The sequence below is a fragment of the Triticum aestivum genome, chromosome 6D (genome assembly GCF_018294505.1).
Source record: "Triticum aestivum cultivar Chinese Spring chromosome 6D, IWGSC CS RefSeq v2.1, whole genome shotgun sequence".
NCBI lineage: Eukaryota > Viridiplantae > Streptophyta > Magnoliopsida > Poales > Poaceae > Triticum > Triticum aestivum.
Window position 1 is genome coordinate 434,815,648 of NC_057811.1, and position 72,089 is coordinate 434,887,736.

At 44.3% G+C, this 72,089-nt stretch overlaps 2 protein-coding genes and 1 pseudogene across 5 annotated transcripts; 1 reads left to right on the forward strand and 2 right to left on the reverse strand.

Moving 5' to 3' along the window:
• The first annotated feature begins 47,298 nt into the window (after positions 1 to 47,298).
• LOC123145643 (uncharacterized) lies at positions 47,299 to 48,434 on the forward strand. Its single transcript, XM_044565112.1, has one exon. It carries the CDS (start codon positions 47,497 to 47,499, stop codon positions 48,298 to 48,300), a length of 804 nt encoding a protein of 267 aa, XP_044421047.1. The 5' UTR covers positions 47,299 to 47,496; the 3' UTR covers positions 48,301 to 48,434.
• A 141-nt stretch (positions 48,435 to 48,575) lies between these two features.
• On the reverse strand, positions 48,576 to 51,139 carry LOC123145642 (N-alpha-acetyltransferase 40). 4 transcript variants are annotated; one of them, XM_044565108.1, is made up of 8 exons: positions 50,987 to 51,139; positions 50,476 to 50,578; positions 50,141 to 50,220; positions 49,708 to 50,037; positions 49,438 to 49,511; positions 49,257 to 49,299; positions 49,117 to 49,185; positions 48,576 to 48,796 (listed from the first exon to the last, which is right to left on the reverse strand). In XM_044565108.1, exons 1-8 carry the CDS (start codon positions 51,056 to 51,058, stop codon positions 48,785 to 48,787), a joined length of 783 nt encoding a protein of 260 aa, XP_044421043.1. In that variant the 5' UTR covers positions 51,059 to 51,139; the 3' UTR covers positions 48,576 to 48,784. The 4 variants fall into 4 exon arrangements, with proteins under 4 accessions (XP_044421043.1, XP_044421042.1, XP_044421045.1 ...); XM_044565107.1 differs by having other exon boundaries at positions 49,117 to 49,299; XM_044565110.1 differs by having other exon boundaries at positions 49,117 to 49,299; positions 49,708 to 50,009; positions 50,476 to 50,597; positions 50,987 to 51,126.
• Positions 51,140 to 60,369: 9,230 nt separating this feature from the next.
• On the reverse strand, positions 60,370 to 63,196 carry LOC123142660 (uncharacterized; annotated as a pseudogene).
• Between the last annotated feature and the right edge of the window lie 8,893 nt (positions 63,197 to 72,089).

Consider the following 72,089-nt stretch of genomic DNA (forward strand, 5'->3'; position numbering starts at 1 on the left):
GCCTGAGATTCGATCGTCGGTATCTCAATACCGAGTTCAATATCGTTACCGGCAAGTCTCTTTACTCGTTCCGTAATGCATTATCCTGTAACTAACTCATTAGTCACATTGCTTGCAAGGCTTATAGTGATGTGCATTACTGAGAGGGCCCAGAGATACCTCTCCGATAATTGGAGTGACAAATCCTAATCCCGATCTATGCCAACTCAACAAACACCATCGGAGACACCTGTAGAGCATCTTTGTAGTCACCCAGCTACGGTTGTGACGTTTGATAGCACACTAAGTGTTCCTCCGGTATTCGGGAGCTGCATAATCTCATAGTCATAGGAACATGTATAAGTTATGAGGAAAGCAATAGCAATAAACTAAACGATTATAGTGCTAAGCTAACAGATGGGCCAAGTCAATCACATCATTCTCTAATGATGTGAACCCGTTCATCAAATGACAACTCTTTGTCCATGGCTAGGAAACTTAACCATCTTTGATTAACGAGCTAGTCAAGTAGAGGCATACTAGTGACACTCTGTTTGTCTATGTATTCACACATGTACTAAGTTGCCGGTTAATACAACTCTAGCATGAATAATAAACATTTATCATGATATAAGGAAATATAAATAACAACTTTATTATTGCCTCTAGGGCATATTTCCTTCAGTCTCCCACTTGCACTAGAGTTAATAATCTAGATTACATTGTAATGATTCTAACACCCATGGAGTCTTGGTGCTAATCATGTTTTGCTCGTGAGAGAGGCTTAGTCAACGGGTCTGCAACATTCAGATCCATATGTATCTTGCAAATCTCTATGTCTCCCTCCTTGACTTGGTCGCGGATGGAATTGAAGCGTCTCTTGATGTGCTTGGTTCTCTTGTGAAATCTGGATTCCTTTGCCAAGGCAATTGCACCAGTATTATCACAAAATATTTTTATTGGACCCGATGCACTAGGTATGACACCTAGATCGGATATGAACTCCTTCATCCAGACTCCTTCATTTGCTGCTTCCGAAGCAGCTATGTACTCCGCTTCACACGTAGATCCCGACTCGACGCTCTGCTTGGAACTGAACCAACTGACAGCTCCACCATTCAATAAAAATACGTAGCTGGTTTGTGACTTAGAGTCATCCGGATCAGTGTCAAAGCTTGCATCGATGTAACCGTTTACGACGAGGTCTTTGTCACCTCCATAAACGAGAAACATATCCTTAGTCCTTTTCAGGTATTTCAGGATGTTCTTGACCGCTGTCTAGTGATCCACTCCTGGATTACTTTGGTACCTCCCTGCTAAACTAATAGCAAGGCACACATCAGGTCTGGTACACAGCATTGCATACATGATAGAACCTATGGCTGAAGCATACGGAATGACTTTCATTTTCTCTCTATCTTCTGCAGCAGTGGTCGGGCATTGAGTCTGACTCAACTTCACACCTTGTAACACAGGAAAGAACCCTTTCTTTGCTTGATCCATTTTGAACTTCTTCGAAACTTTATCAAGGTATGTGCTTTGTGAAAGTCCAATTAAGCGTCTTGATCTATCTCTATAGATCTTGATGCCCAATATATAAGTAGCTTCACCGAGGTCTTTCATTGAAAAATTCTTATTCAAGTATCCTTTTATGCTATTCAGAATTCAGTATCATTTCCGATCAATAATGTGTCATCCACATATAATATCAGAAATGCTATAGAGCTCCCACTCACTTTCTTCTAAATACAGGCTTCTCCAAAGTCTGTATAAAACCATATGCTTTGATTAAACTATCAAAGCGTATATTCCAACTCCGAGATGCTTGCACCAGTCCATAAATGGATCGCTAGAGCTTACACACTTTGTTAGCACCTTTTGGATCGATAGAACCTTCTGGTTGCATCATATACAACTCTTCTTTAAGATATCCATTAAGGAATGCAGTTTCGACATCCGTTTGCCAATTTTCATAATCATAAAATGCAGCAATTGCTAACATGATTCGGACGGACTTAAGCATCGCTACGGGTGAGAAGGTCTCATCGTAGTCAACTGCTTGAACTTGTCAAAAACCTTTCGCAACAAGTCGAGCTTTCTAGACAGTAACATTACCGTCAGCGTCAGTCTTCTTCTTGAAAATCCAATTATTCTCTATGGCTTGCCTATCATCGGGCAAGTCAACCAAAGTCCACACTTTCTTCTCATACATGGAACCCATCTCAGATTTCATGGCCTCAAGCCATTTTGCGGAATCTGGGCTCATTATTGCTTCCTCATAGTTCGTAGGTTCGTCATTGTCAAGTAACATGACCTCCAGAACAGGATTACCGTACCACTCTGGTGCGGATCTTACTCTGGTTGACCTACGTGGTTCTGTAGTAACTTGATCAGAAGTTTCATGATCATCATCATTAGCTTCCTCACTTACTGGTGTAGGAATCACTGGAACTGATTTCTGTGATGAACTACTTTCCAAAAAAGGAGCAGGTACAGTTACCTGATCAAGTTCTACTTTCCTCCCACCCACTTCTTTCGAGAGAAACTCCTTCTCTAGAAATGATCCATTCTTAGCAACGAATATCTTGCCTTCGGATCTGTGATAGAAGGTGTACCCAACAGTCTCATTTGGGTATCCTATGAAGACACATTTCTCCGATTTGGGTTCGAGCTTATAAGGTTGAAGCGTTTTCACATAAGCATCGCAGCCCCAAACTTTAAGAAACGACAACTTGAGTTTCTTGCCAAACCACAGTTCATAAGGTGTCGTCTCAACGGATTTAGATGGTGCCCTATTTAACATGAATGCAGCCGTCTCTAAAGCATATCCCCAAAACGATAGCAGTAAATCAGTGAGAGACATCATAGATCGCACCATATCTAGTAAAGTACGATTACGACGTTTAGACACACCATTACGCTGTGGTGTTCCAGGTGGCGTGAGTTGCGAAACTATTCCGCATTGTTTCAAATGAAGACCAAACTCGTAACTCAAATATTCTCCTCCACGATCAGATCGTAGAAACTTTATTTTCTTGTTACGATGATTTACCACTTCACTCTGAAATTCTTTGAACTTTTCAAATGTTTCAGACTTATGTTTCATCAAGTAGATATACCCATATCTGCTCAAATCATCTGTGAAGGTAAGAAAATAACGATACCCGCCGCGAGCATCAACACTCATCGGACCGCATACATCAGTATGTATTATTTCCAACAAGTCTGTTGCTCGCTCCATTGTTCCGGAGAACGGAGTCTCAGTCATCTTGCCCATGAGGCATGGTTCGCAAGCATCAAGTGATTCATAATCAAGTGATTCCAAAAGCCCATCAGCATGGAGTTTCTTCATGCGCTTTACACCAATATGATCTAGACGGCAGTGCCACAAATAAGTTGCACTATCATTATTAAACTTATATCTTTTGGCTTCAATACTATGAACATGTGTATCACTACTATCAAGATTTAGTAAAAATAGACCACTCATCAAGGGTGCATGACCATAAATGATATTACTCATATAAATAGAACAACCATTATTCTCTGATTTAAATGAATAACCGTCTCAAATCAAACAAGATCCCGATATAATGTTCATGCTCAACGCTGGCACCAAATAACAATTATTTAGGTCTAAAACTAATCCCGAAGGTAGATGTAGAGGTAGCGTGCTGACGGCGATCACATCGACTTTGGAACCATTTCCCACGCGCATCCTCACCTCGTCCTTAGCCAATCTTCGCTTAATCTGTAGCCCCTGTTTCAAGTTGCAAAATTAGCAACAGAACCAGTATCAAATACCCAGGCACTACTGCGATCATTAGTTAAGTACACATCAATAACATGTATATCAAATATACCTTTCATTTTGCCATCCTTCTTCTCCGCCAAATACTTGGGGCAGTTCTGCTTCGAGTGACCAGTCCATTTGCAGTAGAACCACTCAGTCTCAGGCTTAGGTCCAGACTTGGGCTTCTTCACTTCAGCAGCAACTTGTTTGTTGTTCTTCTTGAAGTTCCCCTTCTTCCCTTTGCCCTTTTTCTTGAAACTGGTGGTCTTGTTAACCATCAACACTTGATGCTCCTTCTTGATTTCTACCTCCGCGGCCTTTAGCATCGTGAAGAGATCAGGAATTGTCTTATCCATCCCTTGCATATTATAGTTCATCAAGAAGCTTTTGTAGCTTGGTGGCAGTGATTGAAGAACTCTGTCAATGACACTATCATCAGGAAGATTAACTCCCAGTTGAGTCAAGTGGTTGTGGTACCCAGACATTCTGAGTATATGTTCACTGACAGAACTATTCTCCTCCATTTTGCAGCTGTAGAACTTATTGGAGACTTCATATCTCTCAATGCGGGCATTTGCTTGAAATATTAACTTCAACTCCTAGAACATCTCATATGCTCCATGACGTTCAAAACGTCGTTGAAGTCCCGGTTCTAAGCCGTAAAGCATGGCACACTGAACTATCGAGTAGTCATCAGCTTTGCTCTGTCAGGTGTTCACAACATCTGGCGTTGCTCCTGCAGCGGGTTTGGCACCTAGCTGTGCTTCCATGACGTAATTCTTCTATGCATCAATGAGGATAACCCTCAAGTTACGGACCCAGTTCGTGTAGTTGCTACCATCATCTTTCAACTTAGCTTTCTCTAGGAACGCATTAAAATTCAACGGAACAACAACACGGGCCATCTATCTACAATAACATAGACATGCAAAATACTATCAGGTACTAAGTTCATGATAAATTAAAGTTCAATTAATCATATTACTTAAGAACTCCCACTTAGATAGACATCCCTCTAATCATGTAACGATCACGTGATCCATATCAACTAAACCATGTCCGGTCATCACGTGAGATGGAGTAGTTTTCAATGGTGAACATTACTATTTTGATCATATCTACTATATGATTCACGCTCGACCTTTCGGTCTTAGTGTTCCGAGGCCATATCTGCATATGCTAGGCTCGTCAATTTTAACCCGAGTATTCTGCATGTGCAAAACTGGCTTGCACCCGTTGTATGTGAACGTAGAGCTTATCACACCCGATCATCACGTGGTGTCTCGGCACGACGAACTTTCGCAACGGTGCATACTCAGGGAGAACACTTGTACCTTGAAATTTAGTGACAGATCATCTTATAATGCTGCCGCCGAACTAAGCAAAATAAGATGCATAAAGGATAAACATCACATGCAATCAATATAAGTGATATGATATGGCCATCATCATCTTGTGCCTTTGATCTCCATCTCCAAAGCACCGTCATGATCACCATCGTCACCGGCTTGACACCTTGATCTCCATCGAAGCATCGTTGTCGTCTCGCCAACTATTGCTTCTACGACTATTGCTACCGCTTAGTGATAAAGTGAAGCAATTACATGGCGATTGCATTTCATACAATAAAGTGATGTCTACTACACAACCATCTTCTTGTAGACGTTGTTGGGCCCCCAATTGCAGAGGTTTGTAGGACAGTAGCAAATTTCCCTCAAGTGGATGACCTAAGGTTTATCAATCCATGGGAGGCGTAGGATGAAGATGGTCTCTCTCAAGCAACCCTGCAACCAAATAACAAAGAGTCTCTTGTGTCCCCAACAAACCCAATACAATGGTAAATTGTATAGGTGCACTAGTTCGGCGAAGAGATGGTGATACAAGTGCAATATGGATGGTAGATATGGGTATTCGTAATCTGAAAATATAAAAACAGCAAGGTAGCAAGCGATAAAAGCGAGGGTAAACGGTATTGCAATGATAGGAAACAAGGCCTAGGGTTCATACTTTCACTAGTGCAAGTTCTCTCAACAATAATAACATAACTGGATCATATAACTATCCCTCAACATGCAAAAAAGAGTCACTCGAAAGTCACTAATAGCGGAGAACAAATGAAGAGATTATTGTAGGGTACGAAACCACCTCAAAGTTATCCTTTCTGATCGATCTATTCAGGAGTCCGTAGTAAAATAACACGAAGCTATTCTTTCCGTTCGATATATCCTAGAGTTCGTACTAGAATAACACCTTAAGATACAAATCAACCAAAACCCTAATGTCAGGTAGATACTCCAATGTCACCACAAGTATCCGCGGGTATGATTATATGATATGCATCACACAATCTCAGAATCATCTATTCCACCAACACAAAAAACTTCAAAGAGTGCCCCAAAGTTTCTACCGGAGAGTCAAGACGAAAACGTGTGCCAACCCCTATGCATAAGTTCACAAGGTCACTTAACCCGCAAGTTGATCACCAAAACATACATCAAGTAGATCACGTGAATATCCCATTGTCACCACAGATAAGCACATGCAAGACATACATCAAGTGTTCTCAAATCCTTAAAGACTCAATCTGATAAGATAACTTCAAAGGGAAAACTCAATCCATTACAAGAGAGTAGAGGGGAAGAAACATCATAAGATCCAACTATAATAGCAAAGCTCACGATACATCAAGATTGTGCCGAATCAAGAACACGAGAGAGAGAGAGAGAGAGAGATCAAACACATAGCTACTGGTACATACCCTCATCCCGGAGGGTGAACTACTCCCTCCTCATCATGGAGAGCGCCGGGATGATGAAGATGGCCACCGGTGAGGGATCCCCCCTCCGGCAGGGTGCCGGAACAGGGTCCCGACTGGTTTTTGGTGGCTACAGAGGCTTGCGGCGGCGGAACTCCCGATCTAGGTTTCTTTCTGGGGGTTTCTGTATTTATAGGAATTTTTTGCGTCGATCTCACGTCAGGGGGGGTCTCCGAGTCGTCCACGAGATAGGGGGCGCGCCCCCACCCTCGTGGACAGCCCGTGACTCTTCTGGCCCAACTCTTTTACTCCGGGGGCTTCTTTTGGTCCATAAAGAATCATAAAAAATTGGCACGTCAATTGGACTCCGTTTGGTATTCCTTTTCTGCGATACTCAAATAGAAGGAAAAAACAGAAACTGGCACTGGGCTCTAGGTTAATAGGTTAGTCCCAAAAATCATATAAAATAGCATATAAATGCATATAAAACATCCTAGATGGATAATATAATAGCATGGAACAATCAAAAAATATAGATACGTTGGAGACGTATCATAAAGCGACAACCATATGGCTCCTGCCAGTTGCCGATAACTATGTTACAAAACATGATCATCTCATACAATAAAATTTAGCATCATCTCTTGACCATATCACATCACAACATGCCCTGCAAAAACAAGTTAGACGTCCTCTAATTTGTTGTTGCAAGTTTTACGTGTCTGCTATGGGCTGAGCAAGAACCGTTCTTACCTACGCATCAAAACCACAATGATTTTTCGTTAAGTGTGCTATTTTAACCTTCAACAAGGACCGGGCGTAGCCACACTCGATTCAACTAAAGTTGGAGAAACTGAGACCCGCCAGCCACCTTTGTGCGAAGCACGTCGGCAGAACCAGTATCGCGTAAGTGTACGTGTAATGTCGGTCCGGGCCGCTTCATCCAACAATACCGCCGAATCAAAGTACGACATGCTGCTAAGCAGTATGACTATTATCGCCCACAACTCTTTGTGTTCTACTCGTGCATATAACATCTACGCATAGACCTGGCTCGGATGGCACTGTTGGGAACGCAGTAATTTCAAAAAAAACTCCTACGCACACGCAAGATCCATCTAGGTGATGCATAGCAATGAGAGGGGAGAGTGTAGTCCACGTACCCTCGTAGACCGGAAGCGGAAACGTTATGACAAAGCGGTTGATGTAGTCGTACGTCTTCACGATCCGACTGATCCTAGTACTGAAGATACGGCACCTCCGCGATCTGCACACGTTCAGCTCGGTGACGTCCCACGAACTCTAGATCCAGCTGAGGTCTAGGGAGAGTTGCGTCAGCACGACGGCGTGGTGACGGTGATGATGAAGCTACCAGCGCAGGGCTTCGCCTAAGCACTGCACCGATAATGACCGAGGTGGAAATATGTGGAGGGGGACACCGCACACGGCTAAGACAACTGTCAACTTGTGTGTCTATGGGGTGCCCCCTCCCCCGTATATAAAGGAGTGGAGGAGGGGAAGGGCCGGCCCTCTATGGCGCGCCCAAGGGGGGAGTCCTACTCCCGATGGGAGTAGGGTTCCCCCTTCCCTAGTTGGAGTAGGAGAGGAAGGAAGGAGGAGAGAGGGAGAAGGAAAGAGGGGCCGCCCCCCCCCCCCCACCCAATTCGGATTGGGCTTGGGCGGGCGCGGCCTCCACCTGGTCGCCTCCTCCTCTCTCCCACTAAGGCCCAATAAGGCCCATAGACTCCCGGGGGGTTCCGGTAACCCCCCGGTACTCCGGTAAATGCCCGAACTTACTCGGAACCATTCCGATGTCCGAACATAGCCTTCCAAAATATCGATCTTTATATCTCGACCATTTCGAGACTCCTCGTCATGTCCGTGATCACATCCGGGACTATGAACAACCTTCGGTACATCAAAACACATAAACTCATAATACCAATCGTCATCGAACGCTAAGCGTGTGGACCCTACGGGTTCGAGAACTATGTAGACATGACCGAGACTCATCTCCGGTCAATAACCAATAGCGGAACCTGGATGCTCATATTGGTTCCTACATATTCTACGAAGATCTTTATCGGTCAAACCGCATAACAACATACGTTGTTCCCTTTGTCATCGTTATGTTACTTGCCTGAGATTCGATCGTCGGTATCTCAATACCGAGTTCAATATCGTTACCGGCAAGTCTCTTTACTCGTTCCGTAATGCATTATCCTGTAACTAACTCATTAGTCACATTGCTTGCAAAGCTTATAGTGATGTGCATTACCGTGAGGGCCCAGAGATACCTCTCCGACAATCGAAGTGACAAATCCTAATCTCGATCTATGCCAACTCAACAAACACCATCGGAGACACCTGTAGAGCATCTTTATAGTCACCCAGTTACGTTGTGACGTTTGATAGCACACTAAGTGTTCCTCCGGTATTCGGGAGTTGCATAATCTCATAGTCATAGGAACATGTATAAGTTATGAGGAAAGCAATAGCAATAAACTAAGCGATCATAGTGCTAAGCTAACGGATGGGTCAAGTCAATCACATCATTCTCTAATGATGTGATCCCGTTCATCAAATGACAACTCTTTGTCCATGGCTAGGAAACTTAACCATCTTTGATTAACGAGCTAGTCAAGTAGAGGCATACTAGTGACACTCTGTTTGTCTATGTATTCACACATGTACTAAGTTTTCGGTTAATACAATTCTAGCATGAATAATAAACATTTATCATGATATAAGTAAATATAAATAACAACTTTATTATTGCCTCTAGGGCATATTTCCTTCAATAATGTCTTCGAGATCCAGTGAACGCACTCCTGTCGAAGACCAATACAATGACATCAACAAAAGTAATATTGTAGAATAATGTGTACAAGGTACATGTGATTCCCAGTGTAGTCTTAGGTCTGCATCGACAACCATGTCGACCAATTAGCGCCCGTCACCGACACAAATCTCTCCTGGGCGCCGCCAGGGAGAAGCCCGCTTTGCTCGACCTGCTAGCGCCCATCATTAACACATAATGAGTTGGACTCAAATTCTATGGTGTCACATATAGATGACATGTTAAGTTTTTTTCTCCATTTGCAACGCTCGAGCATATTTCCTAGTAGTATCTAGAAAAAGCATAGCATTCCTTGTTTTGCTGGCCGCTTCGTCCGCCCTCCCTTTCATCTCCGTCAGTTTTTTTACCTTCTTGTGTTCCCACATAGCAAGGAAAAAAGACTTGTTCATTGTTCGGGTATAGCACAACAAAAAGACAGGAGAAAACCACCTGTGGAACCACCGATTTGTATTCGGCGCTTAACGCGCCGTTTAGTTCGTTACTAGTAGCGGCGCTCATGCATCTCTTGTATTGGGCCGGCCCATGTAATGTTACCGCTAGCTCTAGTTTTGGGAAGTCAGTAGAAGCTTTGGATGTTCTAAAAGAAAGTAGAATCTTTGTGTTTGGTATCCTTTTTTACGTTTTTCTGTTGGCTTTTCTACTGGTTTTATTTTTTCTTTTTTTGAACATTTTTTCAAAATTTTCAACCTTTTATAAATTCATGAGCATTTTTCAAATATGCAAACTTTTTAAAATTCATTAAAAAATCAGTTTTATGAAAAAAATTCAAATCGACAAAACTTTTTCAAATTCACAAATTGTTCTTAAATTAGTGAACCTTTTCAGTTCCATGGACTTTTTTCAAACTGGCGGACTTTTTTAAATTTCCAAAACTATTTCAAGGCCCAGAACTTTTTTCAAACTTGCCAACTTCTTCAAATTTGTGAATTCTTCTCAATTAGTGAACCTTTTTCAAAATTGTGTCTTTTTCCAAATTCGTTAACTGTTTCAAATTTATATAAGAAAAACCAGACATTTGTTTCTAAAAAGTCAACGGTTAAATGGTCAATGGCTGACCAGTCAACGGCTGGCCGAGTGAACCAAGCAGTGTTACGATCGAGCGAAGCAATGAGCGAGCGACCATCACGTTTGTTGGGCTGGCCCAAGCAGGTTTGTGAACTGGCGGTTGAATCGCCGATTAGGGGGACTCGATGGAACCCTACAAAGCAGGTTCCGCAATTTTACACCCGAGAAGCCCAATCGGTATAAGTGGCCCGAGATGACCATGGAATGAAGCCCATCAAGCTGACAATTCGTTATATGACCAATCTTGTTACACATGCAGTGTATTTGCACGATTGATGGCCAGTCCGTAGAAAAACCAATTAATATTGGTCTACATCTTCTCCTGAGTGCACTTGCATGTTGGCAATGCAAAGGTGAATGGCCGCATATTGCATTTTTGTGGGGCGTATTGCATTAGTTAGTTGGGTTTTCTTTGACTTTCCTTTGCCATGTAATTTGTCCATACGCCACCTCAGTGAATGCAGATTCTATACCTCTTATAACCTAATCAAATTTACCATAAACATGTACAAATTCTTAATTAATATCACTAGGGAACTTTTCTTCTAGCATTCTTTTCACACTCTTCATAGTTCAAAGATTTCATACTCATGGTATTCTTATCACTCAAGATTTTTTTACTAGTGGTCACTCAAGATTCATCATATAATAAGAGAATACCTCTAGCTTCTTTTATTTGTGGCTCAAATTTGCTCATCAACGTCATAACCACCAATTTCATAATTCTAGGATCATCTATACGAGGTAATTCTAGGAAGATTCTTTGTAAAGAGGGATGCAAATGGATAAACTGTATCCCAAGTTCCCTAACCAATAAAAAGTGTCTTTATAGCTTCTAGTTCTTTCAAGGATAGTGCCCCCGGTAAAGGTATAACTCCAATGCAATTAAAGAATATTGTATGACATCTTTTCTAATAATAGTATCACATCCACAACATAAGTTTTTGTTCTCCAAGTTAAAGGCCTACTATGAAAAGTGTCATTTATCTTCAAAAGGAGGGGGTATGTTATCCCCTATCATAACCATTAAGATCTATGTTAGATAAGCCATTAGCTTGCGCATTTTGGGTGGAAGAAGACACGATTTCAAGCCCAAAACAAAAGGAACTACTTTCTATAACAAACTTGTTTTTTTTTTGGCGTTCGGAAAGCAAAAGAAAACAACTAACAAAAAGTAATCGTGAAAGCTACCTCTATCCAAATATACAAGGCCTTTGCGAATTTTGAGCCTAGCCATCACCATGGATTTAACTAGTAAAAAATGAGTTCCATGACAGATAAGGTATGTCAACTCTTTCATATTTGAAACAATTTCCAATGGTACTATTTTATGTCATGCAGGTATATTTTGTTAGTCTTGTTTGGTCAAACAAACTCGAAATTTGAGGAAGCCTTATATATTTGGATCGAGGGAGTACGTTTTAGTCGTTGGTTCGACATCAAAACCATGCATCTTTGGACATATGCAATGGCTACATAAGTGAAGGTTTATTCTTGTGTACAAGAGAACAACTAACTTACAAATGGTAGAATGCTCGTGAATCTCAACTAGAGAAAAAAGAGTACTGGATGTTGTTGTGAAAGTAAAAACATTAAAACATTATGGACCTAATTTCGTACCAATTATGCAATGTTATAAGTAATTGCATACTCCCATTCTTCTTTGTGGTTTTCATGTTCCCTGTGCAAGCAATAAGTCGGTATTATTCATACTATTTGACATACTACAACATATTAGATAACCATGACCATTTTGTCGTTAAATAAATATAATATGCTCATCACCAACCATAAAAATTACTGCACAATTATAGTATCACAATTTGATAAACATGTTTTCTTAGCTTTAGATATCTCATTACTTGGGTTTCAACCTTCTACTTTTCTGGTGTGCAATGCCATGGTTCTGACTACAACTTAGTGTTGCAGCATACTTGATGACCGGGCTAGTGTTTCGTCAACTAGAAGATAATTATGCTAGTCAGTTTTTACAATCCCACTAGAAAAAGCATTTGGATTCAGATTTTTTTGGTTTGGAAATACTAAGCTGGTAACTACGGTCACGTGTTACACCATACGCGATAAGTGCAACTATCTGACTTGTTGTAATAAAAGATTACTAAGGTAATCATCAACAATTTTGTCTTATCATGATGTTTTTTTTATAACCCATTTTGATGATCATGTTCCTATGACATGGATTGCCCTTTTAGGCCTTTTGTTGGCATACTCAAAATGATTAAACACCCTCCTATATATTGGTCGCACTATTATTGTTATACATTATGTACTTGGTCAATCAGCTTAGCCTGTCTCCTTGGACATACTTCTAATGGAAATGGAAATTCTAGTCTAGGAACACAATCAAGATGATTGCCAAAGTTTTAAGGGAGTCTACAAATAGCCGGTTGTCCACTTGTGGCCACACTTAATTTGCATCCATAGATCGGCCCTCCCGAGCAACCATCACACGGAAGCTTGATAAATGAACTTATGAAAGGGTGCATATGTGCATTGGTAAACATGTACTAGACTGTGGTATGGGCCACATGAAGAGGGTGATAAATAGCAATCTGGTCATATATACTATGCTTTTGTAACTTAGCAAAAAATCATGCAAGTTAAGTTTAATAATATAGTAGTTGTTGCATTAAATCAAACTTGCTCTCCTTTACTCCTTTATAAAAGGAACATACTGTGAAGAGGTTATACAAACTGACCATGTGGGGATTATGCAAAGACCTAATGTGAATTTCAAGCTTCATATCAATATTGGGAGCACACAGTAGACAAAAAAATTGTAGGCTTGAGAGGCATGAGGAACATAGCGACTGCCACACCTAGGCATACTTTCAGCGTTAGATACGTGTCCAGCTAGATGACGGCTTCTTAACTGCCACACAAAGTGCTGCAAGAGCACATCACACCATGTTTCTTCTGTTTTGTTTAGACTTTAGACGTCCAGTGATCATGTATTCGCTAGCGTAATTTTATGGCGCACAAGTTCGGTACTATCGCTTGCAGTGACGGGCATGAAACCATACGACGGTCCTTGGACCTGCTCATTGTGCGGATGTGCAACACATTGTGAACATCGTGCGCTCTAGGCATCATGATGTACCTCAACCCTTTTTCTAATGATTAACAGTGTTGAGTGCATAGGAGAACAATTTTAGCAACGTGGCAACCTTCGCTATCCGATGTGTGCTCGCTTTCCTTTGAGGCGATCCTCTTTCTTTCCAGGGGATTCTTTGGGAACCTGTGAATGGTGATCAAGTGAGGTGGGTTGTGTGCCGGGCTAGATGAGCCATCACTAGTATGTTGTCAGGAACAACGGGCCCATGTATCAGTGACTTAGTTCGCGAACCTTTGTGCATGCCTTTCCGCGATAGTCCATTTCATATTCTTTGTTTCTTTTATTTCTTTGGTTTTCTTGTTTTGTTCAATGTCTTCTCCTATCCTTTTTGCCTTTTACTAGTTTCCTACTACTTAGCAATGACTGTTGTACTACTTCTGTTTAGAAAGTAAATGGCGCCTACAAGGCTACAACACATTGAAGCAAACTGACAAATGCATGATGCAACTTGGAAGCCACATTTTAATCCATTCATTTTGGGTTCAAAAAGCATGACAAGCACTTTCATGTCATCAACAAGCTCGGCAAGCACACGACAACCAGCAGCCTAGGCGACATTTTTTTATTTATTCCAAAGAAGTTTGGCGAGTTTAATAGTAGGAAAATTGTGCCCCCTTTGCTGAGTGCAAGCACCCGGCAAAGCACCTATGCCACGTGGCACTGCCGTCGTTCGCTCTGTTCCAGTTGCACAGTTACTTTGCCGAGTTCCCATTATGTTGGACTTGGCAAAGATTCATCACGATCTTTGCTGAGCTCCCGATCATAAGAACTCGGCAAAAGTAAATCATGGCCAACGTGATTCTAGCCAAGTTTTTTTTCCGAGTGTGGAACTCGGGAAACACATTGGCGAGTCTTTTTGGGAGTTTGCCGAGTGCCTTGGAACTCAGCGGAATTGCCAATTCCAATAGTTCATACCACATGGTATGTATGGTAAGCAACTTCATATTTTGAATGAAGAAATTGAGCTATGATGTTCTAGATGATTAGATAATGACAATAGATAAAAAATAAAAATCCAAAAAAGATCTGAATTCGAATAGGAAATTAAGTTATGGCTTCGGTATGTTCCATATTCACTAGTAGAAAACGAAGCTTTATCACCGGTTTCTAAGGGCTTTTAGTGCCGGTTCTGCAACCGGCACTAAAGAGTGGAGACTAAAGCCCCCCCCCCCTTTAGTACCGGTTCGGCATGAACCGCCACTAAAGGCCCACCACGTGGCGTGAGCTCACGCCGTGGTATGGGGACCTTTAGTACCGGTTGGTGTTACCAACCGGTACTAAAGGTTTTTTTTTGAAATTTTTTTCTGAAAATTTTGGAAAAAAAATAAACTTATTTTTCAATTTTCAATTTTCTGAATTATTTGATGATTTAGTCTCTAATCACCCCTCTTAACTACTCAAGTGTGGATCACTCATTCCAAATCGTCTAACTTCCCGGCCGGTCACCCATCCTCTCACTCCCCCAGCCCGAGCACGCTTAACTTCGGAGTTCTATTCCCTCTACTTTCCAAGTCTGCACTTGTTGTTTTCCTGACAAATGTAAGCTGTCAATCCTATTAACCCTCAACAGTTTAGCTTGAGCATTAGGTCACACATTTCACCGTTTGAGTTTGAAACTATTATTCTAAAAAACAGTAATTATTTAGTAACACTAATATTTCTTGAATAAGTTTGATCACAGTTTGACCAGATTTGACCAAAATTCAAAAAATTGAAATAATTATTTAGTAACACTAATATCCTTGAATAATTATGTAGTAACATTAATACTTCTTGAATAAGTAGTTTGACCATAGTTTGACCAGATTTAACCAAAAAACTGAAATTTGAGCATATCTTTTTTTCCTTTTGGAATTTGAGGATTCTAAAAAATTGCAAACAGGCCGTAGGCGGACAAAATCGGATGCGGATTTTCGTGCTAATTTTTTTGATATATTATACGTTTTTTTCTGACATCGTATGCAAAAGTTATAACCGTTTTACATTTTCCCTACACTTTTTGCAAAACATGTCCAAATTGAAGTTTTCAAATTTTCGTAACTAGTAGATGTAGTAATATAACTACCTCTCAAAGGATTTTATTTTTTGAAGTTTTTATCATTTTCTTTTGATTTTTTCAAAACTGAAATGCCGATACACCGGGGGGGGGGGGTAGAGTTTGAAAATTGCCCTATAGTCCCGGTTTGTGTCTCCAACCGGGACTATAGGTCAGACCCCTTTAGTCCCGGTTCATGGCACGAACCGGTACTAAAGGTTAGCCCTTTAGTACCAGTTCGTGCCACGAACCGGTACTAAAGGTGATCGTGGGGCCCTGGCCTGACGCCAGCCTGCCACCACCCCACGAACCGGTACTAAAGGTTCAACACGAACCGGCATTAATGCATAGCCGTTCGGACCAGCACTAATAGTACCATTAGTACCGGGCCAAAATCAAACCGGGACTAATGTGTCTCACATTAGGTCCTTTTTCTACTAGTGATTACTCCCTCAGTACGGAATTACTTGTCGTGAAAATGGATGTATCTAGATGTATTTTAGTTCTACATACATCCATTTTTATCTATTTTTGTGACAAGTAATTCAGGACGGAGGGAGTATGTACCATTGAAGGAGAGTTGATAGGTTTGCCCCACATCCTCCCTCGATATTTTTCTCCCCACACCCCCTCCTCCCATTTGGTTTCTTGTTGATTTTTGGTAATCTCAAGTGATGCACAAAATAAAAACCAATGTAAATAGAGTAACTTGGAATAATCTAAATCAAATCAATACTTTCCCAAAACCATTTCATGCATTAACTCAATCAAATCAAATTAAATATTATCAAAACCTCGGGTATATTCATTGCCTGCCCCTCTCCATACACAAATCAAATAAAATCTTACCAAAACCTCAACTAAATCATAGCTTTTCTTGCCTTCCCCTATACTCAAATCAAATTAAACCTTACCAAAATCTAGAATATAGTAGATGTAAGACATATGTCGGGCAATACTGATGTCGAACCACTAGAATATGTATGCCCAGTTGTAACGCACGGCCAGTTAGCTATTGAATAGTTAAGATTGTAGCTGGATCTACAGTGTAATAACATTGTTCAACCATCTAACATTTTCTTATCAAAAAGTAAGCGGAACAGCTTAACAGTGGTTGTGCTGATCATGCTATGTTCATATGTTGCTTCTGATAACAATATAGTAATTTCGCCGTCTCTTTCGATCATAAAGATGTATAGTACTTTGTGGCTCTGGTGGTTTGCGTTATATATAAAGCATGACGAAAGCCTTTTTGGGCAAAGATGTATAATAACTTCGCCCTAGCTAACATATCTATTTTTTTTTTTGCCAAACAAAAAGTGGAACGACACATGCTGTGCTTATCTTGTTATTATACTGCTTCTAGAAACAACAAAGTAATGTCGCCGTCTTGGAACAACATGTGCCCCCGTGGGTTGGTGCATGCATCAAACCGAACATGCTCGTCATTTCCTCCATTATAAAAGGAAGACAGTGTGAAGAACTCGTACAAACTGATCGTGTGGGGGGTTGATCAAAGACCTAGAGTGAGTTATAAGTTTTATATCAGGATGATGTCAAGATATAGTATCTAGAAAGAATTAGTAGGGATGAGAGGTATGAGGAACATAGTTATCAGCAGACCCAGATCCATTTTCTACCGGATCCTAAGAACTCGCTAGATCTGTCGCCGGAGTCAGTATTCACAGCATTGCAAAGAAACTCCATTAGTTTGTAGCCGGAGTGACGATTCAGTGGATGAACCGACAGAGTGCTATCTAGGCTACCGCGCTTCATCGCGTCGCTCCGGCGAGCGAGCGTCCCATGAAGAGCCGCCGGGCATGGTGACTGGGATCGAGCTCAGGGTGTAAGCATATGAGTGGGAGATAGAACGGCTGTCATGTCGTCTAGCCGCGGTGAGGAATCAGAGGACGAGGATCTTTGCTGGCACTGTTGTTGAGTTTGACCGGGATGCGCGTGTGTCGCTGCACGACGGACTATGTGCAAGACCCCCTTATAAAAAAAATGAAACGGAAACGTTATCTTCTTGAGCGATTGCGTCTTCTTTCAAACCCGGGTTGCAAATTTGGAAGAACATATATAGTTGGGTATCTAGCTTTGGCATGTTTTCTCAAAAGAACTTGGCACGATGCTTGTTCAAGGATTCTCTCTCGTCGGGTTAGCTTACGTCTCTATCGGCTACGATGACCTGGGAGTACGTCTGATGGGGACTTGCCGTGCCTCAACTGTGAGATTGCATCAAAGTTCTGCGGTTGACCCGAATTAATCAGCTTCGTGTACGTACGAATGGTGAATGGACAAGAGGATATATGTAATCTGCTGAGAAATTAGCGAGAATGCAGAATCGGTTGTTGTGGGAGTGGGAGTCCGTGCGGCTCAACTAGTTCAGATAGAATCAGCAAGTACTACTACAATACACTCCATTTGCGAGATGTTACATGCAACAGTGCAACAGGGAACAGGCGGCCCTCAGAAAAAAAAAACAGGGAATAGGCGCCTTCATGGAGAACTTGGCATGGAGCACCCACTAATTAACGTATTAGTGAAAGAAGGATCGCACCGTACCATTCGCCGATGAAAATCTCAACTTAGTCTGCATTGAAACAACCAGAAAGCCGTTGCCGAATCAAACACGAAATGCCTTTGCTCTATAGCCGGACTTAGCAAATCCACCACTAAACGTCAACCTTAGACAGTGCCGGATGGCCTGCAAAAATGTCCTGTTGTACAAAATTAGAAATACATGCAAATCCATGCATGGATTAACTTGCATGTTTCAAGCAATGTTGGTCCGGGGTGAAAGTACCCTATCCAGGTTGAAAACTGTCCTCCCTTTGATCGAATCATAACAGTTCAGAATGTGCTCCACTCCCTCTCCATTTCATGCTGGATGTCGATCATCATCATCTCAGCATCTTCGTCGTTTGACTCCGACGAATCGAAGAACACCTTTGAATTAATTCATCAAGCTCCTTCTCTTGATACTCCTCATCCGGTGAACCCTCCGAGTCCATCATTTTGCCTACAAAAGAATCAAAAAAAGTGCTTGGAAAATTTGTCGAGCGCACAGAGGGCAAGGTGTAATCCGAGAAGAGTTAGACGTACCATGGCGGCGTCCGGTGCGGCAACGGCTTCTGGACGGTGAGAGTAGCGGCGAGGAGTTTTGTGGTGGTGGTGGCGGCGACACCGAGGGGTCGGGACGGCGACAGAGCTAGGGGAGGGCCGACGCAGATGAGGGAGAAGAGTGGACAGGAAAAGGACAACTCGTTCGGTTAGATCGAGGGGGGTTTGATGAAATTTATGGTCGGTCCCGTCTATCGGATTCAACGTGATGGACACCCGGGCGCATCCGGGTCTCCCCATACCGGGCCCAGATATAGGTTGGATATGGGGGTGACGGTCAACCCAGACATATAGGGCAGGTTTGAGGAGCCCGGCCGTGTCGCGATTCTCTGACCAATCACTGATCGAGCCATCCGCCCGTATGTGTAGAGGGAATTTGAAGAGCCTGGCTTTAGATTCTCTAGCCGAATGGTAGCCATCCACACCGACGCCTCAAACCGGCATCCAACACAGTCCACAACGAAGAAGAGCAGCATCAACGAGGTGGAAACTAACTATCTGGCTTCTCTGCCTATGGGTGCTCGTGCTCGACGGGATTAGGCCCTTCCTAGTGCTCCGCGATGTACATATGCTAAAGGTGTCACATTGGAAAATAAGTTAATGTGACAAAGCAATTAAAGAGGAGAGAGAGCATTATGATGACCCCAGGAAGAAATGATGTACCATTGGTAAATCAATTCCTTCCCTCGTGAAAACCTGGACTAGAATAGTTACATTACAACCCGCTCAGACAGATACAAACAAGCAAATGTAAGAATGAGAACGAAATTACCCTCTTCATATATCCTAGTGTTTCCCATCAGAATCTTCAATCATACTTCTCATGTTTCTAGTCGAGTAGCAAAATAAGAACACCCAACCCTGGATGTTTCGATTGACCTATGGCCCAAGCAGCGCCCTTTGGGGACAAAGACCTAGCTAAGGTGGACCTATACAAAATGCATACCAATCCATGCATGAAGGAGTATAGTTCTTAAACAATTGAATAAGAAAAGCTTAGCTACAAAAGCTAAACACCTATGCATTGGGCAGATTAGTTGCTAAGATTTTTAATGCACTTAGCACCTCACATAAGCACCAACGCATTGAAAGAGGCCTTAGGCCATGTATGGTGGGACCTCCTCCCGGCGCTTAGACTGCCCGCACTGGGTAGTATGGTAAGTTAGTACTCCCATAGGTGGGACCTCCTCCAACAAGTTGCTCCCATGAGTCGCCTGTGCTAATGCCAAATGGGCCGCTGACCAATAGCACTCGCGTCACAGCTGGTGGCTCAGTCACGTGACTTGGTTGCTTTAGAAAACTAGCAACTGCTGGTTAAGAAAATAAAAAAAATGTTTTTAAATTTTCTATAGGTAAAAAAATCGCACATTCAAAACAAATATTCGAAAAGAGTTCAAAAATTTGAAAAAGATTCATGGGTCAAACAATGAAAGCAGAAAAAGATAGGTAAAAGAAAAATGAAGAGAACCCAATCGAGAAAACCAGACACAGAAAGAAAAAAAAACTCAATCAAAAGCTTTCAGAAGCTTTCGAAAACAAGAACCTAGAAAACTAATAGACAAATCAATTATAAACCGCTAGTCTTGAAGCGAGTGGACGCTTTGTACGATTAACACAATAATTGCTTGCAGATCCTATGTGACACTCACTGCGTCGAATTAGTAAGTGGGCCAGAACATTTTAGTGCTACGAAGAGGTTTGGTGTTCCTGTTTTGGGAACCTTATGATGATTCTAGTCTGATTTTTATCGGTTTTAGGAGCATTTCCAAAAGGTTACTTATTTACTGGATGTTGTTTATCCTTTTTCTGTTTCTTTTCCTTTTATTTTCATTTTTTCCAATTTTACTTTTATTTTTCAAAAACATTGAGAATTTCAAATATTTGTTTGAATTTTAGAAAATATTATGTTTTTGAAACATTGTTAAATTATAAAATTTTCGAAATTTATTCATAAATTCGAATTATATATGAAAACGGTTCATAAATTGGACGCACATTTCAAAAGATATTTCATATTCAAAACCAAATCTAGAAAAATAAGCATGTAGAGAGTCAGCTCTCCATCCCCTCCTATGGGTGAAACCCACCAACACTCTCTCGTGGCGACAACCGTGGATATGCGTAGCACCACTAATCTTTACCAGAAGAATTTTGTGGATCTTTGCAGGGTAGCTCTTAACTAGTGATTTCGCCTAAAAAACTTAAAGCAATCCTTTATTTTTCTCTGTCTTTATGTGATTTTTCCTTTTCAAATTCCAATAAAATATACTTTCTTTTGCCTATAATTGTCTCTTTTCTTTTATATTTTCCATTCCCCTACCTCTTCTATAGTTTGGCATTATCATATTCTTTTCCCCCAGGGTTATTTATGTATCGTTCTATGGCGTTGTTTCAATATTTCTACATACACTTTGTCCATAAAGTAAATGGTGCATGGGGCAATGCATATACTGTTGCAATACGATAACACATATGAAACTTATAAGCCACACTTTAATTTGATGGCTCATCAAGAAGAGCTTGCATCATGATCATCTTCACACAAATATAATTAAGTTCATTTACATGTAAAAAGCCTAACTAGATAAGTGAGTTACAAGATGGCTAAAGACATGAAAGTTCTTCACACTAGTGCAGAACCGGGCTTTAGCGCCGGTTTGTAAGGGCCTTTACTGCCGGTTCTGCAACCGGCACTAAAGAGTGAAGACTAAAGCCCCCCCTTTACTACCGGTTCGGCACGAACCGGCGCTAAAGTACCACCACGTGGCACGAGCCAGGCCCGGGTGCTGGTAGACCATTAGTACCGGTTGGTAGCACCAACCGGTACTAAATGTTTGGGGGGGGGGTTTGATTCTAATTTTTATTTTTCCATTAATTTTGTGTTTTCCATTTAATTCTTTTTTGTTTGCTGGTATTTTACGATACTACATATTGTACACGTTATGCATATATATAAATAGATTTTCTCGTAGAACCGATCATATATATATAATCGAATGTCTCACAACCACCATTAATTATTCACACATACACATGTATATATTTACAATTTCTCCTACATGTTGCCTTGGTGCCTTCGGAGCACGATGACAAGTGGTTCATGGGGGCGGTAGCGGGTAATAGTATTCTCCTTTGGGATCTATGACCTGGTCGAGCAAAAATCCCACTATTTCTCTTGAAGTGCTCGTATGCGCTCTGTTGGTAGGAGCTGGTCCCGCACATCTTTGAACTGTTAAGGAGATCAATATGCATGTGTATTAGTTGTGTGACTAGATATCGACAATCATGTAAGATTTGTGAATAGTATTCTGGCAAATGTACCCAATCCTGTCTATCAGATCTGCTCCTTTCGGACGCCATCATGCGAATGTTCTCGCAAACGTAGTATGCACACACTTCAGTCCCCGGTGCCTGCTTTAGGGCCTTTACGAGAATAGAATTTAATCAGATAATAATTAATCAAGCATGTTAATTAATTAATGGTATTAAAACAAGAATTAAAGAGATGGTAGCTAGCTAGCTAGTACTACTTAATTACTTACCTTGGGTCGATACCAACATAGCTTTTGTCGCCATTTTCCTGGAGTCACCTTGATGTACTTTGCCCAAGCCCTGCCCGCCGGCAAAGAAAATTAATAAAGGGGTTATTAAAAAAGTTCATATCAGGAAATGATGAACTAAATAGGCCGAGATATAGTTAATAATGATTGAAATAACCTGTCGACTATCCCCTTCACGATGCTGTAGTCACTATCTTTTTTAAGTAGTGAGTCCAGTACTTCAACTTTTCCTTCGTCAACTTTAATGTCTAACAAGATCCAGTGGAAGCTGCATGCGCATACGTTTGCATGTATAAATTAAGCGGGCATGTGCATAACACTAATCAACTATAACCCTAAACCCTATACACTTATTAACATCTAGCTAGTAAGCAAAAACAAAATTTATAGTACAAGACAGTGTGACTCACTCGAAGTTGTAAGGAAGTAGTATATCTTCATTGCTATTGAGGCGCTTCAAGAACTCTACCATGTTTTTCTCTACATCTTGTCTACACCATTCCAATTTCCATGTGTATTCATTAACGGTATTTGGGTCAATGAACCCAATGCCATAGCGTCCAGCTTTTTTCATTTCATACATCTTCATCCTGCTTAATACCACAGAAAAGAATATATAGTGAGGATATATAATTACAGGTAATTAATGATCAATCAATGAGCACTAGAGCTAGCTTGAGACTTAAATTACAGAAAGAAATCACTTACAGACAATAGCAATTGACGATAGATTTGTCGAGTGCATCTTGATTGAATAACTGAAATAGTTCTGAATACTCAACGGACAGAGCTTTCTTATTGAAGTAATTTTCATGTACCAATCATGCAATTCATACATTCTCGTTGGGAGGTTCTTGACCTCCTCGGGCTCGACAAAAGGTTGGCCCCGGACATATTTCCGTTTTATTTCCTCCTCTTTAAGCGGAGACATGGGCTCGATCTCGAGGAGTTGTCCAATAGTGATCTTAAGCATTTCATCCTGCATTATATGCTCCTCGGTTATTACCACATCGCCCAGCTCGGGAACGTAAACGGTTTGCCCACAATAATATTGGGCGCGCGTACTCTCATGTGTTGCCGGCACAACAAGTGGGGGGGTCGATTGCGCCGCCTGTTCTCCCAGCTGGGGAACGGTTTTCCCGCATTTTTTGACAGCTGCTTGTTGGCTCGAGCTCGAGCTCGCTTCTTTCTGTAGTCGTGCTCGATGTGCCTTCCTGATTTGGCGCTCATAGTCTGAGTCAACAGGCTTGGGAGCTGGTGGTCTAGCCATACGAATGAAGTGGTCAATCTTTTCCTCAGGCACTTTCTCCCTCGGCGGCGTTGCCGGTTTCGGTCGAAAATGAGCGTCCACTTCGGTTCGCACTATTGCATCATTTTGCTCCTCGGTCATGTCGTAAGGCCTCTGAGGAAGAGGAGCGAGGTTGCTTGGACCATATTTATATCGCTTGTCTCCGCCTGTACTTTCTGTACTACCTCGACTCGTACCACTACGCACCATAGCTGCGGCGTGTCTCTTCTGCGATTGCTTAGGCGGTGGAGACGGCTGACGTGGCTTAGTTGGAGCAGGAGGAGTGGCCTGACGCTGTGCCGGACTTGAAGCAGGAGGTGTGGCCTGACACGGTGTCGGACTTGAAGCAGGAGGTGTGGCCTGACGGTGTGCCGGACTTGAAGCAGGAGGTGTGGCCTGACACGGTGTCAGACTTGAAACAGGAGGAGTGGCCTGACGCTGTGCCGGACTTGAAGCAGGAGTCTGCTCACGCGTTCGTGGACTTGGAGGAGCGGGAGTCTGCTGACACGGTGGCGGACTTCGAGGAGGAGTCGGCAGACGCGGTGTCGGTGGACTTCGAAAGATGATGCAATCCTTTCTCCATAGGATGATACGATGTATGGCCTCTCCCAGTGTGTGCTCGTCTTCACCTCCCGGAATGTCAAGGTCTAGCCCCGAATATGGGTCCACCACCTCATCAACCAAGACACGAGCATAGCCCTCTGGAATCGGGGCGTAATGGAAGGTTGCTTCGGGGGTAATTGTAAAAGCAACGGCGTCCGCCACCTTCATGGATATGTTCTTCATTTTAAAGTGTAGCTCACAGTTAGTGTTCTCTATGATGTCATCCACAGGGTATGTATCCAGCAGTGCGTCGCCCGGGGCGGAACCAACGCTGCTTCTCGGCATGGATGGGACGGTGATATCCAATGCTGGATGATCATCCGCTTGCTGCTGCCACTGCTGAGACCCCCTTTCCTGGTTAAGTGAGTCGATCTGCTACTGCTGCTGCTGCTGGAATTTGAGTGCCAAGTCCGCGTGCCTTGCTTCTAGGCCTTGAAGGCGTTCCGCGTCCTTCTTCCTTTGCTCCTCCTCCAGCTTCCTCTTCTTCTCCTCCTCCATCTTCTTTCTTGCACGGGTCCTGTAGTCGTCGTTCCATTCTGAAAAGCCCTCATACCAGGGAATAACGCCCTTGCCTCGTGTTCTTCCTGGGTGTTCAGGATTTCCCAGGGCGCGCGTAAACTCGTCGTTCTCTCTGTTGGGCGTGAACACCCCCTTTCGAGCATCTTCTATTGCGTCAAGTAACTTTTGTTCTGCTCCTTTTAGACTTGCCTTCTTCGAAACCAGGCCTGTCTTCGGGTCCAACGCCCCCCCATGCGCATAGAACCAAGTTCTGCACCTGGGGGGCCAGCTCCTAGTAACCGGAGTGACCCCTGCATCCTTCATCTCTTGCTCAGACTTATCCCACTTAGGGCATTGCCACCGCGTAGCCACCTGGACCCAGCCTATGGAACTGCGTCTTTTTTGCGGCATTGGCCTTGTTTTTTCTCGACCGTTCCTTAGATAATTCTGATTCCTTGAATTTCACGAAAGCGGGCCAGTGTTCTCTTTGCTTCTCTAGTGTTCCCTTGAATTCTGGAGTCTTCCTTTCTGCAGCGAGGTAGTTGGCCCATACAGTTTTCTTGTGGGTGTTGAATGCAATTGCCATCTTCTTAAGAGCAGCGTCCTTGACTTTCTGCACATCTGCATCAGTGAAATAATCTGGTAGGGTGAAATGTTCCATCAGAGATTCCCAAAGCTTTTGTTTTGCTCTGTCGTCGACCCAAGTAACATCTGGGCATTTAGTTTTTGGCTCTTTCCATTCTTGAATGGAGATCGGGAGTTGGTCCTTCACAAGAACTCCGCACTGACGAACGAACTTGTTCGCAATGTTCTTAGGCGTGAGGGGTTCGCCACTAGCTTTGATGGAATCGATGTTGTACTTTACACCCTCCTTCAACTTTTTGCCCGGGCCGCGCTTTGTCCTGCTGTCTGTAGAAGCAGATTTGCTCGATCCGGAGGGCTGAAAGAAGAAAGATCGATTCGTTAATATATCTTCAAATAAAAAAAACATGTGATGATCACTAGATGCCTGCTTATATAAATATACCTCACCGGTAGTCTTTGTTATTTCAAGATCAACATTGTATTCGTCATCATAATCATTGTCTGCGTCATCATAATCATAATCATAGTTCATGACTTCATCAGCTCGGTCGTCGAGATCGAATATCTTATCATCACCCTCCCCGGTATTGTTCAGATATTGGGAGCCGTCATTTGCTTCATTCAGATCATCTGGCCTGCTAGGGCTGCGTATGATCTCGAACAGGGCCTCTTCTCCCTCTCTGCCGGTATTGTCCGCCATAGCTTTTATTTAACTAATACCGAAGAAATATAAAACAATGTAGTATTCAAATTACAATGCATGGATGCAATCAATAAGGAAAAACTGAATCATATAGTACATAATATGCATCGTCTCGAATAATATATAATCTCGAATACATCGTCTCGAATAATATATAATCTCGAATGCATCACTGGCTAGGTAGCTAATAAAGATCGAATACTATAAAAGAATCTAGGCCACTCGCGGTTCCTGGGGCGCGGCCGGTGGACACCCAAAGACAAGGAACCATCACAGGATCATATCTCCGGTTATCTGCCCAAAGAACCTGCCAGGTATTGGAGAACCTGACATTCATAGCAGCCATGTAGCGATGGACGTGCTCGTCCTCCTCCCTGACACGACGACGCACCACCTCCGGCGGGGCCGGCTCCCTCTGCACCGAATGTGGCCCACGCGAACGCCACCAAAGGAGATCAGGGTCGACGACGGGACCCGAGGCCGGGTTCCTCACCAAGCGGCGCGCCCCTCCAGGTAGCACCTCCCAGTGCTAGCCCGGCGGAGCCCAATCCCGGACATGGGTCAGCCGGACGTCGTCGCGAACGGGTCGACGGCGAGGATGCGGGCCGGGCATCGTCGAGAACAAATACTATATGCCCGCAAAAAGTAACATTTTTAAATGATTGGATTGTGATAACTAAAATTATAAGAAACTGAAAAAAACATCGATCATCGTCTAACAATTTGACATTAATCTAATTCATCTAGCTAAAACTAATGCTAAAATTTCTAACATTTCTATATATATAACTAACATTTCTAATATTTCTATAACCAAAAAACAGAAAAATTGCTAAAATTTCTATAACTAAAATTATAAGAAACTAAAAACTACCATTTCTATAACATTTCTAACATTTCTATAACAATTTAAAATTAATCGAATTCGTCTAGATAAAACTAACATTTCTAACATTTCTATATACTATTTGACATTAATCTAATTAATTAATTAATTCATCTAAAACATTTGTATAAAAAACAGAAAAAACAGAATCGTGTGTGTGTGTTTCTGTGTGCCTGTGTGTGTGTGCGTGTGTGTTTGTGCGCGCACGCGCGTGCGCGTGTGCACCCTACGGCGCCGGCGGCGCGGTGGCTTTGATTGGAGGGAGGAGAGGGGCCAGGGAGAGGGGCTCACAGCGCGGGCGACGACGAGGCGACGGGACGGCGAGGCAGAGGGAACGGCAACAAGGACGGCGACTGGGGCGGCGGCGACGGCGACGGACGGCGACGGGGACGGCGACGGGGGGCGGCGACGGGGGCGGCGTCGAGGGGCGGCGGCGACGGGGCAGAGGAGAAGAAGCAGAGGGAGAACGAACTGCCGAATTTTTTTGAAGTTTCTTATATAGAACCCACCTTTAGTACCGGTTGGAGCCACCAACCGGTACTAAAGGTCTGTTTTGGCCAGGCGAAGCGGCGGGAAGCGCACACCTTTAGTACCGGGTGGTGGCACCAACCGGTACTAAAGACCCCCCTTTAGTACCGGTTGGAGCCACGACCCGGTACTAAAGCGGTGCGGTGGCGCAGGTGCGGTGCGGACAAGTTTAGTCCCACCTCGCTAGCCGAAGGGCGCCCGCACCTGCTTATAAGCCCCGCTCCGGCAGCTGTCTCGAGCTCCTCTCTATTGCAGGCCTTCTGTGCCTACCTGTTCTATACTGCCCTGTGGGCCTATTGGGCCTTTGCGGGCCTGCATCCTGGCCCAACAACAGGTCGGGTTTCTAGTCGTATGCAGGCCGCTGTGGCGCAGTAGGCGGGCTTTTTTATTTTCTTTTTTTTGCTTTATTTATTTTTGAGTTGTTTTTTGCTGTATTTAGAGTTTATTTATGAATATTTTTGCTTTAGGTACAAAAAATTACAAACTTTCTATTAGTGTCGGTAGTTTATAAATTTGAATAGTTTACATTTTGAATTATTTGAAATTTGTGTGAATCACTAGTTTGTGAATAACTTAACTTTGAAAATAGATTTTCAGTGATTCTTTTTTCTTATGTTTAATATTAGTGTGTTTTATCATTATATTCAATTTGGTAATGCTTAGGTTATTTAAAAAATGAAATGCCTTTGTAACAGATGAGTTTTTGTCCGAAACCCTGATACTTCAAAATAGATTGTCCATTTTATACACAAGTGCATCCAGTTTTTGCGGTAACCCTCTCTACTTTTTTGCACATGCTATGTGGGTGAAATTATGATACCATGCCAACTTTCAACCTTTTCTGAGTTCATTTGAAATGCTTTTCAATTTCAGGGTCATTTAGCTGAAAAAATCAGTAAATGCATGAAAGAATTTGTTTGCACATAAAATTTCTTCGCGTTTCAAATGCCAAAACACATAACTACCCTAACTATTACAGAGATTCCCTCCTGGGTGTGAAACACAGAAGAAAGTGATGATAGTGAAGCCGATCACATCCCAGATCTTTGGGTGTGAAACTTTTTCTTCGCGTATGTCCCTTTGCGCCGTAGCCATGGAAAATCTTCATCATTTAACTAGATGCTCGGGTCAATATTCACTGTGAATGGAGCAATTTCATCAAACTTTTCATAATCTTCTGACATGTCTGTCTTGTCATCCACTCCCACGATGTTTCTCTTCCCAGAAAGAACTATGTGATGCTTTGGCTCATCATATGATGCATTCGCTTCCTTATCTTTTCTTTTTCTCGGCTTGGTAGACATATCCTTCACATAGAAAACCTGTGCCACATTATTAGCTAGGACGAATGGTTCGTCTGCATACGCAAGATTGTTGAGATCCACTGTTGTCATTCCATACTGCGGGTCTTCCGTTACCCCATATCGTGTCATATTGACCCATTTGCACCGAAACAAAGGGACCTTCAAACCACGTCCATAGTCAAGTTCCCATATCTCCTCTATGTAACCATAATATGTTTCCTTTCCCGTCTTGCACTACTAGAGAAACTATCATTAACGATGATGGAGAAAAACTCTTGGTCGTTAAAAAATAAACAGATCCCACGCGATGGAAATTGGGCTACACCAAATATACTTAACCACCACCGAATTACTTGCGGCTTAAAAATCTCATGGGGGTGTACTCTATCCCCTCTCCTTTAATTATATCTCTCCTTCCTTAACGTGATCCCCCTCTCTCTCTCTCTCTCTCTCTCTCGTTTCATCTTCCACGCGATCCGCCGCCCCTCCCTCGTTTCCTTTTCCATGCGATCCGCCGCCACGAGCTTGACATCCACCTTCGGTGTTGCGCTTGGGCCACCAAGCTCCATCAAGAAGCGGCGCACCTGCCCCCATCCACGGCCATCGGGAGAGCATGAGAGGTAATGGCTAACCCTGGACCGGCCTTCGTAGGGGCTGGGGTGAGGAGGATGGAGAGGCGGCGGGTGTAGAGGCCGAGTGGCCTTCCTGTGGAAGTAGGATCCGCGCGGGGAGGAGGAGGCACATGTGCCGCCGCAGCACGAAGGAAAAGTCCCCACCCTAAAGATGCTCTTATTTCTTGCTGCAGATTTATGTGTGATAAAAGAGAATTAGCGAGAGTGGTCGAGAGTACAAGCTCTTTCTGACATTTTCTTATTCCTTGCTGCAGATTTATGTGTGATAGAAGAGAATTAGCGAGAGTGGTCGAGTACAAGCTCTTTCTGACATGTTCTTATTCCTTGATGCAGATTTATGTGTGAAAGAGAATTAGCGAGAGTGGTCGAGTACAAGCTCTTTCTGACATGTTTTTCTTTTATGGCCTTTCTCCAGTTGAGGGATTTTAGGAAGGTAACAATCTCTTAATTAGTTTTCTTCAGAGAAGATGGTTCCGCATGGGCCCTGCTTGCTCTTTATTCACTTCCAGCAGATATGGTTCCTTTTGTCTCTACAGGTTTGAATACTACCGTCAGAAAAATCTATTAAGTTCATTCTGAACTTCATCTTCAGAGAAGATGGTATTTGTTTCCTTCAGACCGACATGCCAATCGTGAGGTACCATCTATGCCCAAATTAATTTATAGGATACATTAGATAGTATGGTGATCCATGAAAAGGTTAAGTTTCAATTCCAGGGTGTAGGCAGTATAATAGTCAATACATTGTATTTATTTGCACATGTAAATTGATTGTTCATATGCATAGGAATTGGTGTAAGAGAACAAGCAGCTTGATTCCTGCCCCGTACTATCCGAAGCAATGTGCAGTACAAACCTAGCATCAAGATAATTGATTCTGGCCCTGAAGCAACACACACGTACACATCTCCTGATATATCTTTGCGTTGGTCGATCCTCACGGCTGGAAACGTACTGGTACACGCGCGCACACAAAAACCGGCTTATTTCCACAACCTCGAATCGAGCCTGGTTCTTTTCATCTATTTCACCTCACAGATTAGTGTTTACAAAGGGATATACATACGTATATATATATATATATCAGCTAGGACTAACACAAGCTAGCCTACTCGGTTACAAGTTCTAATCCTAAAATACTAGGTGATTGTTCTGTGTACAACCGGCACAGCACTACACACGTCGTGGTCATTTCCATCATGCTCTTTGTGTACTTTAATTAGCTTTAGCAAAAAAAAAAACGTTTTTGGCACCACCGTGGTTTCTTGTTTCATTATATCTCGTGTTTCCAGCTGCTCTTGACGGTAGGTGCTCTTGTTTGACTTGAATAAGAGACGCAAATGTTTGCATTTGAATTCAGTTATGATCATTCATATTAGTAGATATCTAAGTGATAGTCCCCATGAAATCCAGCATGCTCGAGTTACTTGTTCTCATACACTAATTTTATCTGCCATTATACTTTGTGTCAATTTATTTATATGGACTGACTTTCATAAATCACCAAACATTTTGTAGGACTGATGATCCACCTTATAATATATAGAAGAATGAGAAGGCGTTGTGATCGCTGATGAAGAATTATGTCCATTCAAACAACGATGGTGCCTATGGATTGAAGATTAATAAATATTATCTTTTCTAGTTGTCTGGTTTTCCAATTAGATATGAGCAAGTACAGTGGTCATGTAAAGAGTGCTTTTGACTCAAATTTCTCAAATGGTATTTTGATTATAGAATTCTATGGTGGAATTTTGTTAATAACTCTGATTTCTATTAATAAAAGAGGCTATGATCCTTTCAATATTTACATTCTTTTTTTTGAATTAATTAATGTGAATAATAATATTCAAATGTTGGATGTTGCGTAATGTGATTGTTACCAATTTAAAGGTGGTTGACTGTAAATGGTATGTAAAGTGGTAATGATGCTTTAACAATTGTGAAAAATTATTAGCGATGACACAAGTGGTCGTTAATACATCAATTGCGGTTGTTATTTCCTCGAGGTTGACGACCACACACCATACCGTCGTTGCACGAATAACGACCGGGTAAGGTGGTCTTTATTACTTTTAACGACGGAGCCTACTACGACCACAATTGGACTTCTAACAACTATATATACCGTCGTTAAAAAGCTTTTCCCTAGTAGTGTTGGTTGTTGCATCAAAGCGGACACCACTGTTTTGGTTGGTGCTCTTCTTATTTTGGGCGATCGTGTAAAATGTATTACCATTTATCTCGTACCCTTTGAAAGCCATTATATTCGAAGATGGTAACTGGGACAGCGAGTACAGGTCATCTTCAATAGAGGCATCATGCATGGTACGTGTCTGCAACCAGCCGGCGAAACTCCTGGTTTGTTCACGTGTAATCCAGTCATCAGACCGCTCCGGGTGTTTGGAGCGTAGAAAATTCTTGTGTTCGTCCATATACGGAGCCACCAAGGCGGAATTCTGTATAACTGTGTAGTGTGCTTCAGTGAGAGAATGTCCGTCCATACATATTTTTTGATTCCCTCCTAGCGTGCCTTTTCCATCCAGTCTGCCCTTATGCCGCGATTCAGGAACACCAATCGGCTTAAGGTCAGGAATAAAGTCAATACAAAACTCAATGACCTCCTTATTTTCATGGCCATTGGAGATGCTTCCTTCTGGCCTAGCACGGTTATGAACATATTTCTTTAAGACTCCCATGAACCTCTCAAAGGGGAACATATTGTGTAGAAATACATGACCCAAAACGTTAATCTTTTCGCATAGGTGAAATAGGACGTGCGTCATGATGTTGAAGAAGGATGGTGGGAACACCAACTCGAAACTGACAAGACATTGCACCAAATCATTCTCTAACCTTGGTATGATTTCTGGATCGATTACCTTCTGAGAGATTGCATTGAGGAATGCACATAGCTTCACAATGGCTAATCGAACGTTATCCAGTAGAAGCCCCCTCAATGCAACCGGAAGCAGTTGCGTCATAATCACGTGGCAGTCATGAGACTTTAGGTTCTGGAACTTTTTCTCTGCCATGTTTATTATTCCCTTTATATTTGACGAGAAGCCAGACGGTACCTTAATACTGAGCAGGCATTCAAAGAAGATTTCCTTCTCTTCTTTGGTAAGAGCGTAGCTGGCATGACCCTGATGTATGCCGTCTTTTCCATGCATACGTTGCTGGTCCTCCCGTGCCTCAGGTGTATTTTTTGTCTTCCCATACACGCCCAAGAAGCCAAGCAGGGTCACGCAAAGATTCTTGGTCACGTGCATCACGTCGATTGCAGAGCGGACCTCTAGATCTTTCCAATAGGGCAGGTCCCAAAATATAGATTTCTTCTTCCACATGGGTGCGCGTCCGTCAGCGTCATTCGGAACAGGTTGTCCGCCAGGACCCTTTCCAAAGACTACCTTCAAATCCTTGACCATATCATGTACATCAGCACCAGTACGGTGGCGAGGCTTCGTCCGGTGATCCGCCTCACCTTTGAAATGCTCGCCTACTCGGAAGAAATCGACGATGTCTCAGGTACACATTCTTCTTACAATTGTCCAAATATATACTGTCGGTATCATCCAAACAGTGCGTGCATGCGCGGTATCCCTTATTTGTCTGTCCTGAAAGGTTACTGAGAGCAGGCCAATCATTGATGGTCACGAACAGCAAGGCCTTTAGGTCAAATTCTTCCCCCCATGTGCTCATCCCACGCACGTACACCTGTTCCATTCCACAGCTGTAAGAGTTCTTCAACTAATGGCCTTAGGTACACATCAATGTCGTTGCCGGATTGCTTAGGGCCTTGAATGAGCACTGGCATCATAATGAACTTCCGCTTCATGCACAACCAAGGAGGAAGGTTATACAAACATAGAGTCACAGGCCAGGTGCTATGGTTGCTACTCTGCTCCCCAAAAGGATTAATGCCATCTGCGCTTAGACCAAACCATACATTCCTTGCGTCATCTGCAAACTCCTTCCCGTACTTTCTCTCAATTTTTCTCCACTGCGACCCGTCAGCGGGTACTCTCAACTTTCCGTCTTTATTACGGTCTTCTCTGTGCCATCGCATCGCCTTGGCATGCTCTTTGTTTTGGAACAAACGTTTCAACCGTGGTATTATAGGAGCATACCACATCACCTTGGCAGGAATCTTCTTCCTAGGGCGTCGCCCTCGACATCACCAGGGTCATCGCGCCTGATCTTATAGCGCAATGCACCGCATACCGGGCAAGCGTTCAAATCCTCGTACTCACCGCGGTAGAGGATGCAGTCATTAGGGCATGCATGTATCTTCTGCACCTCTAACCCTAGAGGGCAGACAGCCTTCTTTGCTTCGTACGTACTCTCGGGCAATTCGTTGTCCTTTGGAAGCATATTTTTTATCATTATCAGCAACTTTCCAAATCCCTTGTCAGATACACCATTCTCTGCTTTCCATTGCAGCAATTCCAGTGTGGTGCCCAACTTTTTCTTGTCAGCTTCGCAATTCGGGTACAACAATTTTTTGTGATCCTCTAACATGCGCTGCAACTTCTTCTTCTCCAAATCACTTGCGCAATTTCTCCTTGCATCGGCAATGGCCCGACCTAGATCATCAGCGGGCTCATCTGATGCCTCTTCTTCAGCTTCTTCCCGCAGTGCCACCTCAGCTTCTTCCCCCATTGTTGTATCATCGTATTCAGGGAACCCATGGCCAGGATAGCTGTCGTCGTCCTCTTCTTCTTCATTGTCTTCCATCATAACCCCTCTTTCTTCGTGCTTGGTCCAAACATTATAGTGGGGCATGAAACCGGACTTAAACAGGTGGACGTGAATGGTTCTTGACATAGAGTAATTGTGATCATTCTTACAGCCTAAACATGGACAAGACATAAAACCATCCGCCCGCTTGTTTGCCTCAGTCGTAAGCAGAAAAGTTTGCACGCCATTAATGAACTCGGGAGAGCATCGGTCATCGTACATCCATTGTCGGCTCATCTTCATTACACAACACCGAATAGACCAAATTAATACAAGTTCATACATAAAGTTCATACATAAAGTTCATACAAGACTTAAATGCAACAAACAAATAACTCTCTAACTAAAGAATTTAAATGCAACAACAAATGCGATCAAGATCGCAACTAAGGTAACAATTGATCCAACAGCATAATGATACCAAGCCTCACTATCAATGGCATATTTTCTAATCTTTCTAATCTTCAAGCGCATTTTCTCCATCTTGATCTTGTGATCATCGACGACATCGGCAACATGCAACTCCAATTCCATCTTCTCCCCCTCAATTCCTTTCAATTTTTCTTTCAAATACTCATTTTTCTCTTTCAACTAAATTTAACCTCTCGACAATAGGGTCGGTTGGAATTTCCGGTTCACAAACCTCCTAGACAAAAATATCTATGTCAACTTGATGGGCATAATTTGTCATAAACACGAAATGCAACAACTAGTTTTCAAAGAGAATATACCACATCCGAATCATAACAAGGACGAGGGCCGATGGGGACGGATATCAAAACCATGGCACTATGTATAACAAACAACGTACGGGTAAGATAATTATACGAGTAACTATATATCCAAATCACACAAACATCAATTTGGTAATGTAAAACATTCATGAACAAGAGGCTCACCACAAGGTGGTGCCGGCGACGGAACGGTGCAGGCGATCGACTGTGGTTACGACGGAGATTTAGAAGGCACTAAGTAAACCACACATACATATGCAAACTAAGTGTTAGTTTTGACCACAAATTGCATATTCAAATACTAGCACATATATTTTCTACCAAATTACTAAACTCATAAATTAATCTCTATACAAAGCATTGCAAGAGCTAATCTAGCAATGAGAGATGAAAGGACAAAGTTGCTAACCTTTGTGATCATTTGAATGGACGGGGGCCTTCAAATCTTGACAAATTTTGGGCAAAATGTGTGATGAGCTTGAGAGGAAGAGGGGAAGAATAGAGAGGAGAGGGGAAAGGGGAAGAACAGAGCGAGCTCGGGTGGACGAAGGGTTTATGTAGGACAACCTTTAGCACCGGTTCGTGCCATGAACCGGTACTAAAGGTGCTGGAGGGGCCCCGGACTGACAACATCCTGCCACCACTCACTTTAGTACCGGTCCGTGGCACGAACCGGTGCTAAAGGTCGGCCACGAACCGGTACTAATGAAAGCGGCTGGCTAGCCGTTGGAACCGGCACTAATGCACACATTAGTGCCGGCTCAAAAGCAAACCGGCACTAATGTGCTTGACATTTGACCCTTTTTCTACTAGTGTCAATAAATGAAACAAGAATACAAGATATAGATAAAACTAACATAATATAACCATGCGACTCATTAATATACCCATCTCAAATATAACGCATTTTTAATTCGTTAGAACAATGATTGTGAAAAATAAATAAAAGATTCCCATCTTGAGAAAGAATCAATACCCACAAACTGGTATATTATCATTAGGTATATTCCGGAATATTAACTTTAGGTATAATACCATGGTTACGTATATATTTTTCATTACATAAAATACATTAGGTATGTGTATATTTTCAATAGGCATAATAGCAATACCAACATGTACATATTTCGATTAGATAAAATACCCATCAACCGCTATCGCGGTCCAATAATATGTACACATGGGTATCAGGTATGTGTGTACCAACAAATGTTTTTATTATATAAAATAAATTGCGAACACGTACATGTACGTGTCCTAGGATCAAGTAGACAAGAATGACATGAAATTCGAAGAAACTAATGTTGCTATTTAGTTTATTGTGAATTATATGGACCGTGCTAGAGGGAGAAAGCAAAAATAGGAAGGTTATGGGTGACGAATCTCATTCATTGAATTTGCATGCGTGGAAAGTGTCACTCTAGAGAGAAGGCAAGTAAACTAGGAAAAAAATCAAACGCTTAATGCTATCTCATATATGGATAGTCTTGCATGAAATAAATTAGGAAACAAATCGACAATGATGCACGTCACTTAAATCCAAATGCATTAACGGGTTGACCCCAACTAGGTGCCCCAGTTATATATATATTCATCACCTTGGGTTTGGTCAAAATGTATAAGGTGGACTGTCCTCACTTCTTTACATTGCGCCTACCTTTGTCATCCTTAATGGGGTGCCAAGAAAGAATATAAAATCTGAAGAGGGGTTCGGTAAGGTGACCCATTGTCACCACTTATGTTTGTACTAACAACAGAATTTCTCCAAATTCTAATCAATGATGCTTGGTATAGTAGTCTTCTTGAGCTTAATGTTCAGCAACCATCTGATCTTGGCTATCCTATTGTGCAATATGATGATAATAACTTAATCATCATGTTAGCTAACACGGATCAGTTGGTCAATCTGAAAGGTATTCTCCAGAGGTTGTCTGATTCCATTGACCTAAGAGTCAAGTTTAATATAACATAAATGGTGGTTGTTAATATCTCCAAAGAAAGATGTAATGAGCCTGATCAAGTACACAAATATAAACTAAAAGTATGTCATTCAATTGCTTGGGACTGGCAATGGGTACATCTAGTCCTAGGAGTGAGGATTTGATGTCCATTGCAAAAAAAGTGGGCATGAAACTACATGGTATATTTATGTTATTATATGGTGGAAGATTGGTTGTTCTAAATTCAATTGTATCAGCCACATATACCCGCCCTTGCAATGTGCTATGTCCAACTCCCCTACACTATTGTTGGCCATTTTGAGAATTCAAGTAGATCTTTTCTATAGAATGGAAAGGACATTACTAAGCAAGGAAAGTGTCTGGTATAAATGGTAGTAAGTTTGTCTCACAAGTCATCTGGAGGCTTAGGAGTGTTGGATCTTAGCATTCATAACAAATCCCTTTAGATTAAATATCTTTCCAAGTTCTTCAAGAGGCAAGATATGCCTTGGGCAAGGTCACCTGAAATGTAGTTTGATGGTTCTATACCAAATGGCAATTCTAACAAGGCTTCATTCTGGTGAAAGGATTGCACCGCTCTCATTAGTATATTAAAGGGCATAGCTCTATGCACAACTAAAGTAGGCTAGATGTTCTTCTCTAGGATGAAACATGGAACGAAGAATGCTTAAATCTTAGGTTTCCCTAGCTGCAATCCTTTGCTAACAACAAATGGATATTAGTGATCAAAGCTAGGAGCAAAACACAATTCATGACATCTCTTCCATGTACTACTATCTATCATGGCAACCCAACAATGCAATGAATCGAGTCAATGTATAAAATGAACAGGAAAACACAATTCACTAGACCTTTCCATGGGGAGGTACCAAATATACAACTAAAAGGTTTATGAGGCTATCTTGGAGCTATGAAATGTCCCTGCTCCATTTAAGTAGATTTGGAAACACATGTAGCCTAGCCTGGACACTAGAGATTCTATGGTAAGGGGGGAAAGTATGTTGAGGATGCCAGATCTGTGCTTTGCTCCGAAGGAGAAAACATGTTAATGATACACTTATTTCTCTTGTTACTTCGGCATGCGTGCGTGTGTAATGTAGCACTTGGTGTTTCTAAAAAGCCACCGTAGCTGTAAGATGTCTATACATTAAATTAGTGTACCTTATTGTAGCTTGTAGTATAGTAAATTCCCCCAATCAAAAAATGATTACATTACGACGGTGTACATCTTTTCATGTTCGTCCCTGCAGCAGCAGAGTGATTACACTGGCCCTGGCTTTAAAAAAACATGTGAATTGTTAAATTGTTATATTGAACTAACCTCACCCTTCGTCCTTTATAAATTTAATTAGATAAGAACAAATTATAAGAAGACTTGCAAGTTTCAACTCAGTGAAAAGAGAGTACAAAACGATATGCATATGTATGAAAATAAAAGGAAATATAATCATGTAATGCACTAGATTAGCAAAATCATACGATTGTTTCTTTAAAAGTTTAAAATATGAGTTATGTAGAGTCAAAAACACGTACATGTGAAATTTGAGGGAGGATAAAATTATTTGTGGTCTTTAATTTAGTGTGACCTACATACTTCCATTACACTAAATTGCTACAACACTTACATGTTTTTATTAAATTTGTGTAACTTATTGTAGTACAATAAGCAATAACTTTCTCCCATCTCTCAAATGATTATATCTTTTTTTGTGTGTGCCAGAACTAGAGGAACACATGTTGTGTCGATGTTGTTCACATCGCTTCCAATAAGAACATAGTTATTTCACTGGCTACTTTTCTCGCAAAAAAATTAATAATTCACTGGCTACGTGACCACATGTGCTCTGATGAGTTACTGCATTAAACCACACCTGCCCCTCTCCTATCCTTTTTCCCTACTTTATAAAAGCAAGATATTCGATGAGTTTACACAAACTGATCATGTGGAGACTGGACAAGGACCAAGTGAGAGTTTGGACCTTCATGTGACGATGTTGGCAAGACTATACATAATCGGTGAGACCTTTTACAGTGCATCAAATATATTTGGACCGTTCATTTTATGTGATTGGAGGGTCCAGATGAGGCAATACTACAGTAGATTTCTGGTAGTATATTGAGTAATTAAGGGCATTTTAGGTAGTTAACTTTTTGTCAATCAATCAGGCAGGTTCGCGCACGGAGGTCTCCTAGTGGCCAAAGTAATTTAGATTGAGTACGAGTCTCCTCGCGGGACGAACTGAACGTCGGCGCTGGCACTGCTGCTTGCCGCGTTCTCGTCCGTTGTCATCTAAGGTGAGCCGCAGTCGAAGTCGATGTCAATCATATGGCCGGACACCTCGGGCACCGGCTGGAGGCCGCACGCTTGCCCGCCTTCTACGCCATCCTCTCGATAAGGCACAATGCTTCCATGCAAAACTGTTCCTGCTCGTTGCCGCTGTCAATGTCTAGCCGGCCAAGAAGGGCCTCCATCTCGCCGGCAAACTCCATGAGCTCGGTCGTCAGGCAGAAGCCGACGAGGCTGAACCGCTGAACGGGTGCCTGGATACGCCGTCGTAGCAGGTTTCATCGGATTCATCATGGCACGACACGATGGCCTTCGTTGGTTCCTCGAGAGGCGGCGACGGGCAGAGCTCTGCAGGGGTGGGATCGAAGATGGGAACGCCGGTACAGCAGGTTCTCCTCACTTCTGCTCCTCCGACGAGTTCCTGTCGGACGGCTCGGGACAACGAGCCACCTCGACGGGAGCTTCCATATGCCCCTTGCTTGCGAGCGCCTTCGGGATGACCAGCCGCCTCGACAGGAGGTGCCCGATGCTCCTGGCCTGCGAGCGCGCAACGCCGGCAAGACCTCGTCGTTGCGGTGGCTCTCCCGCAGAGCCACTCCGGCAACCCAAGGGAGCAGCGACGATGTGGGCGGCAGACTCACCCGCTAATGGCTCCACGCAAGGGGGTTCACGGAGTGTGCACCGAGGCGTCGTTCCCCTGGAACAGGAACATGTAGTCCGCCGTGGCACGCACGCGTCGCTTTGCTCGCCATCATATTGTCTGCCGCCTTCCCAAAGCTACTGATCAACTGAAATTCAAAGTGGCAAGCCGCACCACGCACCATACGAAACTAGATTTTATTTTGTGTCGCTTTCTGCAGGCACTTGGCCGCAGTGGCTCCAGTTGGAGGTCCGCCGCCGGCGGAGATTTTGCGGCGGCGTGGTGTCGGGATTAGCGGACGAACGGGTCCGCATGGATGGGATGAGAATAACTAATTAGTTAGATCAATCAGGATTTATTGAACTGAAAAAAAACAAATCTATCTTTATGTAGAATTACCAATATATCCTAGAATTTAAATTTTACCGATCCATATATTAACCGTTAGATCAACTAAATACTATTCACTCTGTTGGGTAGTATGATGTACCGTAAAAACTCTCTAATCGGTAGGCTTGAGAGGCATAGGGACATAGTGATGATCACCAGGCTCCACTACAATTTCTGTGAGGGATGTCTCTGGCCGTTGGATCAGTTTTGAGTCGGCCTACTTGCACTGAAAGAGTACAAGGTCGTAATTTCATGCGGTTAAGTCTGGAGACTTTACCGGCTATGCCTTTATTTATTTTCCAAGAGGGACTGCGGACTACCCTGATCACACAATTCAGATCCTGCGAAGGACCAGCAGCTCATGTTCCTGGCTCCCTCCTCGTCACCTCGCTCTGGCCCACGAGCACGCTTGGACCAACCGTTGGACATCTGGGGACGGACTACAAGGGGCAGCTTCTGGAGATCAGACGGTTGTAGTGTGGTATATCCACGCACGTGTATGCATTCTAGCTTTTACTGAGCCGCCCGTGGTTTTGATGTTGAGCCCACTATCTTGTCATTCCGGTAGATCAGGAGGCTCCTGTGGTATTACAAGATGGAGTAGCTCATGTCTCCACTTCCGGCACCTTAAACCAACCGTGCCAACATACTACCCCTCCATAGTATCAAAAAAGGTCTTATATTATGCGACGGAGGGAGTAGCTCCATGTTATTATTATTTTTGTTGAGGATATCTGGTTGGCATGATGATATATGGCTATATAATCTACTCTTGTATGACTAGATGGACGAGGAACGATGAGTTACCAAAACTTGTGCTCATCTAGAGACTAAAGAAAATGCAAGATTAGTCGTGGAAGTACTACGTAAATACATATAGTACATACGTGCGGTTCAAGCAGTTTATGTAGTGTCTGTAGCGGCAGTACTCTTCTTCTAGACTTGTGAGATGTTGCATCGGGACTTCGGGAGTACCACGCTTTTTCGAAAAAGCTTGGCCTGCATTGATGCATTATGAAAGACCGCACGATGCCATTTGCCTATAAAAAGCTCCTGCGATTTACAGTAAAAATCAACTAGAACGTCGTCGTTGTATGCACGAACGCCCACCGGCGAAGGAGCATGTCGTTGTTGACATATAGGGATGCATTGTTCTTGCATTAGCGGATTTATTACTAAAGCAACACCCCGCAAAAAAAGGAAACCCGGCAAAAAAAATTACTAAAGCAACAGTGATCAGCTTATTTGTATTTATTTACGTCCGCTTGCATCCCAATTGACAAACTCCAACACGGCTCACTTCATTGGACGGTGAGGGGGTGAGATCAACGTCCCACGAGGTTGAAACCTACTCTTGCCACTGGGTCAACGGAGGTGGGCCAGATAAGCAATCGAGTAGCACATCTCAAAAATAATAATTAATGCTTCAAAAAGATCCCTTTTTACGAATGTTGACAATACATGTATCTAGAATCTGTAAAAAGTTTGAATCAGAGTTCAAATTATAGATTGAGAAACACAAAAGACAAATTCAAGATGAATAGTGTCACAAAAAGACTAAGCCAAAACAACACTATTCACATCTGGATTTGTCCTTTTTGTTTCTTGGCGTGCATTTGAGTTTTGATTTAACATTTTTACATATTGTAGATAGGTATCTTGTGAACATTCACACACAAAATCGGAACTTTTTTGAAACATTTTACAAAAGAAACTTTTGTTTCATTAAAAAAGTATTATTTCTTTCAATGTTGAATGTCTTCACCTTTTCTTTCTATTTTGCGTGTTCATTGCACTTTTGGTATGTTTTGCATGTCAAATGTCATGTTCGATTTCAACAATTGTTGCAATCCTTGTTCTTCAAAAAAGGGTTGGCGCTAACAATGCACATATCAAAGCAACATAAAAAATGCATTGATCGAACATGGAAGCTATCTCTATCCAAATATACAGGTCCTCTGTGAATTTTGAGCCTAATCTTGACCATGGATTTAACTAGTAGAATAAGAGTTATATGCCACATAAGGTATGTCAACTGTTTAATGTTTGATTAAGGTTGCCAACGGTACATATTTTATGTCATGCAACTCTACTTGTTAGTCAAACTTTTGGTCAAAATTAGGCTCAAAATCAAGGGGGGGGGGGGGGGGGGGGGCTTATGTGTTTGTATGGAGGAAGTATGTTTTAGTCGTTGGCTCGACATCAAAATCATGCATATCTTTGGACATATACAATGGCTATAGAAATGAAGGCTTTCTCAGATGTACAAAAAATAAATCAGATAACTTACAAATGGTAGGATGCTTGCAAAGTTCAACTAGGCGATAAGGGTGCAAGATATATTTGCGAAAATAAAAAAATATATTGAAACATTGTGCCACTAATTTCCTACTAATTATGCATTTTTATAAGTAATTTCGTAGTCCCGGGCTTCTTTTAGATTTCCACGTTGACCTTGCATAGAATATTTTGGTATTTTTCGTACTACGCGACATACCAGGCTGCCAACTATAGTATAGTGTTACAACACAATAGATAACCATGACCATTGTCCATGACTATTGTTATCATTAATTTTTACTAGAAGATAATATAATATGCTCACCACCGACCATAAAAAAGATACCGCACAGTTAATCTATCACCATTTGATAAACATGTTTTCTTAGGTTTTATATCTTTCGCTTACTTGAGTTTCAACCTCCGATACTCTTGTCGTATGCAATTGTCATGATATAACCGAGTTTTGGAACATATTGGATGGCCGGGTTATTATTTCGTTACAACCAGAAGATTATTATGATCGCCACTTTTTACAATCCATCAAGCAAACATGTTCAGTTTTTTTTGTTTGGAAACACTAATCCGATGCTATACTCCTGTGTTACACCATATGAGATAAGCACAACTATTTGTTGTATTGTAATAAAAGATTACTAAGTTAGTCATCAACAGTGTCGTCTTCTTACATAAACTTTTTCTATATCCCATTGATGGACATGCTCCTATGATATGGTTTTCCCGTTTAGGCCTTTTGTGGGAAACTTGAAATGATTTGACACTCCTATATATAGGCTGCACTATTGTTGTGACACATTGTCTACTTGGTCAATCAGCCTAGGGATGTAATCAAGATGATTGTCAAAGTCTCAAGGGAGTCTACCAAGAGCTGATTGCCCCCTTGTGGCCAGGCTTAATTTGCATAGCTTCATAGACCGGCCGTCCCGAGAAACCATCGCAAGGAAGCATAATAACAAATGAATTTATGGAAGGGTGCATACGAGCATTGATAAACATGTACTAGACTGTGGTCGAGCCACGTGAAGACAGAGAAAAATAGCAACCTGATCATATATATTGTGATTTGGTAACTTTGTGAAAAACCATGCAAGTTATTTTCACAATATAGTAGTTGTTGCATTAAACCATACTTGCTCTCCTTTACTGCTTATAAAAGAAGATATGGGGAACAAGTTATACAAACTGGCCAAGTGGGGATCATACAAAGACCTCATGTGAGTTTTAAGTCGATACTGGTAGCATATAGCAGCCACATAGAATTTGTAGGCTTGAGAGGCATAAGAAACATAGCAATCACCACAGTTCGATTTATTTTCAGTGAAAGATCTCAGTGCCGCTAGAAAAGGCTTTTTAATCGGGACACAAAGCACTGCAAAAGCACATAACGTCATTTCTCTGATGTTAAGCTTAGACTTTGGTCGTCGACGACGAGCCAGCATAGTTTTCCTAACCAGTGTGTGTGCTCTATCGACATGGAAACTTTCTCTCTGTGCGTGCTCGTTATTGTTTGAGGTGGTCTGGATTATTTGGATAGTTTTCCTAACCAGTGTGTGTGCTCTATCGACATGGAAACTTTCTCTCTGTGTGTGGTCGTTATTGTTTGAGGTGGTCTGGATTATTTGGGAGCCCGTGATGGTGATCAAGGGGGTGGGTTGTGCACGGAGACAGATGTGAGGAATTCATGTAAAAAAAGTATGTTGTGAGGAACAACTGGCCCATGTATCAGTGATTCAGCTCGCCAACATTTCTGCCGACTATTTTCCTTTATAGTCCGTTCCCACGTTGCCTTTGTTTCTTTTATTTATGTGGTTTCCTTGTCTTGTTCAATGCCTTCTCCTTCCCTCTCTGTCTTTTACTTTAATACTCTCCCTCTAAACTAATATAAGAGCGCCTGTTGTAGTGCTTCTGTTCAGAAAGTAAATGGCGCCTACAGCACATTGAAGCAAACTGACCAATGCATGATGCAATTTGGAAGCCACATTTTAATCCATTGGTTCAGCAAGCAATCGGCATCCAAAATCATGCATCATGACCATCTTCAGACAAGATCAATACAATGCATGGCTAGTAAAAGTTGGTACACATGTGTAGAACTAATCTGCTGAGATAACTGGAAACACAGAAAACCTTGCATGTTTCAGTTTAGTGAAAATAGAGTACAAGACCGTATAGGTATGAAAATACAAGGAAATGTTTTTTATGCATTAATTTGGAAACTACTATGAACTGCTATGAGTAGTCAAATCTTGACCCTCTGGGCGGCCATAACGTTTACACGTAGAGCAGTGTTTTTTTAAAGCTGTAGAGCAGTCTAACTTTTTTTCTAAAAGCTGTAGAGCAGTGTATCAGATAAGCATGACCATGGTTGTCTCTTTTTCCTATACCTTTTTTACGAATATGTAACTATGCTGGTCACTGGCATCAAATTTACATTCTGCTCCGCCCTTTTGAATCTGGTTCAGGTCTCTCTTGTTTGCAGCCTCTAAACTCTAACATACTTTGTGTTGCGAAACCTGATGCAAAGCCCATAATATCAACAGAATCATCCCCTTTTCTAACTTTAAGAAACAAAGATACTTCTCCAACTCACCAGTGTCAGCAAGAGAGGTTCTAGCTAGAGAGACGAAATGCCCCACCATCACAAAAAGCAATCAATCGGCAAGAAGCGCGTGCCTTCGGTTGTTGGGTGCATATATGAAACAACCACCATCACCGCAAGAAACAACGAGCATGTTGCTTTGGCAGTGGGGGTGGGCGCCAAGCATTTGCACATGACACTCGGACACAGGCATTTACGGTTCTCATGCCGCCATGCCGCCCCATGCGCTCTCAAATTACTTTCTGCTTGCATTGGCCATGCCAATCTGTACTATGTTCTCTTATTTATTTGCATCCTAAAAATAAAAGAGCTTTTGATTGCCCCCTATAAGTTCGTGTATCATGACCAGGAGGTCGATCAGAAATATAGCTATGATCCTAGCAGCTGGTTGTTCACAGTTCAGACAACCACCAGACTGTTGTTATAATCGTGCCAATGCCATTGGTTTCAGGCTTATGGTGTCCACCCATGCATGTCATCAAATCTGCCCGAACTAAAAAAAAAAACTTGGACTGAACTATGATGCTGTATGTAGTACCTTGATAGAATGATCAGTCTAGGTAAGAAACTCAATCTGACATACTTAGGGGTATGGTTCCAGTACCATTAACTCCATATGCGATTAGCAAAGTAAGTAGCCCTTCTCATCAACTCAAGGTTCTTATATAGTTGTATTTTCCATAGGACGATTTCCTGGATTAAATATCTGCGCTGGACATCCAGCACTCTACCAGAGTTCAGTCTCCAAGAAGCTGGTTGTTCATCCAGGAGTCTACCAAATTTAGTTGTTATGTGGAAGGCATGTGCTACATCTGACCAACAAAAAGAGCTCTTTTTCTACAGCCGTGGATGAGCTACTATTCACTGTTATTTATCTAAATAGTTTGTTCCATGTTGCACGATGGTTCACCCCATCTGATGTAGTACACTCGGTAAAGAAGTCTACCCCCCTGGGACCGTTCGAACCTGAGAATGAGTCTCTTACGCGGCAGCAGGTGCTCCCCCCTGATATTCTCCGTGCCATTGTCAGCTTTGGTCTTGGCCTATGATTTTTCTCGAAATTTGGCTCCAGGAGTTGAACAGGGGGCCAAAGAAAACCCAACCCAACTGAAACTTCCTTGATAGCCCATTTCTAAGTAGCCATTGTTTCTTTTATTTCTGTGGTTTTCTTGTCTTGTTCAATGTCTTCACCTTCCCTTTTTGTCTTTTACTTTCCTACTTGGTAGCAATGACTGTTGTAGTACTTCTGTTCAGAAAGTAAATGGCCCCTACAACACACTGAAGCAGACCGACAAATGCATGATGCAACTTGGAAGCCACATTTTAATCCATTAATTGGCTCAGCAATCAGAATCCAAAATCATGCATCACGGCCATCTTCAGACAAGACAAATGCAATGGCTAGTAAAAGTTGGTACACATGTAGAGGTAATCTACTTAAATAACGGGAAACGCAAAAGACTTGCAGGTTTCAGTTTAGTGAAGAGAGACTACAAGATCATATATATAGGTATGAAAATACAAGAAAAATATATGTTATGCATTAGTTTCCAAACTGCTATAAGTAGAGTCAAATCTTGACCCTCTGTGCAGCCTTAACGATTTCCTACGCACATTGTTCGTACTGAGCGACATGCCAGCCTGCTATATACAGGCTAGCGTTACAGCATATCAGATAACCACAGCCATTAATTATTACTAGAAAAAAGACCGCTGCGGTGGTCCTCAACAGTTTAATCTTACGATTTTTTATCACACGGTACATGTTTCCATGGTATGGGTCTTTTAGGCATACTCTAAATGTTTGCCAGCTATAGTGTGGAGTATTAGATAAGCATGGCCATATGCTTGTTTCTTTTTCCTATACCTTTTTACGAATATATATATAACTATGCTAGTCACTGGCCGTCAAATTTACATTCTGCTCCTCCCTTCTGAATCTGGTTCAGGTCTCTTGTTTGCAGCCTCTGAATTCTAGTGAGCTCTGTGTTGTAAAACCTGATGCAGAGGTAAATAGACTCATTCCCTTTTCTATCTAGCTTTAAGAAATAAAGGCACTTCTCCGACTCACCATAGCGTCAGCAAGAGAGGTTCTAGCTAGAGAGACGAAATGCACCACAACCGCCAGCATCGCAAAAGCAATCAGCTGTGCCTTTGGTTGTTGGATGCATATATGAAACAACCACCCGCACCACAAGAAACAATGGGCTGGGCGTGCTGCTTTGGCACTAGCAGTGGACGCCAAGCGCTTGCACCAAGACACTCGCGCACACGCAGGCGTTACGGTTTGCATGGCACCGTGCTGCCCCATGCACGCCGAAATTACTTTTCTGCTTGCTTTGGCGATGCCAATCTGTACTACGATATTAATTTTCATCCTAAATTGCCCCCTATAAATCCGTGTACCTTGGTCAGGAGATCGATCACAATCATCATCAACATCAGATCTGTAAGACTCGAAAGAGATTTAGTAAGAGTGTGGACTAGATCTAGAGAGTGCAGAGTGAGAGGATGTCGACAAGCAGTGGCAAGCCGCTCCTCGTCGTGATCCGCCGGAGCAAGCTCTCCGCAGGAGGTGAGGGCCGCCGCGTCTGCACAGAGTTCAAGCAGGCCAAGTACCCCTTCAAGTGGAGAAGGTACATGTGCGCAAGGTGCGGGGTGCTCCGTGATGAGCACAGGGCCTCCAAGAGCAAGGTCTCCACAGGAGATGAGGGGGACCACATCAAAGGTAAGAGCAAGCTCTGCGGAGATGAGGGCGAGCACATAGCTGGCAAGAACAAGCTCTCCGCAGGAGATGAGGGCGAACAGATAGCCTGCAAGAGCAAGCACTCCGCAGGAGATGGGGGCGAGCACGACACCGACAAGAGCAAGCTGTTTGCAGGAGATAAGGGCGAGCACAGCGCTGACAAGTGCAAGCTCTCTGCAGAAGATGAGGGTGAGCGCAGCGCCAACAAGACTAAGATCTCCGCAAGAGAGAAGGGCGAGCGTGTCTGCACCGAGTTCAAGCAGGCCAAGTACCCCTTCAAGTGGAGAAAGTACATGTGTGCCAGGTGCGGGGTGCACCGTAGCGAGCATGGTGTCAGCAAGGCCAAGGCCAAAGTGGACGACGACATGGAGAATGTCAGGGAGGAGCTCCTGCCGCCACGCAAGAGGCTCATTCTCAGGTTCAAGCGGTCACAGGCCCTTGCCGCTGCTGCTGTTGCTGCATCCAGGGAGAAGGAGAACAAGGAGGGGGAGCTAGAGGAAGGGGAGATCACCTGGAGCCCCGGCTCGACGATCACCAAGGGAAAGAGAGCCCCAAGGAGAAAGCCCTAGGATGCACCGTGAACTGAGCAATGCACCATTGAGAACTTGTTATATGTGAATCTCTTCAGCTATGTGAAACAACTTGTGTACTGGTCCGATGTACACTTCTTTTAACTTTGACCAAGTCTACCCCATATATATCAGATGTGGTGGACCATCGTGCTTGTTTCCTAAAGTGTCTCAGCAACAATAGTTTCAGACAAATTCATTGACACACTAACCACAGCTCTAGAAGTTAAACAGGGAGCCAAAGACACTAACCAAATTTTTGCCATCAAACCTAATTAATGGTAGGCAAATATGATCAAAGTTGCCAATGGAACAAATATTCACAAGTTTGGTACGGCAAACCTTGGCTCTGAAAGATATAAAACCAAACATCCTGTACTACTCCAAATAAATCACACAAACATGGGCTGCTGCATCGCGCCAGAGCTTGTTATGCAACCATAGATAGAGGTAGAACCACAGTCGCATTGTATTCCCCCGTGCATTAGTTGCCTTCCTGCGCATTTCACCGTGATGCACATTTATTAGCTGGGATAAAAGAGTACAAATGTAGTAGAAGAGCATCTACTGAATATATCATGAATTTAATCAGTAGCATATCACGCAGAATCCTACTCTACACGTTCATACATCATAGGCCTTTTTCACAATACATCATAGGGTTATAATGGACAGTAGTAAGTAATTAAAGCTTTAGTGCAAGGCAAAAGAGGAGCAACACAACCAATTCATAACATCAGTCACACGTAGATGATCGGAATCAGTAACCTTAATAGGTTAACAGTGGATCGACACAATATGGAACATGCTACACACCTCCAATTTGCACTTGGCTTCAGATTCAAATGTCTTGCACAAGATCTCATAGCTTCTATGAATTCCAATCTGTGAGAAATGAAGGAGTCAACATACGAATATCTTGTTCTTGTGGAGACTATTTCTTGGTAAAGTAATACCAATGGATCCACTTGTGATGGCGAGGTACTGGATATTACATATCTGCAAGACAGAATAAGTGAACTAAAACATTGCAATCAAAGTGAAGCAGACACCATAAGTAACCAACAACCAGAAGGTACATCCATTCAGTGCACCCCAGATAAGTTGTTCACATGAAATGCAAATTTACCACTTTACCCCAAATTGTTGTAGAAAGCCATAGCATCTGTATTAGATTTTTGAACTGTTAGCATCACGGCCCCCATTTGGCTCTGCAAGCATACAAGCGTTCTGGGTCAAATTTTAATCATCATTCCAGCTGAGTGTCACCAGAATAGTAATTCGGCAAGAAACAAAAAAAAAAAAGCATTAACCAGAAGCAGACCACACCATGACACTCTATGTCTTGACATAATATTCTGAAGAACAGAACAATAAACTATCAGGAACTTCAAAAAATCAGATCACCTTGCAAGCTATAAGTTCAATCAACTGCATTAGGAACTTCCCCAGCCCCTTCCCGTGGACAGAAGACTCCAATTGTAGCTCATACACATAAAGAACAGGAACATCCTCTTCAACAACAAATCTGTAGTGTACAAAACCAAGCAAGCGGCCTCCACGGCATGTCACATGTGCACATTCCACCCCTGAATCTTGCTTCATGAAACATTTGGCAATATCACTGTCTGCATATTGGCAGATCAGGATATATCGTGCTTCTGGGGCAACCATTTCCCGGCGCTTAATTTTCTCTTCTGAAGGCCATTCTGATCCATAAGTTCCCTTCATGTTAGCCTAAATTATTGTTTATCAGTGTTACATTCAATAATCATGGGTTACTTGTAAAAAGGTACATATGCAAACATCCTAAAGCAGTAGGCAGGTAAAGGTATTCAACCTTGAGAAGATTTTGGATGTACTTCCTCGTTGGCACTGGAAGCTGATTGCCATGCCCAGACTCCAAGTAGATCGAAAAACCTAAATATAAGAAATATGAGTTCAGCCTGCTATAGTGCAGTTCTCCTCCAGAAAATACAATGCTAGGCCCAAAGCAAGAAGTGTTGTCTCGATTACAATTGCTAAGGCCTAATGATGCATTCAATTTTCTTTTGTTGAATTTCCAAAGCTGAATCCAGGAAACAAACAGTAGGCGTCCTGAACCCAAATGGAACATTAGTAGCTACTTGTCCTACAGCACAGAAAAATTTCACCAGAGAAACAAATGTAGGTTACCGCTTCTCTCGTATTTATGAAAATCTGGGAAGTGCGCAAGATGATCCTTCTCAGCTACAGCTTTCCTTATAAGTTCTTTGATGGCCTTCTTCCTCACCAATATCTATCCAAAAGCATGATATCTGCATGAGCTCCCAGTATACATATAACCTCCATCAGTTCTCTCCCAATGCTGATTCATGGCATGGTTACTATTATCATAAAAAAAAACAGCTGGATTCAGGGACCAGAGTCACCAGGTGTTCACTGAATCCCTGTGTTGCTGAAAAGTAAAATATCTAGGTGTAGGTGATGCAACTTTCAACATGCTTCCGCGGAATCAACACATGGATAATGGGTGTGCTGAACTTGGCGCTACGGCCTCAGCCAGCTCCATCCTACTCGCCAATCTCGAATGCCGGGATTAAACCATGTCAGCATACAATAGATTGTTGCAATGAAATTGGCCGCAGGGAGCGGAAAGGGGATCGCGGATACAAGAGGAAGAGGGGAAGGGGAGAAGTATGAGTACCTCCTTCCTACTGAGCGGCCTCTCCACGCCGCCGCCGCTGCTCCGTGGCCTCTTGTTCTCCGCCGTCGCCATGGCTGGCCCCTTCCGTTGTCTCGTGGCTGCCGGCTGAAGGAGAGGCGCCGCCGGTGGGCTCGGGAAGGAGGAGTGGTTCTATTGTCGGGCCAATGAAAGGATGATTGTTTCAGCCATGGGCTTTATAGGCCTTTGCGAGTTATTTGAGTACGTAGCGCACGACGAAACCAAGGCCTGCGGCCTTTATGTCTTCACCGTCTTGTCTCAAAAGAATAAAATTTCACCGTCGAACTCACGCAGAAATGAGCGAAATCACTACTTCCTCCGTTCCTAAATATAATCTTTGGAGAGATCTTACTATGGACCACATATGAAGTAAAATAAATGAATCTACACTCTAAAATGCATCTTTATACACCCGTATATAGTCCATAGTGAAATCTTTACAAAGACTTATATTTAAGAACGGAGGGAGCAATTTTCTAGAAAACGAAAATATAGCACAAACACTCATACATATAAACTTACCACGCACACCATATCATATGAGTCCTATGAGTATCTTCAACAAGAGATTGAATTAGTAGATTTGAGATTGACAAAGTCACCACAAGTGTTAAGGAGTACTCCTTGGGCAGCCTCTGCAAGGGTCACTTTTGAGGAGCTGGGAGCACCACTTGGTTCGCTCTCAGCCACCGCAATATGCCGCGTGCTGGGTGCTCCTTCCGAATTTTATTTTATTTATTATTATGTAAGTATTTTCGGCTTTTAGATATTTTCCTTTTTTGTCTTTTCTTTTTTTCTCGGTTTTCGTTAGGTTTTGGAAAAAAATTGCGCGGAAAAACGCATTTTCATTTTCTTTTCTTCCGTGAGATGCACATATTTGCTTCCTCAGCCGTGCCTCTTGAAAAAGAAAAAAAATGTGTTTTCTTTTATTTTCCTTTCGTGAGAGACACAAATTTACTTTCTGTGGAGACATGGATTTGCTTTTGTGCCTCTAGGAAAAAGGGCAAAAATGTGTTTTATTTTTTTCCATGAGAGGAACAAATTTACTTTGCATGGAGACACGGATTTTCTTTCGTGTGTCTCTTGGAAAAGAAAAAAGAATATGTTTTTTTTCACGTGAAGGCACGGATTTGCTTCCGCGAGAGGCACAGTTATACCTCTCGGAAAAGGAAAAAAATTGTTTTTTTCATGAGTGGCACTGATTTACTTTTCATAGAGACACGGATTTGCTTCCGCGAGAGACGGGAAAGAAAGAAAAGTTTATTTTTTTTCTATGAGAGTCACATATTTCCTTATTGTGGAGGAACATATTTGCTTACATGGGAGGCACAACTGCGCCTCTTTGGAAAAGGAAAAAGTGGAAAAGAAAACGTGCTTCTGTTATGTTTTTTTGTCCTTTTTTGTGGAAAAAATCATGGAACCCTATCAACATGTGATCTAGTTTTGAAGATCTCGACGCGAAGAATCCAACAGTGAACGCGGTTCAAAATTTGAAAGCACGGTTTAAGAGATAAAACGTTTTGAATAAACGGATCTAAAAAAAATTCCCCGGTTGCAACCTGGAGAGATGGGAATAACCTTTGCAAAGAGTACTCCCTTCGTCCGAAAAAGCTTGTCCCTCAAATAAATGTAGATACATCAATTTCCTCAAATGGATACATCCTGTTGAACATGTGTACATGTACGTAGGTCCGGGTTCTGTATGCAGTATCTGTAGTATCTGTCTCTCTCTGTATGTACATGTATCTTAGGAGACAAGATACCGGTCGCACCCCTTGTACCTACTAGAAGAACGCCTGTGCGTTGCAACGGGGCCACATTAACTTTAAAAGTTCAATATCAATTATGTTAATATTACATTTAATATTCTCATACATATTAAGTGACATTGACGACCTTTTTACCATCAAATTCTCACACACACACCCTCTCCCTCCCTCTTCCTCACTCTCTCTCCCCCTCTCCCTCACTCGGGAGGTGGGACGAAAATAAACCCGGAACAGAGACTACCAACTGAGACATTAGTAGTAGAGGTCATTTAGTTGATAAGAATAAATAGAAAATGGTGTTAAAAAGGAGAAACAGATTAGAATACATTGAAAAACCAAAAGGACGATGTAAAAGGGGATTCGCCCTGCCCCACGGGCCCTGCCACCGAACCGGCTCAGCGGTCCAGTCCCCGCGCGGTCGTCTTCTCCTGTTCCCCGAGCCGCGTCGCTACAGAGCCGGGCTCCCGCCCGACCACCTCGCTGGCATCGAAGGGGAATGGATAAGGGTGACGCCCTTCCTTCCCTGCCCCCATGGCCTCACTCCTCCTCGACGCCCCCTCCCAAATCCACTTCTCCTCCTCGCTCGCTCGATCCCGTCGATCTGGATGAAGTCAGACGCCACGGCCACCATGACCGACCCCGTCCACATGGCCACTACCCTCCCTGCGGGCTAGGAGCTTGTCGAGGAGCTTCGAACGCCTTCGCTACTTCGTCTGCGCCAACGAGATCAAGTCCAGCACCCCCGCATCAACGTCGCTGCCGTCTTCCTCAACCTTGGGCCACCGCGACATTGTCGTTTGATCCGCGCCGCCCCGAGCTCCCATGTCTTCCCCTAGGGCGCCATTGACACCGCCATGATCTCCTCTTGCCTTTCCCCTGTTTCCCCTCTCGTTTGCTCTCGTTAGGTATTTCACCGTGGCCGAGAACCGCCGTCCGCCATGGCCATTGCAGGGGTAGCCACTGAGCTCCTCGGATTGACCCCGTGGCACATGCCCGCTCCTATGCACGCCCATGCCCGAGCCTGCCGCTCTTCTTCCCCGCCCGCGGGGCCACTCCCTCTCCATGCCCACGCCCGTGCTACACCGCGTCGGTCGCGCCCGCCGCTGTCACCGCACCACTGTGCCCCGCGCGACACACACCCTGGCCGCGTGCCACACTCTCGCTGGCTGCGCTCGCCCCGTCTGCTTCCGCCTATCCCTTTGCTCGCCCCGCTGTCGCGCCCCTGCCTCGCGCCGCCTCCAGTCGTGGCCATCTTCTGCCGGCCGCCCCCTCAGCCACGCCGGCCGCATCTCTGCCCTCCACCGTCGGCCACTCGCCTCGCCTGCTGCGTGTTGCTTCCTGCTGCTATGCGCTGCTCTACCGCTGGTACGCTGCTGCGCCATGCCCTCGACAACGCCGTGGACAAATGTGGCGGAGGGATTGTTAATGGAGTACGAGAAGGAGGTGGCGGAGAAGGTGTGGAGAGGCAGGAGGTCTGGGGCGGTGTCACCTCGCTGTGGTGGAGGTGTTTATGCGAGAAGGAGCCGGAGTGGAAGGAGAGGTCACAATTGGAAAGAATCGCAAAAAAAAAATCATAACCCGGAGATCTCAGTTCAAAAAAATGCTAATATCGATGGAGGGGTGATTTCCTTCAATAGGTGGAAAACATAGAAAATATTGGTTGTTATCAAGGAAAGGTAAAAATTTAGGAAAGTTAGGATTTTTGAACTGATTTCTATGCAAATAGGGTTTTATTGTTTGGTAACGTGATATCAGTACCTGCCTGTTTGTGACGTGTCTTATTAGGAAAGTTTGCAAATGTTAAGAAACTATTTATTGGGAGGAAAGTTGTGACGTGTCTGTTATTTGTTTCCTAAAACAAATTTCACTAATAAGAGAAATCGATTGATTTAGATAAGTTAGGAAAGTTAGATTAAAATGAATTATTTGTTTCCTGAAAATCTGTTATTTGTTTCCTAAGACAAATTGAACCAATAAAAGGAATCGATTGATTTGCATAATTTAAGAAAGTTAGATTAAAATGTATTATTTGTTTCCTGAAAATCTGTTATTTGTTTTCTAAGACACATTGAACCAATAAAAGGAATCGATTGATTTGCATAATTTAAGGAAGTTAGATCCGTGATTTGTTATACGTTAGGAAAGTTCTGGTTGTAATAAAGAGTAGAAAGAAAAATAAACCGATGGACCAGGGTGGGAGGGGATGGTGGGAGCAGAGACGAAAAAACAGCGAAAATAAACTGTGGACCAGGGTGGGAGGGGGTGGTGGGAGGAGAGACGAAAAAACCAGCGAAAATAAACCGCGGAGACGATTCACCAACTCGTCCATTAGGAGTAGAGATATATATGTGCCTAGTGCACGATCAATCAATTATCGATGCACCAAATCATTCTCTACATGGTATCTATCGCAAGTCGATCTTCCAGCTTCCGCTAACCCTAGCCGCCGCCTCGGGCCGCCGCCGCCGCCGCCCCAAGCCACCGCCACCTCCCCTCCTCCCCGCGCGCCGCCTTCCCACCGCGCGCCTTCCCCTCCACGCCGCGCCGCCCCTTCCCGCCGCGCCGCCTCTCCTTAGCCGCGCCGCCGCCTCCCTCCCCACGATCTCCTCGCCATGTCATCCAACACCTCCACCTACTCCAACCCCTTCGCCGTCAACCCTGCCGAGATCCACGACATCAACGTTCATGCACGCGTCCCCGTGATCCTCGACGCCTCCAACTCCACGTACTTCGCGTGGAAGACGTACTTCACGCTGCTCTTCTGCGAGAACAATCTCGTGGATCACGTGGATGGCATTGTGGACTCCCGCGCCATGGTGGACGACGCCGAGTGGACCGCGATCGACGCCACGATCATCCGGTGGTTCTTCACCACCATCTCCAAGGACTTGTTCCACACTGTCGTGAGCGCCGGCGACGACGCCCGCGCCCTGTGGGTCAAGCTGAACGGCCTCTTCACCGACAACAAGCTTCAGCGCCGCGTTTTTTTGCAGCAGGAATTTTTTGACTGTCACTAGGATGAACAGTCCATTGATGACTACTGCCGCCGCCTGAAGACGTTGGCGGATGAGCTCCGTTACATTGGAGCCAAGGTGGACGACGACCTCCTCCTCGGCACGCTCACCGCCGGCCTCAACAAGGACTTCGGCAACGCCGCCTCTAACCTCACCTTGATGCCGGAGCCCTCCTTCCCCATGTTTGTGGCGTACTTGAGGTTGGAGGAGCGCCGGATGAAGGGGGTCAAGAAGCGTGTGCAGCACCACACCCTCGCCGCCAGCACCTCCCGCGGCGCCCCTCCACCGACCGCCCCACCCGGGCCGCGCCAGCAGCCGCCGCCACCAGCGCCTCCGGGGTACTTCCCCCTCCCGCCCGCGCCTCCCCGCTCCGGCCTTTGGGGCTGCTCCCGCGACGGCCTAGGGAGGGTGCTATCCTCCTCAGGTGCCGCCACCGTGGGACCCGGCCTTGCTCGCTGCACTGCACTCTGCCCCGTCACCGAGCTCCTATGGCGGCGGTGGTGACTGGTACATGGACTCGGGCGCCACTGCTCACATGACTGCTCATTCCGGTAACCTCACATCTGCCACTCCCGTTCATACTCCCACCCGTATCACCGTTGGTAACGGTTCCTCCCTACCCATTACTCACGTCGGTCATATGTCTTTTCCTTCTACTTCCACTCCTGTGCATATGTCTAATGTTCTTGTGTCTCCTGACTTAGTCACTAATCTTGTTTCTGTTCGTCACCTTGCTCGTGAGAATCCTATAACTGTTGAATTTGACGATATCGGTTTTTCTGTGAAGGACGCCCGTACACGGATGGTGCTCCACCGATGTGATAGCCCGAACGAGCTTTATCTAGTGCATCCCTCCGGCGCCACCACCACCTGTCGCCCCGCCGCCTTCTCCGCCAGTGTCGATCTTTGGCATGCCCGTCTCGGTCATCCCAATTCCACCATTATGCGTCAGATTCTTCAAAGTTTTTCCTTCTCATGTAATAAGGTCGACGATCACACTTGTGAGGCTTGCCGTCTTGGCAAGCACGTTCGTCTTCCCTTTAGCGAGTCTACAAACATTTCCACCTTTCCGTTTCAGTTATTGCATAGTGATGTTTGGACGTCCCCGGTTGCTAGCAACACGGGCTACTTATACTATCTAGTGATATTGGATGATTTTACTCATTATGTGTGGACCTTCCCTCTCCGTCGCAAGTCCGACGCTCTTGCCACACTCACCGCTTTTTATTCATATGTCACCACACAGTTCGGTCGTCCCATTCTTGCCTTGCAAACTGACAACGGCAAGGAGTTTGACAACGTTGCCGTCCGCAATTTACTTGCGTCCCACGGCACCATCTTTCGCCTCACCTGCCCCTACACGTCTCAGCAGAATGGTCGCGCCGAGCGCGTCCTTTGCACGCTTAATGACTGTGTCCGCACGTTGCTCTTCCACTCCTACGTGCCTGCTCGGTTCTGGCCGGACGCGCTCGCGACCGCCAGCCTCCTCATTAACATTCGCCCCTGTCGTTCCCGCTGGAACTACACCCCTCACCAGCTCCTCTTCGGTGCGGTTCCATCTTATGATGGTCTTCGCATTTTCGGGTGTCTCTGTTATCCTAGCACTGCGTCCACTGCTCCTCACAAACTCGCGCCCCGGTTACTCCCTTGCATCTTCCTTGGCTATCCTCCCAACACCAAAGGTTACCGGTGCTATGATCCAGTCTCCCATCGCATTTTCACTTCGCGGCATGTGTACTTTGATGAGCTCGTGTTCCCGTTTCAGCAGGTACCATCACCTTCGGAGTCTTCTGGTGGACCGCCCAGCCGCGCCCCGGGTTCGGCCCTACCCGCGCTCCTCGCGCCGGCGGCCCCTGCAGCGGCCCCCGACGCAACGGCCTCCTCGGCCGCCCCCGCCGCGGCCCCCTCGGCTGGCCCCGCCACGGCCCCTGCTGCGGCCCCCGTCGCCGTGGCTTCCTCGGCGGCTCCCGTCACCGCGGCCGCATCCCTCACCGGTGTGGTCACTCGGGCTCGGACTGGGACCCTGCGTCCCAACACGCGCTACTCATCGGACGAGTACGCATGCGCGGCTTCTACCTCGACGCCGTCCCCGCTCCCCACCTCCGCTCGCGCAGCCCTTCGGGATCCGAACTGGCTAGCTGCGATGCGTGAGGAGTTTGATGCCCTGCAGCGCAACCGTACGTGGCAGCTTGTCCCGCGGCCACCCCGTGCCAATGTCATCACTGGCAAGTGGGTCTTCCTCCACAAGACTCGCCCCGACGGTTCTCTCGAGCGCTACAAGGCACGTTGGGTGGTGCGCGGCTTTCGCCAGCGCGCCGACGTGGACTTCACCGACACCTTCGCCCCGGTCGTTAAACCGGGCATGATTCGCGCTGTTCTCCAGCTTGCTGTTTCTCGCGCTTGGCCTGTCCACCAGCTCGATGTGTCTAATGCTTTCTTGCATGGCCATCTCGACGAGCAGGTGTTCTGTCAGCAGTCGACTGGTTTCGTCGACACCGACTATCCGGACCACGTGTGCTTGCTCTCCCATTCTCTCTACGGGTTGAAGCAGGCACCTCGGGCCTGGTACCAGCGGATCGCGGCCTTCCTTCAGCAACAGGGGTTCCGGTCCACACGGTCCGATGCCTCCCTGTTTGTCTACCACCAGGGCCCCGCCACCGCGTACCTCCTACTGTACGTCGACGACATCATCCTGACTGCGTCCTCGCCAGCGCTTCTTCAGTAGATCACAGCTCGCCTCGGCACAGAGTTCGCCCTTAAGGACTTGGGGGCTCTCCACTACTTCCTCGGCATCGAGGTAGTGCGCCGGGCTACTGGCTTCTTCCTGCACCAGCAGAAGTACGCCTACGAGCTTCTGGAGCGAGCGGGCATGCTTAACTGCAAGCCTGCTTCCACACCTGTCGATACGAAGGCTAAGGTGTCCGACGCTCCCTTCTACCGCTCCATCGTCGGTGCGCTTCAGTACCTCACACTGACGCGTCCGGACATTCAGTATGCTGTCCAGCAGGTGTGCCTTCACATGCATGCTCCTCGTGACACCTATTGGGCTCTCGTGAAACGTATACTTCGGTACATACGTGGCACCACAGCCATGGGTCTCACCCTGACGGCCTCGCCAGACACCAGCCTTGTCGCCTACTCCGACGCCGACTGGGCTGGGTGTCCCGACACTCGACGCTCCACTTCCGGCTACTGCGTCTACCTCGGAGCCTCTCTGATTTCGTGGTCATCTAAACGACAACCCACGGTCTCACGATCAAGCGCCGAGGCCGAGTATCGGGCCGTGACTAACGCCGTCGCGGAGTGTTCCTGGCTACGACAGCTACTCCAGGAGTTGCTATGTGAGGTCACCAAGGCGACGCTCGTCTACTGTGATAATGTCTCCGCGGTGTACCTCGCTGCCAACCCTGTCCATCACCGACGGACGAAGCACATTGAGCTCGACATCCACTTCGTCCGGGAGCACGTCGCACTTGGTCGTGTTCGTGTTCTCCATGTGCCCACCGATCAGCAGTTCCCCGATGTGATGACGAAGGGACTACCCACCTCGACTTTCGAGGGCTTTCGGTCCAGTCTTTGCGACACCGGCGACGCTTCGACTGCGGGGGGGTGTTGAACATGTGTACATGTACGTAGGTCTGGGTTCTGTATGCTACCTGTAGTATCTGTCTCCCTCTGTATGTACGTGTATCTTAGGAGACAAGATACCGGTCGCACCCCTTGTACCTATATATATGTGCCTAGTGCACGATCAATCAATTATCGATGCACCAAATCATTCTCTACACATCCATTTGAGAGACAAGTTTGGGACAAACTTTTTCAGAAGGAGGGAGTACTACTTAATTAGTGATTTCGCGAAATTATGGGCCATGGGTCAGAAAGGGCAAGCTGGTGAAGGGGTCGAGCCCGAAATTATGGGTCGTGGCACAGACGTGAGGGAAATCATGGGCCTGGGACGGAATGTGGGGAGCTCCTATTTGGCGCTCCTGGTACTCGCGCGCGGCGCCTAGTGTGTCGAACAAGCAACCTCCTTGAAAGAAATTCAACATATGAGAGACGTGGGATTCGAACCTGCATGCCAATGTCGTCAGCCAAAGGCTCAACGCAATAACCATTGGACCAAGATAATGCAATGCAAAAACAATGCTGTTTCAGACACATTCATTGACACACTAACCAAATTTGGCTCTAGAAGTTGAAGGAGCCAAAGAAAACACAACCTAACCAAGTTTTTGCCATCAAACCTAATTAATGGTAGGCAAATATGGTCAAAGTTGCCAATGGAACAAATATTCACAAGTTTGGTACGACAAACCTTGGCTCTGAAAGATATAAAACCATACATCATGTACTACAAATAAATCACAAACACATGGGCCGATGCATCCCACCAAAGTTTGTTATGCAACCATAATAGACGTAGAACCACAGTCGTATTGTGTTCCCATGTGCATTAGTTGCCTTCCTGCACATTTCACCATGATGCACATTCATTAGCCGGGATAAAGAGTACATATGCAGTAGAAGAGCATCTACTAATTATATGATGAATTTGATCAGTAGCAGATCATGCAGAGTCCTACTCTACACATTCATACACCATAGGCCTTTTTCACAAATACATTATAAGGCTATAGTGGACATTGGACAGTACCAAGTAATGAAAGCTTTAGTGCAAGGGAAAAGAGGAGCAACACAACCAATTCAAAACATCAGTGGCACGTAGATAATCGGAATCAGTAACCTTACTAGGTTAGTAGTCAATCTACACAATATGAAACATGCTACACACCTCCAATCTGCACTTGGCTTCAGATTCAAATGTCTTGCACAAGATCTCATAGCTTCTATGAATTCTAATCTGTGAAAATGGAGTCAACATACAAATATCTTGTTCTTGTGCTGACTACTTGGTAAAGTAATACCAGTGGATCGAATCGTGATGGCGAGGTAGTGGATATTACATGCCTGCAAGATGGAATAAGTTAATTAAAATATTGCAATCAAAGTGAAGCATACACCATAAGTAACCAACAACCATAAGGTACATCCATTCATTGCACCCCAGATAAGTTGTTGACACAAAATGCAAGTTTACCACTTTACCCCAAATTGTTGTAGAAGGCCATAGCATCAGTATTGGATTTTTGAACTGTTAGCATCACGGCCCCATTTGGCTCTACAAGCATACATGCGTTCTATGTCAAATTTTGATCATCATTCCAATAGAGATGTCACCATAATAGTAATTGGGCAAGAAAAAGAAAAAGCATAAATCAGAAGACACAGACCACACCATCACACTCTATGTCTTGACATAATATTCTCAAGAACAGAACAGTAAACTATCAGGAAATTCAAAAATTCAGATTAGCTTGCAAGCTATAAGTTCAATCAACTGCATTAGGAACTTCCGCAGCCCCTTCCCTTGGGCAGAAGACTCTAATTGTAGCTCATATACATAAAGAACAGGCACGCCCTCTTCCATAACAAATCTGTTGTGTACAAAACTAAGCAAGCGGCCTCCACGACATGTCACATGAGCACATTCCACCCCTGAATCTTGCTTCATGAAAACTTTGGCAATATCATTGTCTGCATATTGTCAGATCAGGATATATCGTGCTTCTGGGGCAACCATTTCCCGGTGCTTAATTTTTTCTTCTGAAGGCCATTCTAATCCATAAGTTCCCTCCATGTTAGCCTAAATTATTGTTTGCCAGTGTTACATTAAAAAATCATGAGGAACTTGTGAAAGATACATATGCAAACATCCTAAAGAAGTAGGCAGGTAAGGCATTCAACCTTGAGAAGATTTTGGATGTACTTCCTCCTTGGTATTGGAAGCTGATTGCCATGCCTAGACTCCAAATAGACCGAAATACCTATAGTGCAGTTCCCCTCCAAAAAAAGACAATGCTAGGCTCAAAGCAAGAAGTGCTGTCTCAGTTAGAATTGCTAAGATCTATCAATGCATTCAATTTTCTTTTACTGAATTTCCAAAGCTAAAACCAGGAAACGCAGTAGGTGCCCTGAATCTGAATGGAACATTAGTAATAATAGCTACTTGTCCTATAGCACAAAAAAGTTTCACAGAGAGACGAATATAGGTTACTGCTTCTCTCGTATTTATGAAAATCTGGGAACTGCGCTAGATGATCCTTCACAGCTACAACTTCCCTTATAAGTTCTCTGATTGCCTTCTTACTCCCAAGTATCTATGCAAAAGCATGATATCTCCATGAGCTCCCAGTATACATATAACCTCCATCAGTTCTCTTCAAATGTTGATCATTCCGGGATTGCTATCATCTTAAAAACATCTGGATTCAGGGAGAAGGTGTTCCCTGTATCGGTAACAAGAAAAGGAACAAAGTGTTTGATGTTCAGTTTACTACAACAAATTGTAAATACGTCGTTGCAGTCAAACATCTGGATTTTTTACTTTCCAGGATTCGGTGCCTTTTGACTGCAACGACGCATTTTGCAAATTTTAACACTAAACTGAACATTAGACACTTTGTGACTGCCAGTAATATTACCTCAAAAGAAAAACACAAACCCAGTCAAATCACAGACTCGCATATAAACGACAAGCCCACGTGCACATACGCGGGAGGCAAATTCCTTTCATTGATTAACTCACGGCAGGCATCCATAAAAAGAACTTACGGCAGGCAGAGAGAGAACGAACTGCTCAGTCGCCTGAGCCGTAGACACTCCTTTCTTATTTATTAGCAATGTGCCCGTGCGTTGCAACGGATCCAAAGTAGAATAATAGTACTTGTTTACAAACTTGAAAGAAGACACTCTAGTTTTGATATACATATATTACTAAAAATATGTTATGCTTCACTCAAAATATATTCCCCGGGCTGGTTTCAAGATATAAGAGGTTTTCTGCAAATTGGAATAGAAAAGTGGGCTATTGTTGCAAAAGGCCACAACTTACCTCAACAGTCGTAAGATGCAGATCTAAGAGTTAGAAATGACGGATGACAAACACACCATCATCACTAACTAAATCTTTTATAGTCTTATTTATATCGGAGGATTTAGTTATTTTCTTGATTTTCGTAAAAAAAAAAGAACAATTTCATTGTCGTCCATGATGATGGGCTGAATCACATTCAAAACAGAAACAATTCCAAAAGGACAAATGGGCTTAGCCCGAAACATGGGCCTGGATCACTACACACGGCATACTTGTGAGTAGCCCGGGCCCGTCTGATTCCTCAAGGAACGTCGGCGACCTTCTTAACCAACAAGCTATCTCCTCCGCCGCGCAGATTCCCCCCGAAACCCAAACCAATCCGCCACAAACCGCCTCCCAAATTCGAAAGCCGCACCACCAGCCACAGCCAGGCCGGCGAGCGAGCAACCCCAAGCGAGATCCGGAGGTCCATGGGGTCCGCAAGCAAGCACCCTGCCGGCGGGCGCGGCGACGCCGGCGAGGACCCGGACGACGACTACCTCGGCGAGTCCCACCCCCTGCCTTCCACCTTCTTCGAAGGCCCCGACGAGCACGGCTTCATCCGCACCATCTCCTACTACCTCAAGGCGGACGGCTCGAGGGTCAAGGTGACCGCTACCTCGCGCGCGTGGAAGCTCTCCAGCGCCGCCGCCGAAAGGCGGTCGTGGCTCAAGTTCGGTGACGCGGCTGCGGACGGGGACACCTCGCCGCTCACCACGGTCTCCCCCGTCAACGTCTTCCTCGAGCTCCGCGACCGCGGCGTTCCCGTGTACCATCTGGACCACCGTGCGAGCGACGGCAAGCCCGTGCACGCGGAGACGTACACCGACGAGAACGGCCTCCCCAAGATACCCGCCGGGCAAGGCTCGTGGGCGAAAGCCGGGGCCACTACCGACGAAGCTCTCGGCGAGGAGGAGGAGGAGGACGAGGGCCGCCGGGAGCTTGGCGCGGACGAGGACTCGGTTCTCCCGCCCCGCGTCGTCATCAGGCCCGACGAGAACCAGGACGCGAACACGGTGAAGGTCGTCACGACGAGGACTCGCGTCGGCAAGGTCTCCAAGGCGGTGGCGGAGCGTCGGTTGTGGCCCAAGTTCGGCGACGCGGCGGCGGACGGGGACACCTCGCCGCTCACCACTGTCTCCCCCGTCGATGTCTTCCTCGAGCTCCGCGATCGCACCGTCCCCGTTTATCATTTGGACCACCGTGCCAGTGCGGGGAACGCCGGCTTAGCGCACGCGGAGAAGTACTATACCGGCTTCCCCGACGACGCCAAGAAGCTCGTCACCAACAGCAGCTTCCCCAGGTTGCTCGCGGGGCACTGTTTCTGCGCCAAGTCTGACGCCACGACAGACGACGTGATGGGCAAGAAGGAGGAGCGCCATGGGGAACTCGGCGGGAGCCTGGCTCAGGTTTTGGTCCGCAATCTGCCCAGGACAGCCGACGAGGAGGACATCAGACGTCTCTTCGGCAAGTTCGGCAACGTCGTCAGCCTTCAGATTGCTGTGAGCCGCAGAACCAAGATCGGCATGGGCTTCGCGTTCGTCACGTTTCTGCACCAAGACCAGGCGCAGGCTGCCATCGATGGCCTCGACGGAGTCCGGTTCGGCAGCCTCATCCTCAGTGCTGAGTGGGCTTAGTTGCTGAGCTGCTAAGTTTCTGTCAAGAACTGTTGATGGTTCCAATCGCCCATTTGTGGAACTGTCTCCGGTCAGCCATGATGCTGTGTTCCTCTTGGCCTGAACTTACTTCTTCGTCTATATATCACTTTGACTTGCCAATGTCGCTTTGTTTCCTGACTGTTAGTGTTGATACTCTCGCTTATACGTCCTTTTTCTTCTTTCTCCTCCAAACATCATTCAAACTAGAAGCTAATGCGCGCTTCGCTGCGCCATTCTTCGGTCATGGGTCCATATCATTTTTCCCTTATGCACACGCTTTGCCAGGGAAGTGAGAAAATGACTCTTGTGTTGTCCAGAATCTCTTCAATGCATTATTGTAGTACAATGTGCACAGCTGATATACATATGTAGATTAGGAGGGAAAATGTACTTTCATGTTTGAGCAATCGAGCAAAACGCTATCACGAACTGGAGATGAGTCAATGCTACTTAGGTGATACATTACATTAGTCAAACTGAACCATAGCTAAACTACTTCGTGAGAATCATACAAGCTTTATTGGTGAACTTGCAGTTATGTGTCTATCTACTTATACAAATAAGCAATGCAGATACATTCATACTGAATTTTGTATACATTATCCCCCTTATACTTCACAAAAGGCAAACAAAATTACCGGTATTCTTACGCGTACTGTCTATTGAGACAATAACACCATAGAAGCTTTGAGATCACCACATTCTGCATCCAATAAAAATATAATCATCGTGAAAAGAGAATATATGCTATGCCATGCTAACCGAAATCCTTACACGAATATCGAATGGCCAGCCCGGATAAAAGATTAGATTCGAAATGGTTGAGTTGATTATCATGCAAATATGAGAATACTGAAGAAATGTAAAGAGATAAGAAACATATGTGGATGCACTTGTCATGTAAGCCATGGAACCTACTCCCTCCGTTCCTAAATACTTGTCTTTCTAGGCATTTCAAATGAATATCACATACGGATGTATGTAGACATATTTTAGAGTGTAGATTCACTCATTTTACTCCGTATGTAGTCATTTGTTGAAATGCCTAGAAAGACAAGTATTTAGGAACGGAGGGAGTAGATTGGGTATACTCTGTAGCCTGCATAATTAAGGGAGGACGCATAAGAGAAAAAAGACATATGTAGTGATGAAGTATTTTGTATACGTCCAATTTCATCAAAGACGAAATAGCATCTACTGTACCTCATAGATTTTGATTTATCTAAAGCCCGCCACATGGCAATAAATTGGCTTGTGCTTGATTTTTTTCCACAGCCTGCTAACTTCAGCATCTTTATCGCATAAAGCAGCCAGTGCATCATTCATATAATCATGAGTGCCTCCCCCAGCCAGCAGCACCACCCCCTCCTCCATCCCCAGCCGCCACGGGCGCCACCCCTCCCTCGCTCTGATCATTCATATAATCCGGCCTACCCGAAGTTATGCATACATGGGACCATACCTCTCTTGAAAAAGACACACTCCAACATCAGATGGTTGATGGTTTCATCGCTCTGATCACATGGGGGCAAGAGGTTTGGTGCGGTAGCCTGTCTGAGGTTCAAGATGTATCTAGTAAGGCAAGCCATGCAAAAAGGGCATTGTAGCAGTGCCTTCGACTTCCAAGTGAACTCAGTTGTTGGTGCAACTTCCCTTCCCCAGAACTTTGCTGCATAGGCCAAACTCACATAGAACTCCCCATTGTTCTCCCATGGCCAACGAACCGTATCCGTGGAGTCGGGGTCCAACCGCACTCTCTTCACCCTCATCCACAAAGCAAAGCACTCCTGTAGCATGCCAATAGCAAGGTCTGGTCCTACATCAGCAGCCCAAGCTCCATCCACAATTGCCGTGTGGATAGTTCTTGTCGCCCTAAGCCGTAGACGAACCATGTCATATAAACTTGGCACGATCTCTTGAATTCTGCATCCCTTAAGCCATCTATCCTCCCAGAATAATATTGATTGTCCATTTCCCACAGTTGACCGTGATGTTGAGTGGAAAAGAGCCAACGCCTCACCTGCCACACTTATGTTGACCTCTTTCCCAAGGCCTCTCCAAGTCCACTCTCTACAACCATGGCCAACGTGACTGTAGGGCCGCATTTTGCCATCTGAGGTCGGGGATACCAAAACCACCGGCCACTTCGATGTACACACCATGTTCCAAGCCACCGCACAGTTCCCACCATTTGCCTTTGCTTTGCTGCACCACAAAAAACCCTGCATATCTTGATTAGTGTTGCAATGTCCTCGACGGAACATCCATAGCTAGTATCGCATGAATCGGTATCGCACATAAGACCGACTGCACTAGAAGCAAGCATCCACTCTTTGGCAAGTTGGCCGCCCTCCATGTTGGCAAACAAATTGCCAGTTGCTCCACCAGTCCTTGAAAGTGTTGAGTTGTCTGTTTCCTCAACGTTAGCAGCAATCCCAGATATCTGCACAGGAAGCTCCCCACCGAGCATCCCAAAACGTGGGCGACAATGGCCATTGCTTCCTCTCAGCAAAGGATGGGGATAGCCACACTTTTATCTACATTAACATGTAGTCCAGAGGCCATACCATACATCTCCAACACATGTGCACATGTGTGTAGCTCTACCTCCTTCGGCTTTAGGAGCACCATCACATCATCCGCGAACGTCAAAACCCTTTTCAATCCTAACCGTGCCGCATGTTATAAGATGCCCCGATAAGTAGCAAGGTAGAACAACCGTTGTAGGGGTTCCATGCATAGGATGAAGAGCATGAGGGACAATGGGTCTCCCTGCTGTAGGCACCGACAATTATAGATCTTCTTGCCTTGCATCCCATTAACCATCATCCTCGTGGAAGAGTTTGCCAAGAGACCACAAATCCATGCCCTCCACCCATGCCCAAATCCCATTCGATGCAACACTTCTAGTAGGAATGGCCACTGCACCGAATCATAAGCCATCGAGATATCAAGTTTTAGGAGAAAGGCCAACACTTTGGGCGCATGCAAACGTCGAGTTGTGCACTTGATGAAAGCGCTCTGGCGCACTCCCACTTGCTTAGGCAACTCATCCGCCAACCTTGTTGATAGGACTTTGTCAAAAAAAATTGATCGTACCATTCGCAAGACTAACCGGTCGATAGTTTCGAAGCAAAATTGCCCCATCCTTTTTGGGAAGCAAGGAAACAATGGCCTTATCTGTTGCTAGCAGCCCTCTTCTATCTTCACGGTAGAATGCATCTAGATCCCTCATAAGGGAATGCTTGATGATGTGCCAACATGTGGCACAGAGCTGACCAGTGAATCCATCCGGCCCGAGGCCTTCTCTTTCGGCATGGCCTTGGCCACCTTCCCCACCTCATCAAATGAAAAGGTACTTCTAGATGTATAGATCAATAGAAGGAATATCCAACGCAGCTAGGTCAAGGGTGTTAACACGCTCCGATGCCGCCCCAAAAAAAATTCCATCATAGTAGTCATCCACGACCGAGGCAATCCCAGTTAGAAAGGATTTCTCTTTCATGTTGTAATGTAGTCAAAGCGTTCTTCCTCTGTCGGTGACATGCATGTTGATGGAAAAACTTCGTATTTGCATCCCCCTCAGGCAGAAACAGTAGTCTCGATCTTTGTCTAGTGATACGTCTCCAATGCATCTATAATTTTTGATTGTTTTGACACTATAATATTATCAATCTTGGATGTTTTATATACATTCACAAGTAATTATATATCATTTTTTGGGGACTAGACTATTAACTTAGTGCCTAGTGCCAGTTGTTGTTTTTTGTCTGTTTTTGGTTTTCAGAATATCAGTACCAAACGAAGTTCAAATGCCACGAAACTCTTTGGAGATTTTTTTTCTGAACATAAGAGACTTCGGAAGCTTTGGGAGGGGACGAGAAGACGGAGCAGTGGCCCATGAGGCACCAGGGCGCGCCGAGGGGGGTAGGGCGCGCCCTGGTGGCTCGTGGGGCCCACGTGGCTCCGTTTGACCTAACTCCGCCACTATAAATTCTCTAAAATCAGGAACCAATAGAGGAGTCCACGAAATACTTTTCCGCCGCTGCAAGCCTCTGTTCTCGAGATATCCCATTTGGGGACCTTTTCGATACTCCACCGGAGGGGGAATCAATCACAGAGGGGCTCTACATCAACCTTGCTGCCCTTCCGATGATGCGTGAGTAGTTTACCAAAGACCTACGGGTCCATAGTTAGTAGCTAGAGGGCTTCTTCTCTCTTGATGTTCTTCAGTACAATGTTTCCTTGATGTTCTTGGAGTTCTATCCGATGTAATTCCTTTTTGCGGTGTGTTTATTGGGATCTGATGAATTGTGAGTTTATGATTAGATTATCCTTGAATATTATTTCAGTTTTCTCTGAACTCTTTTATGCATGATTGTTATAGCTTCGTATTTCTCTCCGATCTATTGATTTGGTTTGGCCAACTAGATTAATTTATCTTGCAATGGGAGAGGTGCTTTGTAATGTGTTCGATCTTGCAGTGCTCAATCCCAGTGACAGAAAGGGACATGACACGTATGTATCGTTGCTATTAAGGGTAAAAAGATGGGGTATTCATGCGTGAGTTTACTTTATCTACATCATGTCATCTTTCTTAAGGCGTTACTCCATTCTTTATCAACTTAATGCTCTAGATGCATGCTGGATAGCGGTCGATGTGTGGAGTAATAGTAGTAGACACATAATCATTTCGGTCTACTTGTCTCAGACGTGATGCCTATATACATGATCATTGCCTTGGATATCGTCATGATTATTTGCTTTCTATCAATTGCCCAACAGTAATTTTTCTACCACTGTATGCTATTTTCTCAAGAGAAGCCTCTAGTGAAAATGGACCCGGGTTTACTTCTATCATATGTTAAAAATCCTAAAAATACCTTGCTGCAATTTTACTTTATTTATTTTATTTTGTATTTTTGTTCGATCTATCTGTCTATCACCATACAATTTAATCTTGCAATTAACCGCCAAGGGATTGACAACCCCTTGTTCACGTTGGGTGCGGCGATTTGTTATTTTGTGTGTAGGTACTGCTAACGAGTTGCTGTGTGATTCTCCTATTGGATTAATAACTTTGATTTCATAACTAAGGCAAACACTTATCTCTACTGTACTGCATCATCCCCTCCTCTTCGGGGAAAAACCCAACGCAGCTCACAAGTAACATCTAGCAACGGAATCTCCAAGGAGCATATTCCTAGAAGCTTACGTTTCAAAGTCTTGCGCAAGTTGGCCTCTTTGCTTGTCAAGTTTCTTGAGTCCATTGCCTTGTCTAGATGGCCAATGACCGCCAACGCGATCAAATTTGCATTTTGATATTTCCAATCTATCTATCACTCTAGCTTTATAAGCAAAGGACAGGTTGGAACGTTCTCTTATAATAAGCAAAGCGTTCTCGACGACACATGAGAATTTTATCTAGTCACTTTCTTCATGTTTATTTGATTCGCGTTCGTTGCTTTGATAATTTGGTATGTGGGTGGACTGGTGCTTGGGTGTTGTTCTTACTTAAACAAGCCCCCCACTTATGATTAATCCCTCTCGCAAGCATCCGTAACTACGAAAGAAGAATTAAGATAAATCTAACCATAGCATGAGACATATGGATCCAAATCAACCCCTTACGGAATAGCGAATAAACTAGGGTTTAAACTTCTGTCAGTCTAACAACCCATCATCTAACTACTACTCCATAGTGCCTTCCCTTAGGCCCAAGTATGGTTAAGTTTCATGTAGTCGACGTTCAGATAACACCACTAAGGGAATCACAACATACATATCATCAAAATATCCTACGAATAACAAATTCACATCATTACTTATTGAAGGAAATATGCCCTAGAGGCAATAATAAACTTGTTATTTTATATTTCCTTATATCATGATAAATGTTTATTATTCATGCCAGAATTGTATTAACCGGAAACTTGATACATGTGTGGATACATAGACAAAACATCGTGTCCCTAGTAAGCCTCTACTAGACTAGCTCATTAATCAAAGATGGTTAAGTTCCTAACCATGGACATGTGTTGTCATTTGATGAACGAGATCACATCATTAGGAGAATGATGTGATGGACAAGACCCATCCATTAGCTTAGCATATTGATCATCCAGTTTTATTGCTATTGCTTTCTTCATGTCATATACATATTCCTTTGACTATGAGATTACGCAACTCCCGGACACCGGAGGAATGCCTTATGTGCTATCAAACGTCACAACGTAACTGGGTGATTATAAAGATGCTCTACAGGTATCTCCGAAGGTGTTTGTGGGGTTGGCATAGATCAAGATTAGGATTTATCACTCCGAGTATCAGAGAGGTATCTCTAGGCCCTCTTGGTAATGCACATCATAAGAAGCCTTGCAAGCAATGTGACTAATGAGTTAGTTATGGGATGATGTATTACGGAATGAGTAAAGAGACTTTCGGGTAACGAGATTGAACTAGGTATGTGGATACCGACGACCGAATCTCGGGCAAGTAACATACCGATGGACAAAGGGAATAACGTATGTTGTCATTACGGTTTGACCGATAAAGATCTTCGTAGAATATGTAGGAGCCAATATGAGCATCCAAGTTCCGCTATTGGTCATTGACTGGAGAGTGTCTCGGTCATGTCTACACAGTTCTCGAACCCGTAGGGTCCGCACGCTTAACGTTCGATGACGATTTTGTATTATATGAGTTATGTGTTTTGGCGACCGAATGTTGTTCGGAGTCCCGGATGAGATCACAAACATGACGAGGAGTCTCAAAATGGCCGAGAGGTAAAGATTGATATATAGGATGATGGTATTCGGACACCGGAAGTGTTCAGGAGGGTATCAGGTACTTATCGGGTCACCGGAAGGTGTTTCGGGTAACCCCGGCAATCCTATGGGCCATATGGGCCTTGTGAAGGAACACACTAGCCCACAAGGGGCTGGTGCACCCTATAAGGCTATAGGAGGAGGAGAAGGAAAGGGGGGAAGGGCAAGGAAAGTGTGGATTAGGATTCCCACTTCCTTCCCTCACCCCCTCTTTTCTTCCCCTTCATGCCTACATGGAAAGGGGGCGCAGGGCAAGGCAGGGCCCCTATGGGGCGGTGGCCAACCCTAGGGTGCCCCTGGCTTCCTCTCCTCCCCTCACACCTATATATATGTGGGGAGGGGGCGCCTCACAAGCACACAACATCAATTGTTAGCCGTGTGCGGCGCCCCCCCTCCACAGTTTACACCCCCGGTCATATTCTTGCGGTGCTTAGGCGAAGCCCTGCGCGGATCACTTCACCATCACCGTCACCATGCCATCGTGTTGATGGAACTCATCTACTTCATCGACACCTTGTTGGATCAAGAAGGCAAGGGACGTCATCGCGCTGAACGTGTGCAGAACTCGGAGGTGCCGTACGTTCGGTGCTTGATCGGTCGGAACAAGAAGAAGTTCGACTACATCAACCGCGTTGTCAAATGCTTCCGCTTTCAGTCTACAAGGGTACGTAGACACACTCTCCCCCTCTCGTTGCTATGCATCTCCTAGATAGATCTTGCGTGAGCGTAGGAATTTTTTTAAATTGCATGCTACGTTTCCCAACAGTGGCATCCGAGCCAGGTCTATGCGTAGATGATATGCACGAGTAGAACACAAAGAGTTGTGGGCGGCGATCGTCAT

Bases quoted from the DNA above. Each gene is read 5' to 3' on its own strand.
- LOC123145643 (XM_044565112.1), top strand. From the start codon at position 47,497: ATGTCGACAAGCAGTGGCAAGCCGCTCCTCGTCGTGATCCGCCGGAGC.
- LOC123145642 (XM_044565107.1), bottom strand. From the start codon at position 51,058: ATGGCGACGGCGGAGAACAAGAGGCCACGGAGCAGCGGCGGCGGCGTG. The intron at 49,512-49,707 runs GTGATCTGATTT...GTATGCTTGCAG, and splicing joins TTGAACTTATAGCTTGCAAG to AGCCAAATGGGGGCCGTGAT. The intron at 48,797-49,116 runs GTGTGTAGCATG...TGAAATGCGCAG, and splicing joins AAGCCAAGTGCAAATTGGAG to GAAGGCAACTAATGCACGGG.